The 72,089-nt window shown below is 40.0% G+C and overlaps 1 protein-coding gene, 1 non-coding gene and 1 pseudogene across 3 annotated transcripts; 2 read left to right on the forward strand and 1 right to left on the reverse strand.

Moving 5' to 3' along the window:
* Positions 1 to 9,444: 9,444 nt before the first annotated feature.
* LOC112404825 (serine/arginine repetitive matrix protein 1 pseudogene) lies at positions 9,445 to 16,271 on the reverse strand (annotated as a pseudogene).
* Positions 16,272 to 16,342: 71 nt separating this feature from the next.
* On the forward strand, positions 16,343 to 42,410 carry FAM161A (FAM161 centrosomal protein A). Of its 2 annotated transcripts, XM_024753025.1 has the most exons (7): positions 16,343 to 16,531; positions 29,535 to 29,773; positions 32,020 to 33,174; positions 33,516 to 33,683; positions 35,359 to 35,458; positions 41,059 to 41,213; positions 41,676 to 42,410. In XM_024753025.1, exons 1-7 carry the CDS (start codon positions 16,343 to 16,345, stop codon positions 41,809 to 41,811), a joined length of 2,142 nt encoding a protein of 713 aa, XP_024608793.1. In that variant the 3' UTR covers positions 41,812 to 42,410. The 2 variants fall into 2 exon arrangements, with proteins under 2 accessions (XP_024608793.1, XP_024608794.1); XM_024753026.1 differs by lacking the exon at positions 33,516 to 33,683 and having other exon boundaries at positions 41,676 to 41,811.
* LOC112404897 (U6 spliceosomal RNA) lies at positions 20,460 to 20,566 on the forward strand. Its single transcript, XR_003004243.1, has one exon. It is a non-coding gene; the product is annotated as a U6 spliceosomal RNA (small nuclear RNA).
* Positions 42,411 to 72,089: the final 29,679 nt, after the last annotated feature.

Below are 72,089 nucleotides of genomic sequence, written 5' to 3' on the forward strand. Positions count from 1 at the left end.
GAAGTTCAAAGAATAGTATGAACACCGTATACCCTCCACCTAAATTTAACTACTTCGGCATATTCCCATAAAGTCAGTTCTGTAACATGTATAACTAAAAATCATGGTGTGCAAAATGGTGCAATAGAAATCACAGGGCTTACAGAAATGCGGTTGAGGCGCAACCCCAAAACTTAATCAGCAACGCAAAAGGAACCTGATAAAACAGTTCTACAGATGCTAAAATGGTTAACAACTGCATAGTATATTAAATATGCCACTTGGAAACACCTCAAGTTGTGGAAGTAGCTGTCGGAAGTAGGAGCTACTGTCATTGCAAAGTAGTAGAAGGAGGGTTATCTGAAACGTGACAAAGTTGTAATAACTGATGTGATGAATGTGGCTCATAAAAGTTAGTTGATGTCTCAGTATTTTGAGGTATAAGTGTGTGGTTTTGTGTGTTATTGGGCAGTTTGATTCAGGTGGATTCATTTTTCTGTCTTTGCTTTTTTAAAATTGTCATTTAATTTTTTTTTTTTAATTTATTTATTTAGGTTGTGCCAGTTCTTAGTCGTGGCACGTGGGATCTTTAGTTGCAGGATTGCGGCATGCATGTGGGATCTAGTTCCCCAACCAGTAATCAAACCCAAGCCCTGTGCATTGGGAGCACAGAGTTTTACCCACTGGACCACCAGGGAAGTAAGTCCCTGTGTTTGCTTTCTTCTTTTGAGGAAATGACACAAATGTGAAACGGATTTTGCTCACATTGTTCACTTGCTACTTAAAGATTCTTCGTATTTTGACAGTTTGACTATCGTGTTTTAAGTTTGGTCCCCTTCAGTTTTCTTGAGGTTTTTAGTGGTACAGATTAATATTTCTTCCATCGGTTTTGTTGAATTGAGTTAGGGATCAAAGTTCCAAAAGACTGAGTTGGACTAGAAGTTGTGGGATGAAGTACTAGAAAACAGGAAGCTTTACAGAAATAGTTCCCAGACGTGTAGAGGTGTAGCCTTGAGTATTTGTTTTTTTTTTTTTTTAGCCTTGAGTATTTGGCTGAGTACTTATTTCTGTGTCGGGGGTAAAACTAGAGTTCAAGGAACAACCAATGAAAAGTAGCAGACTGAAGTTTACAACAGGCTAGGAATAGTTTAAATTCTCATTAGCCAAATTGGAGAAACCTTGCAATATACAAGGACTGAATAGAGCCTTCAGAAGGGTTCTGCCTTAGTAGCGAGGCTAAATTTGCCATAGAGTAGAGATTGCTGTGGACTCTTCATAGCAAAGGATTTCTTTAAAGGATCAAACCAATCCCAAGCAACATACCTGTGCATCTGAACAAAGCTTAAAACTCTTAAAGGATACAATAATATAAAATTCACAATGTCTGGTATTAAATAAAAAATCATCAGTAATGTGAATGGATAAAGAAGATGTATATGTATACAATGGAATACTACTCAGCCATTTAAAAAGGATGAAATTTTGCCATTTGCAGCAACATGGATAGACTTGGCATTATACTAAGTGAAATAAGTCCGAAAGACAAACACTGTCTGATGTCACTTATATGTGGAATCGACAATGCAACAAACCAGTGAGTATAACAAAAAAGAAACAGTCACAGAACAAACCAGTGGTTACCGGTGGGGAGAGAGAAGAAGGGGGGGGCAATATAGAGGTAGGGGAGTAAGAGGTACAAACTATTAGGTATAAAATAAGCTACAAAGGTGTATTGTACAACACAGGGAATACAGCCAATATTTTATAATAACTATAAATGGAGTATAGCCTTTATAAAGATTTGTGAATCACTATATTGTACACATGTAATATAATATGGTATAGCAACTACATCTCAATTTTAAAAAGGGCATCAAAACGAAAAAAAATCAGTCATGCAAGTGGAAGCACAATAGAGTAACTCAAAGCCATATGGAGAAATATAAAGATCTCAAAGGTAATTACATGGGCAATATAAAAGCTAGTGTTTTTGTAACAGTTTCTACTTTTTGTCTTCTATATGATTTAAGAGAGTGATATATTTAAAGACAAAAGTTAGTCTAGGGGCTTCCCTGGTGGCGCAGTGGTTGAGAGCCCGCCTGCTGATGCAGGGGACACGGGTTCGTGCCCCGGTCCGGGAAGATCCCACATGCTGTGGAGCGGCTAAGCCCGTGAGCCATGGCCGCTGGGCCTGCACGTCCGGAGCCTGTGCTCCGCAACGGGAGAGGCCACAACAGTGAGAGGCCCGCGGACCGCAAAAAAAAAAAAAATTAGTCTTAAGTTTTACAAACTTTGGTTTGTAACTTCGAATCTTGTTTTCTACATCGTTTAAGAGAGTAATGCACTTAAGAGAATTATTAGTTTATGTTTTGGGGCACATAGTCTATAAAGATGAAATTTTGTGACCTCAAATGAAAGCGGTATGAACAAAGCTATAAAGTAGCAGTTTTTGTATGCTGTTGAAGTTAGTTAAGCTGCTATAAATTCAAATTAGAGGGTTATAACTTTAGGATATTAAATGTTATCCCCGTGGTAACCACACGCACACACAAACTATAGAATATATACAAAAGGGAGTGAGAAAAGAATTTAAACAATTCACTACAAAAAATTAAACATAAAAGACAGTAAATCACAAAATGAGGGATGAAAAAACCTATAAGTCATATAGAAAAGAAATAGGAAAAAGACAGTTGTAAGTTCCTCCTAACCAGTAATTAAATGTAAATAGATTAAACTCATCAAAACAGAGATTGGCAGAATGGATATAAACACATGATCCAACTATATGCTGTCTATAAAGACTAGATCCAAAGACAAGTATATTGAAAGTGGAATGATGGAAAAAATATATTCCACGCACATAGTAACCAAAAGAAAGGAGTGGCTCTACTGATAACAGACAAAATAGAACCTAAAAAAAGTCAAAAGAAACAAAAGACATTGTGGAGATATAACAATTAGAAATGTTCATGCACTCAATGACAGGACATCAAAATACTGTGAAGCAAAAATCATCAGTCATGCAAGTGAAAGGACAGTAGACAGTAACTTGAGGCTGTATGGAGAAATAAAGATCTCAATAAAGGTAAATACATAAGCAGCATTACTGGCAATTGAAGGGAGAAATAAAATTATAGTTGGAGACTTAAGTACCTCACTCACAATAATGGACAAAACAATCAAGAAAGTAAGGAAATAGAAGACAGCACAATAAACCAACTAGATATAACAGACATACAGAACACTGCTCCACAATAAGCATACATATTCTCAAGTACACATGGGACATTTTTCAGGATATGCCATATGTTAAGCCACAAATCGTTTCAATAGATTTTAAAAGGTAGATAGCATACAAAGTATCTTCTCTGACCACAACAGGATGAAGTTAGAAATCAATAACGGAGGGAAGAGTGGAAAATTCAAAAAATTGTGGAAACTAAACACACTTTTCAATAACCAATGGGTCAAAGAAGAAATCATAAATTAGAAAATACCTAGAGTTGAATGCAAATGAAAACACAACATACCAAAACTTATGGGACACAGCAAAAGCAGTGCTAAGAAGGAAATTTATAACTATAAAACGCTTACTTTAAAAAATAAAAACTCAAAACAACCTAACTGTACAACTTTAACTAGAAATAGAAAAAGAACAAATTAAATCCAAAGCTAGCAGAAGGAAGGAAATAAAGATTAGAACAGAGAGAAATGAAATAGAGGATAGAAAACAATAAAGAAAATTGATGAAACTAAAAGATGTTTGTTGGAAAAGAATAAAATTAACTTTTTAGCTAGATGGATTAAGAAAAAAAATTACTAAAATCTACAAGAAATTAGAAAATACTTAGAGATGAATGCGTATGAAAACACAACATACCAAAACTATGGGACACAGCAAAAGCAGTGCTAAGAAAGTGAGGACATTACTGCCGATTTTCCAGACGTGAAAAGCATTATAAGAAAATACAATGGGGCTTCCCCGGTGGCGCAGTGGTTGAGAGTCCGCCTGCCGATGCAGGGGACACGGGTTCGTGTCCCAGTCCGGGAAGATCCCACATGCCGCGGAGCGGCTGGGCCCGTGAGCCATGGCCGCTGAGCCTGAGCGTCCGGAGCCTGTGCTCCGCAACGGGAGAGGCCACAACAGTGAGAGGTCCGCGTACCACAAAAAAAAAAAAAAAAAAAGAAAGAAAATACAATGAACAATTTGTATGCTCACAAGTTAGATAACCTGGATCGAATGGACAAATCCTAGAAACACAAAACCTACCAAGTCTAAATCATGAAGAAACAGAAAATCTGAATATACCTATAGCCAGTAAGGACACTGAATCAATAATCAAAATCTCCCAACAAAGAAAAGCCCTGGACTCGACCCAGTGGCTTTACTGGTGAATTAAACCAAACATTTAAAGAACTAATACCGGGCCTCCTCAAACTTTTCAAAAAATTGGAGAGGAAGGAACACTTTCTAATTCATTCTATAAGGCCAGCATTACCCTGATACCAAAGCCAGACAAAGACACTACAAGAAAACTACAGACCAAATATTCCTTATGAACAATGATACAAAAATTCTCACTAGTAGCAAACCAAATTTAGCAGCATAGTAAAAGTATTATGCACCATGACCAAGTGAAATTTTATTCCTAGACTGCAAGGATGTTTCAACATGTGAAAATTAATCAATGCAATATATCATTAAATTAATCAATGCAAAAGACATTAAGTGAAAAACACCTACATGGAACTTCCCTGGTGGTGCAGTGGTTAAGAATCTGCCTGCCAATGCAGGGAACATGGGTTCGAGCCCTGGTCTGGGAAGATCACACATGCCATGGAGCAGCTAAGCCCACGGGTCACAACTACTGAGCCTGCACTCTAGAGCCCATGAGCCACAACTACTGAGCCCTCATGCCACAACTACTGAAGCCTGCGTGCCTAGAGCCTGTGCCCTGCAACAAGAGAAGCCACCACAATGAGAAGTCCGCGCACAGCAACGAAGGCGCAATGCAGCCAAAAATAAATAAATAAATTTATTTTTAAAAAAACAAAAGAGGGGCCTTCCCTGGTGGGCCAGTGGTTAAGAATCCGCCTCCAATGCAGGGGACGCAGGTTCGAGCCCTGGTCAGGGAACTTAGGATCCCACATGCCGCAGGGCAACTAAGCCTGCACAACGCAACTAAGACCCGATGCAGCCAAATAAACAAATTAAAACAAAAAACAAAAAACCTACATGATCATCTCAATTTATGCAGAAAAAGCATTTGACAAATTGCAACAATTTCATGATAAAAAAAAAAAGGAATAGAAGGAAACTACCTCAACATAATGAAAAGCCATATATGAAAAACCCAAAACAAACACCAGACTCAATGGTGAAAGACTGAAAACTTTTTCTTTAAAAAACCCAAGGATGCCCACTTTTACCACTTCTATTCAACATAGTATGGACGTTCTAGCCAGAGCAATTAGGCAAGATAAAGAAAGTAGAGGCATACAAATTGGAAAGGAAGACATAAAATTACATTTGCAGATGATATGATCTTACATGTAAAAAGCCCCAAAGATTACACACACACACACACACACAAAGCTGTTAGAATAAATGGTTTCAGCAAAGTAACAGGATACAAAGTCAACACACAAAAATCATTTGCATTTTTATACACTAACAAGAATCTGAAAAGAAAATTACAAAAACAATTCAATTCATAATAGCATCAAAAATAAATAAAATATTTAGAAATTAACTTAACCAAGGAAAAGAAAGATTTGCTCAGTGAAAATTACAAAACATTGTTGAAAGAAATTAAAGAAGACAAATAAATGGAAAAAGATCCCATGTTCATGGATTCAAAGACTGAATATTGTTAAAATGTCAATATATCCAAAGTGATCTACAGATTCCATGTAATCCCTATCAAAATACCAATGGCATTATTCACAGAACTGGAACGAATAACCTAAAATTTGTATGGAACTACAAAAGACCTTGAATGTCCAAAGCAATGTTAAGAAGAACAAAGCTGGAGGTATTATGCACCCTGATTTCAAGCTATACAGCAAGCTACGGTAATCAAAACAGTGTGGCACTGGCATAAAGACCCACATTTAGACCAGTGAAATAGAATAAATAAACACAAATATGTTCAAATGAGTTTTGACAAGCAAGCCAAGACCACTCAATGTGGAAAGGTCAGTCTTTTCAACAAATACTGCTGGGAAAAGTGGACGTCCACATGCAAAAGAATGAGGTTAGACCCTTACCTAACACCATATACGAAAATTAACTGAAAGTGGATCAAAGACCTAAGACAATAACACTCTTAGAAGAAAACATAGAACAAAATCTTCACAATATTGGATTTGGCAATGTCACTTCTTAGATATGACATAAAAGACACAGAAAACAAAAGAAAAAATAGACAAATTGGACTTCATGAATATTTTAAAGTTTTGTACATCAAAAGACACTATCAACAGAGGAAAAAGCAACCCACAGAAAGGGAAAAAAATATCTGCAAATCCCATATCTAATAGGGATTAGTACCTAGAATATATAGAGAGAACTACTAAAACTCAACAACAAAATAACAAACAACCCAATTTAAAAATGGGCAAAGAAAAAAAAAGGGCAAATAACTTGAATAGATATTTCTTCAAAGAAGATATACAAATGGCCAATAAGCACATGAAAAGATGCTCAACATCACTAATAATTAGGGAAATGCAAATCAAAACTACAGGATATCACCTCATACCCTTTAGGATGGCTACTATCAGAAAAACAAAACAACGGGAATGCCCTGGTGGTCCAGCAGTTAGGACTCTGCACTTCCACTGCAGGGGGCATGGGTTCGATCCCTGATTGGGGAACTAAGATCTCGCAAGCCACATGGCACAGCAAAACAAAAAAAAAAAAAGAAAAGAGGGACTTCCCTGGTGGTGCAGTGGGTAAGAATCCACCTGCCAACGCAGGGGACACGGATTTGATCCCCGGTCCGGGAAGATCCCACATGCCGCAAAGCAACTAAGCCCATGCACCACAACTACTGACCCTGTGCTCTAGGCCCCGTGTGCCGCAACTACTGAGCCCACGTGCTGCAACTACTGAAACCCATGTGCCTAGAGCCCGTGCTCTGCAACAAGAGAAGTCACTGCAAATGAGAAGCCCATGCACCACAATGAAGAGTAGTCCCCACTAGCAGCAATTAGAGAAAGCCTGAGTGCAGCAACAAAGACCCAACGCAGCCAACAAAAAAAAAAGAAAGAAAGAAAAGAAAAACAAAACAAGATACTGGAACCCGTGGGTATTGTTGGTAGGAATGTAAAATGCTACAGCTGCTGTTGAAAACAGGATGACAGTTCCTCAAAAATTAAATTACCACTTGATCCAGCAATTCCACTTCTGGGTATATACCCAAAAGAATTGAAAGCAGGGTCTCAAATAGGTATTTTGACACCCATGTTCGTAGCAACATTATTCACAATAGCTAAGATGTGGAGGCAACCCAAGTGTCCACTGATGGATGAATGGATCAGCAAAATGTGATATATATATATATATACACACACACACATATACACACACACACACACACACACACACACTATTATTCAGCCTTTAAAAGAAAGGAATTTCTGGCATATGCCGCAACATAAACAAACCTTGAGGACATTATGCTAAGTGAAATAAGTCAGTCACAAAAAAAAGACAAATACTATATGATTCTCCTTATATGAGGCACTGAGAGTAGTCAAAATCATAGAGACAGAAAGTAGAATGGTGGCTAATTAAACTTAAAAGCTTTTGCTTTTAAGCACAGGAAATCACCACCAAAACGAAAAGACAACCTACAGAATGGGAGAAAATATCTGCAAATGATATGGTCGTTAAGGGGTTAATGATGGTGGTGTCATGGGCTACGTGAGCTGAGGAGAAGTGAGGTGTGAGAGAAGGAAAACTGTGCCTTCTGGTGGGTGGTGGGGAGGGACTTCTCTAAAAGGGAAAATCTCTTTCTGGCACTTCTGTGGTGATAGAGAGGCATTCTGAATTGCCACCTGCCTACCTCACCATTTCTCATGTAGGACTTCTGGGTCTATCATCACCATCATCATCTGAGGAGGAGCTGGTTTTGTCGTCTGATTTGGTGTCTCTGCTGCACAGAAAATGCAGCAGCCATTTTGCCACCTTTGTCCTCTGATTCAGACAACTCTACTTTTCTAGATGAGGGAGCCTCTTTTCTCAGTACTTTCTTTTTCTGTTTTATTTTCTACAATTTAAAAAAAAAATATTTATTTATTTATTTGGCTGCGCCGGGTCTTAGTTGTGGCATGCGGGATCTTTTAGTTGTGGCATGTGAATTCTTGTTATGAACTCTTATTTGCGGCTTGTGGGATCTAGTTCCCTGACCAGGGATCGAACCTGGGCCCCCTGCACTGGGAGCATGGAGTCTTAGCCACTGGCCCACCCGGGAAGTCCCTATTTTATACAATTTTTAAAGGTTACTTTCCATTTACAGTTATTACAAAATATTGGCTATATTCGCCATGTTGTGCAACACATCCTTGAGCCTATCTTACACCCAATAGCTTGTATCTTCTACTCCCCTACCCCTACATTGCCCCTCCTCCCCCCACTGGTAACCACTAGTTTGTTCTCTCTATCTGTGTCTACTTCTTTTTTGTTATATTCATTACTTTGTTGGTTTTTTAAGATTCTTTTTTATGGCTGAGTAGTATTCTATTTTATTCTCAGTACTTTTATCACTTTTTGTCACTTCTATCACTTTTTGTCACTTTACCTGAAGTTCTCCCTGGAGAAACAGAAATACAACTTTTTCTTGTAGGGCTTTGCTGCTGGGTGCTGGGGAATGATGAATTTCTGGTGGTAGAGTTGCTGTAGGTGATGTTTGGTGCTTTTGCCTTGGAGGACTTGAAGGAGATAACCTGCTGAAACCATGCAACTCAGATCGGGACTTGAACCCACGGTCTTTTAACTGAGATCACACACCTGGTCTCAGGACTTAATGAAGCTCAGGTTCTTGATGTCTTGCTGCAGAAAGAATTCTGTGAGAGACAAAGTGATAGGTAAGAAGTGGATTTATTTAGAGAGAAACACATTCCACAGATGGAGTGTAGGCCATCTCAGAAGGCAAGAGTGGCATCAGGGTATGGGGTTGTCAGTTTTTATAGGGGTGGGTAATTTCGTAGGCTAATGAGTGGGAGGAGTGGTCCAGCTATTTTGGGGAAGGGGTGGGGATATCCAGGAATTGGGCCACCTCCCATTCTTTGACCATTATGGTTGGCCTTGGAACTGTCATGGCACCTGTGGGTGTGTCATTTAGCTTGCTGATGTGTTACAATGAGCGTATACTGAGGCTCAAGGTCTAGTGGAAGTCGACTCATCCACCATCTTGGACCTATTTGGTTCTAATCAGTTTATGTCACGTCCTCGGGCTATGCCGTTCTTTTAAAGGTTGTGTCCTGCCTCCTTCCCTCCTGTTTCATTACCAGTTTTTCAAGGGGGCTGAAGGTCCTCTTGGGAGACTTCTTTGTCAGTGACCCGACACAAGACAAAGTGGACAATGAACTACTCCTAGACAAGAATGCTGATGAGTGCCTTTTTCATCTCACTGGAGATCTGCTCCGTCTATCCTTTGGTGGAGTTCTTCCTCCAGGTGATGGCTGCCTCCTTGGGCTTAGCTGTCTTCTAGGTGAATATGATCTTGATGGGATCTGTAGCACCAGCAAGATCAAGTATGAGAAGAAGCGTGAGATTTTGGTTGATTCTTCTCCTTTTCCTTTTGTTTTTTGGAATTTTTTTTTTTTTCCAGAGAATGTCCTTTAGCTTTGGTACAGTTTCAGGCTGGGGAAATTTCAGGATATCACTAAGTGTCAGAAGTGGTCACTTGTACTGAAGGTTCCGGGAGTGCTGGAGTGTTCTTTTCTGGAGCAGAGGAAGGACTCTGGCTCTCGGTTCTTTGATGAGAAGGCTGAACATGATTGTGCTTTCTCTCTGTCCTGACTGGGCAGGATTGTCTTTTAGGGTAGGAGATCTGGACTGGAGTCTTCTTAGACTTCAAGATCTCTACCTTTTCTCTCTACTGCTTTCTTTTTCTTCTTTATCTCTCTTTTCTTTGTCTTGCTTTTTTCATAGGTGGCAATTTTTCTTCAATCTGTCTGTTTCCTTTCTTCTTTCTTCAGGTCTAGGAAAGTGAAAGGGATTCCAGCGATATTTTCTTGTGGAGGGGCCACAGTTCTCCCATAAACTCTGTAGAATTTTTTTTTTTCATTCAAAACGCCAGTTTGGTTGATTCGCATCATTTTAGAGCCTGGATTCTCCAAAAACAGCCAAGAGAATTGGGCCAGAGCCACACTGGGTCACTCTGTTGTGACCTAATAAGGTGATGGTACTACACTTCAGATGCAAAGAATAATTTCCATCTTGGTTCAGCCCTTCACTTCCAGTTGGTTGACTAAACTCAGTCATAACATTCTCTTTATTTTTTAAAAAATAAATTTATTTTTGGCTGCGTTGGGTTTTCATTGTTGCGGCTAGTGGGGGCTACTGTTTGTTGCAGTGCGTGGGCTTCTCATTGCGGTGGCTTCTCTTGTTGCGGAGCATGGGCTCTAGGAGTGTGGGCTTCAGTAGTTGCAGCGCATGTACTCAGTAGTGGTGCGCGGGCTTTAGAGCGCAGGCTCAGTAGTTGTGGTGCGTGGGCTTAGTTGCTCCGCAGCATGTGGGATCTTCCTGGGCCAGGGCTCGAACCCATGTCCCCTGCATTGGCAGGTGGATTCTTAACCACTGCACCACCAAGGAAGTCCCATAACATTCTCTTTAAACCCAAGGATTTCTGTAACTCATTTTGTTATCCAAAGCTTTTGAACCTCAAAATTTTTCTCATGTCTGCCTTATTTTTCTAAGCATTCTGCACATTTCAGCTACTTCAGTAGTTTGTTTGTTGCTGAACCAATGATCTTATCCTGCACTTGTTCTGTGGAAGAATCCAGGAGTCATATTGCTCTGAGAACACTCCCTATCCCAAGGTGCATGGGAGATTATGTATATATATATATATATATATATATATATATACACACACACACACACATACATATATATATTTAATACATTTTAAGTGGTTTGAAGCCACCTGTATTATAATTATATTATAAAATTATATGTTAATTTATACATTATATAAATATATGTTACATATGATATATATTTTATGTAATATTATTTTTTATTTTATTATTTTAAAAAATCTACTAATATTTTATTGGGTCATTCAATCCCAGGACATCAAGAATGTAGAAGAAAGGGAAATGAGACAGCAAAAGATGGAAAACAAATACAAAGGTATGAATTAATAAGCTGGCCATTTCTTTAAAAAAAAAAAGATCGGTTTCTTGTCATCAGTGACTTGCCCAGACAGTCTCCATAGAATCATCCTGCCTTAGAAGAGTCTATCAGGTAAAGGAAGGGAAAGAAATATATTTGCCAGTTTCACATCTCTCACTGGTCAAAGCTTATCCTAGCACGTTGATCCTTGCCCAGTGCCTCCAGTCAGCTGCTGGGGAAGCGCAAAAGCTCAGTGCTTCATCTGAGTCTGGAAGTGGTGTAAGTAGCGAGAGCCTCTGTGGGTGTAGGCAGTATTGCTTTAGCGCAAGAGATGCTACTTTGCTACTACAGCAGCGAGCCAGAGGACCAGAGAGCAAATGGAACTGAGCAAATAGTTAGGTATCCTAGAGAAGAATTAGAGCCTTGGTTCTCCAACCTGTAAAAGATTAGAGTCATCTGAAGAATTTTGGAAGCTATCTGATAATCCAGTGTTCAAATTATCTATTTCTGCATTAAAAAAATTACTCCAGGGAATTCCCTGGCGGTCTGGTGGTTAGGACTCTGTGCTCTCACTGCGGAGGGCTCCAGTTTGATCCCTGGTTGGGAAACGAAGATCCCACAGCCCATGCAGAGCAGCCCTCCCCCGCAAAAAATTACTCTAACACATGGCTTAAAAACCACTTAAAATATTTTATTAAATATATTAATATACTTTCACAAATGAATATAATTATATAATATTACATTTTGTATATTAATATGTAAATTTAAATATAATTAATATATGGTTTCTATTTAATATATTTAAGTGGTTTCTAAGGAACATAATATTAATAAATATATTTATTCCATATATAATTTACGTATATATACTTACTATATATTTTATAATTTCTGTCATTAATTCTTCTGTGACCCATAAATTGTTTTTTAGAAGTATTTTAGAGTTTCCAAACTGAAAGCCTTTTCTAGTTTTTAAAAAAAAATTAATGTCTAACTTAATTGCATTAAGTGATCAGAGAATGTTAACTGTATAATATTAATCCTTTGAAGTCTGTTGAGGCTAGCTTTATGGCTGAGAGCTGTGGTTTCTTTTTATAATGTTCCTAAGATAATATATATTCTCCAATTGTTATATATATATTTATATAAATGTATTTCTATAATATAATATATAAAATATATTTATATACATATTAGAAAAAATATATTTTCTAATAGACATATGTTACGTAATTATAATTGTGCTGTTCAAATCTTCTGTATCCCTCCATGTATACACAAATGTATCAAAGACACTTACAGGACTGTTCATAGCTGCTTTATTCACAATAGCAAATGTGGCAGTCAACTAGCTGACCTGCTTAGATCTCCTTTAAAGACAGGCTCTGCTGTGAGGAGTGCAGTCAATTGACACAGCAGTGTGCGTGCAGGGGCCTGTTAGTACTGGCTTTAAAGACCTGACTGTAAAAATTTCAGGGTATTCGCAAACTGTTTGTTAAACACAGCCATTATTAAAAATTAAGTTTTGCTAAATTGTAATTAAATAAATTATATTCAAAACAAAGATAATTTCTCAAAACTCTTCACTTCCTCTTCTGTTACTACATTTTACTTATACTTAGGCTCTCAAGATTATTTGCATCTACTCTATCTGTATGGTGGAAAAACTATATAATGGTGTCCTATTGGGCATCATTCCCCAAGTTCATGTTCAGTGATGTCACACTGGTTACTTGAAATTGGCCTTGGTGAGGGTACTGACATGGAAATCAGTGAGTGCTACAGGTTGGCTTTTAAACTTAAAACAATGAGGAAAATGCTAATAATACAGAAAAAACTTAGTGTGTGGTGTCTGTAGCTGTCACATTGTGAACAGCACAAAAATTTAAGGATAATTCTTTTAGTATTAGAAAAGTATTTATTCTAGCAAAAAAGTTACAACATTGGCAGACAAGTGAAATTCTGACATACATGTTGGTTGTTTCACTTTCATCTTAGTCATTAATATAAACAAAAATATCAACCAGCATTCATGCTGGAACTACATTCACCAGTTGCAACCATAGGTTGGCTATAGATACAAGAGTTCAGCAAAAACCAATGAAAGTACTCTGGGAGAATCAATTGTGAGGGATTTACAGTAAAGAGTATGTTTTATTTATAAGTGTGTGCTACAATTCTTTATATTACTAAAATTTATAAGTACAATCACATACACACACACTTTCTCCCAGAGAGCCAGTCATCAAACATTTACCAGCATAATGCTGGCTAACAGCCGGCAACCACAGCACTTCAGGGTTTTCTCATTTGAGAACTTGCCCTTCAGAGGGACTGCTAGCCAATGATTCAGATATCAGGGCTGGTAGGGTCTGGCCATGTCTGTTCTATGAGCAATCTTTGTGCTGGAGTTCTCTTTTTACCTGGCTGAGACTTTCTCAGACCTTCACTGTAGTTTCAACCTTCACCTACACAATTATTCTCCTTTCCCTCTCTTTTCTAAGGTGTCAGAATATATCTTGTCCTGAAAACATTCCTACTCCTGTCCCTTTATCTTTCACAGGAACTTCCCCCAATAACTCTCTTTCACTTCTAACTCCTTCCTGGTATCATCTTCCTGAAGGACCCAAACTGACAGCTGAAAAAATGGAAACAATAGATGAGTGAATAAACTTAAGAAAGTGATAAAGACAATGTTAATGGCACGGATTAAATTTAAGAGTATGCCTTGACTGTAACTGTTACATTATGAATAGCACAAAATAATGAGGAAAATTCTTCCAGTATTGGAAAACTATTATCTCAGCAAAGAATACTATTCAGCAATTAAAAAGGAACAGACTACTCATATATACAACATGGATGAATCCCCAAAAGACAGTATGCTGATCAAAAGAAGTTAAGAGCAAAAGGAGTACATACAGTATGATTCCATTTATATGAAGTTCTATAACAGTCAAGGGAATGTGGAATGGGGAACAGACTGGGAAGGGGCACAAGGGATCTTTCCAGGATGACTGAAATGTTCTGTCTCTTAATATGATTTCATGAGTGTACACATTTGTCAAAACGCATCCAGCTATATATTTTTTTGTACACTTAAAAAAATATCTATTTATTTGGCTGTGCTGGGTGCGGCACACGGGATCTTCCTTGTGGCATGTGGGATCTTCAGTTGTGGCATGTGAACTCTTAGTTGCAGCATGTGGGATCTAGTTCCTTGACTAGGGATCAAACTGGGCCCCCTGCATTAGAAGCACAGAGGCTTAGCCACTGAACGTCCAGGGAGGTTTCCCAACTATACATTTAAGATCTATTCATTGCACTGTGTATGTTACATCTCAATACAAAAGTGCAAAAATAATTCTTCCTATGATGACGTAAGATTTGTCATTTTCTTCTTGTAGATCTGTCCATTTCTGCTGTATATATTTTGAGGCTATATCATTAGATAACTGCAAATTTATGTACATATAACTGAATGACTGCTGTACATCTGAAACGAACACAACATTGTGAATCAACTATATTTCAATTAAAACAATTTTTAAAATATATCTGCAAATTTAGAATATTGCTGATGAGTGGAAGCTTTTCTGCTCTTCTATAAACACATACAATGTGTCCTCCACACTCATTCCTTCTATCCTATTCTAGCCTAATCTTCCATTTGCAGTGCTTCAGCACGTAGACCTGTCTTGCTGGTTTTGGGTCGGACTTAAAACGAATCCCAAGAGGGGGACGTGCAGCCACAGAACTAGCTGCATGCAAATGACATTCAAGTCCCTTCTCTGGTCACTTGGGGCATCCATACCTCATGGGCTTCCAACTCTGGCTTCTGCTCAGAATCCAGCCAGCATCTGTTCCAGTGGTCGAAGCAAATGCTCAGTCAAAACAAAGAGCAGCCTGAAGAAGGTGAGGGAATAGGGGATTTTGCAAGTGCTCACACTCCAGACCAGCGAACAAGAAAGACTTGGTATAAAGGGCTCTGATCTCAGAGAAGGGTTCTAGACATCGCTTGCTGCATACTCTACTTTTGTGGTGGGGGTGTCAGGTTGTAGGGCAGGGAGCGGGAGGAAGCTGAAGAATAGGGAGGGGAAAGTTGCTGCAGCCTCAGCCTCAGGAGGTAGGGACTTTAGGTAGCAGGTGGCTGGACTGCACCACGCCTGCTATTTTAAGGCTAGGCCTCTCTTCCAGGCCGTGGTGTAGAGGGAAGGCATCATTTGAAGCACCCACATCCCAGGTGGGAGATGTTAATGGGGCTGAGATGGAGATGACACTTGTCTGTGGCTACTGCTGGGCGCTCTCGCCCTCTGACCCCCACCACTATAAAGCTGAGGAACCCAAGGAGCAAACACGCGGTCCATACACTTGCACTTTCACTCACTGGTGGGTGGACCAGGCTCCGCCCAACTCTGGACTTTTATTGGTCAGCCGAGAAGGGATAGCTAGCAGCCTCCTCCGGATTGGTCGATTTCTGCTAGCTCTCAAGTCAATCAGAGTAGAAGGTACTGGACTCCCATTCTCTGGCTTCCGGGGGAGCCATGTTGGGTAGCGGCATGCAAACCTTCCAGTCCTGAGGCCGTAACGTAATAATATCCCCAGCTTTCCTCTGCCGCCGCCGTCTCCTTCTAACAGGTTATTTCAATGAATAAAAATGCGCTTTTTCACTCACAAAACGTGTCGTTTCATTAGTATAATGTGAGAAGCCTGCGTTTAGGCAGTGAAGCGCGAAGGAGGGGAAGAGGTGCCCTATTCTGCCCACCAGCCCTCTAAACCAGCAAAGATTCAATACTGATTCCCGCTATCCAGGAGGCCCCCACTTCGGGCCTCCCGCAGCGGGCGCCGGTTTTGAGTGACTTTTGGCCCCTTGCGGCACCTGTAGCGTCCCTAGTTACCGGACCCCTAGTAACCACCTCCCCAAGCAAGGAGCCATCGGGCGCCTACTGCCGCGCCGGCTTCCACGCCCCGGGCCAGCGCGGGCGCTCAGGCCTCGGTGGCGTGGTGATGGCCGCCTCGCACGGAGCAGCGAAGCTGGCGGCCAGCAGTTTCCCAACCCCGGTCAATCCCAGCACCGGAGCGCGGGTCACCCATTACGAACGCAAAGACCCCGTAGAGTCCCTGTCGGCGGCGGCAGCGGCCTTGGAGGAGGAGGAAGAGGAGGAGGAAGAGGCAGCGGGGCTGGCGCGGGCGCCGGTAATGCAGGGGCGGGAAGTGGGCTGGGGCTAGGCCCCGGGTGGTGCAGCTGGAGGCTGGTCGGCGACCTCGCTGGTGAGGCGCGGGCTGGGAAACGCGCGCCCTGTCCAGATCCCTCCCTACCGGTGAGCCTGGCCCACCACGTTCTCTGTGCTCCCACGGAAAATACTCAAAACCAAGGCGTTGAAAAGTCTTTTAACTTTAACTAAAGAGATTGTTGTAAAAATTTCTTGGAGAGCATTTACGTTAGTCTGTTTCCAGAGAGTGAAAAGTACAGAACTTTATTCCTTATGCCCCAGCATCTGTTGGGAGTAGATATTTGCTTTTCTTTTTCTTTTCAACTTGAGGAAAACTGTTTTATCCATAGAGGATAACCCATAAAACGCAAGTGAATCAGCTGTGCTGTCAGGTGTGTTTTGTTGTCATCTTGATGTCTTGGTTATTAGTGCATTTTAATACAGAACATGAGAGATGATGTTTAAAACCAGCAAGAGTTCGCTGGGTAAATCAGACAGATACAGTTAAGCCTCCAGAGAAACAAATTACTGAAGTTCCAATGTTTCCACTCGGCTCTTAAGGGTGGGGTGAGACAGCTTTTTCACTGATCAATTTTCAGTGTCAAATGTGTTGTGACCACCTGTCTACCAGGTAGAGAGTCAAGTCTGCCATCGGCTCTATTCACTTAAAAGATGGGAACCTTGAATTTTAACTAGCAATCTGCAGACATAAATCTCCTTAACCCCAGTTAAAGATTCTTAATACCATTTGTCCAGAGCTTCTCAGATTCAAATCATTGTGGTCTAGGGCTAATAGAAATTACTGGATATTTTGGAATTCTAATCTCTTTACACTAAAACTGTTAATGAGAAAATCTGTAGCAACACCTTTTATGGGCAGTATTTTACCAACAGATAAAACTACTTGAGGTTATCCAGAGTAAGGCAGATTGAGACCCTGAACATAAACCAGGGTCAGTGACCTAGGACCAGATTCATTCATGGTAAAGCTTCCCCTCAACACAAATTTCAGGAGCCAACGAAGGAGGCAAACTGATGTTGGAAAAAGATTTGAATGGAGAAAAAGGATTTGGAGTCCTGGGCTAGGATCTGTTCATTTGCTAGTTGATATTCAGAAGTAACTTCCTTCAATCTCAGTTTCCTTATCTGTAAAAGAACTATAATAACGGTCTCTCTTTCTTGTCTCACTGGGCTACTATGATAACCAAATGAGAGAGTATGTTATAGCTAAAGGACAGTTTGTACAAATTAGTAATAATAATAACAACTGCCAGTGGGACTGTTATTTGAACAACTCTTGCAAAGATTAAGTTCTACTTTGGCTTGCTGTGGTGGAGGAAGCAGTCAGTTCTGTAGTCACAGGTATACTTCCAGAGTGTCCTGGTAAGCTGCAGATCTGTATGAGGAACGTCACCTTAGGAGAGGTTAGTTTAATGAGCTAATTTCCAAGGGGCATGGTCCTACTGAAAAAAAAAAAAAAAAAAGAAATCTAAGTTTGGAGTTTGACACTGTTTTGAGACCACTGTACTTGAAGGATCCAAAAGCAAATCTGGATAAGCTGCCACTGTAGAAGGCCTGATGGTCAGAGGACATGGGGTTGGCAGACAAAGCCCTGAAAAGCCAAGGAGAGTGCAGGAGCCAAGGTTTGCCTTCTTCACAGTTTGGCTTGGTCTCCACCTTGGGTTTTTTATATTTATTTGTTTTATTTATTTATTTATTTTGGCTGCATTGGGTCTTTGTTGCAGTGTGCAGGCTTCTCGTGGTGTCTTCTCTTGTTGCAGAGCACAGGCTCTAGGTGCGCGGGTTTCAGTAGTTGCAGCACATGGGCTCAGTAGTTGTGGCGCACGGGCTTAGTTGCTCTGCAGCATGTGGGATCTTCCTGGACCAGGGCTCGAACCCGTGTCCCCTGCATTGGGAGCACAGAGTCTTAACCACTGCACCACCAGGGAAGTCCCTCCACCTTGGTTTTTTAAAGGTTAGTTTGTCTCAACTTCGTCATCTATAAGATGGAGTAAACTCAGCTTACCAGAATCACCACACAAAATTGATTAGAGAACCAACTGTCACAGTAGGCCCCTTTAAGTCCTTTGGTTTGCCAAAGCAACCCCTGCCCCACTGCCGGCTCCATGCACACCCCTTGCAGGACTCTGTGCCCATATAGGGCACTAAGTCATATTTCTTGAATCTAGCCTCAGTTGGAGATATCAGTTCATAGACCTTTATGGGGTTGATGATGACATGGGTAAAGCACTATTCTATAATTCACAGTTAAAATTTCACTGACTTTCCTAATGGGATGGCCTTCTATTTTTCAACAAATATTGAGCGTTTATTAAGTGCGAGTCACAGACTATTCAGTAGTGATTGAAGGAGACATAGCTCATGTCGTCACAGTGCTTCCATTCTGATGGGGAAGTTAGACAATAAAAAATGAACAGTCAAATGATTATAAGACAGGAAATGTTGGGAAAGAAATGAACAGGTTACTATAATTTAAAAAAGAAATAGGAAGGAACATATTTCAGTGAGTTAACATTTAAGCCAATGCCTGATCGATGAGAAAGAGCAGCCATTTGAAGAGTGGGGGAGGGAAAAGCATTCCAGGCAGAGGGAGTGGCATATGCAGAGGCCCAAAGATAGGAAGAGAGAGAGTTTTGTGTGATTAAGGATCTGAAAGAAAGCCAATGGGACTGGAGAAGAGAGAGGGGGAGAGGGGAGGGGATGAGGTTGGAGAGGTAAGGAGGGTCTTGTAGACCAAGGTAAGGAGTTTAGTGTTTATTGCAGGTGCAGTGAGAGGTCCTTGAAGACTTTTAAGAGATCTGACTTGTTCCTATTTACATTTTAAAACGATGACTCTGATGGCTTTGTGGAGAATGATTGGAGGGTTTGACAAAGAAAGGAGACTGGGTAGGAGGCCTTTGCAGTAATTCAGGTGCCAGAAGTGGTGGCTTGGACCTAGAGCCCAGGGGAGATGGCAAGAAATGGACAGATTGCATAGGACTTAGATTAGATTGGATGTGAAGGCCAAGGAAGAAGTCAAGAATGCTCATTCCCACGTTTCTGGTTTGACCAGCTGCACAGAAGATAACGTCATTTACTGAATTGTGGGTAACTTGGGGAGGAATAGATTCAGGGGCTGGGTGGGAATCAAGGTTTCAGTTTTGAACATGGTAAATTTGAGATACCTGTGAAACTACCAAGTGGAAAGATGAGATACCTGTGAAACTACCAAGTGGGCCTATGAAACTGTAATCCTGTTGGGTGTGGGATGGAGAATCTCCATCTGGGAGTTTTCAGCATTTTTGAAACACTGGATTAAGTCACTTAAGGGGAGACTTCAGAGAAGGAAGAGAAGGGGCCTAGTGTAGAACTCTTAAAACCCTTGACATTTAACAGGTAGAGAAAAGGGGGGCAAAAGAGATTAAGACCAGCTACAGTGGTAGAAGAATTATTGCAGGGTTGTGGAAGTTTCCAATTCATTTGTTTCAATGCTAAGGGAAAGGGGCAAATGCTGCTAAGAGAAGGACATTTCATCCCCGAAGCAGGAGGGAAGGAGCAAAGGGGCACAAAGGCAGGCAGTTTTGTAGATGGGAAGATGAGGGAACTTCCCTCTGACGGTTTTTTTTTTTTACTGAAGAAATAAAGGAATTATCACGGGCAGTTGGGAGTCGGGGTGGGAGCAGGTAGAAGAGCAAGGGACAGGTAGGCAGGATCTCTGGGGCAGTGTGAGAGCCACTTCCAGAAGGAGCATGGGAGGTACCAGGCAGACCAAGTAGCCATGAGAAATTGTTCATTTTTAAATTTAGTATTAATATTCACAAAACATTCTTTTTCTTTTTTTTTAAGTTACATTTTAATTATAGAAGTAATACATGAACACATTCTCCTTTTAAAATTTCAAATGTTATATCGTGCTTGCTTCGGCAGCACATATACTAAAATTGGAACGATACGGAGAAGATTAGCACGGCTCCTGCGCAAGGATGACACGCAAATTAGTGAAGTGTTCCATATTTTTATAAAGATGTTAAAAAAATGTTATAAATAAGGCTTAGGCCCTTTTAATACTTCTCCCCTCAAAAAGAAAATCTGGTTCCCCCTCCCTCCTCATCACTAGCCACTGTTTTGAAGCTGATATATATTCTGGGCTTTTTCCTGTCTCCTGTGTACATAATATTTTAATATATGGTAGCATTTTATAGATACATATTGTTCTGCCACTTGCTTTTTTTCTCTTATGTACATTTAGATCTGCCTCATTCCTTACAAATCCCTTTAATGCAAAAAACTTTTAAAATAAAAATTCCATAATTGTAGATGATAGTAGATCGACTATAACACAAATAATTATGAGTGCTGATTACTAATGAAGCAACATGTGTTGGAAGGAGACATCATCTAACTGGGTCAAGCCAATCTAGGGAAGATTATCCTCTAATCTAGTGGCTGCATGTACAACAACATTCCACAGAAAGCTCAACAATTAAAGGGAAAGGGTGCTATTTTAGGCTCTTGGAAAATAATATCCTTGGCCTAGATTGTTTGAACTACTAAATGTTTCCTTCTGTGTGGAGACAATTTGAGATGAAATTAGAGTTGGAAGTTGCTTACTAACCATTTATCTGTTTTGGGTAAAACACTGTGATATCCGTTTATCCGAAAAGTTCAGGCTAGTGTTACCAGTATTAAGCTGAAATGGAATGGATACTGTGCAAAAGTCAGCGCATATTTATCATTTGCCGCATCTCTTCAGAAGCTACTCATCCTTCTATATCTTTTTCAAACAGTTTTTCCAGGTTCAAATAAACTTCATCCTTTCTGTGAAAATGATTGTTATAAGGCCTTGTTTTAAGGAATGTTCTAAAAGAATGAATGGAGAGCACGTGGATGCTTTTGCCTAAAAGCGAGTCTTTGGAATATCCACTCTGTTTCAATGGTAGTTTTTGGAAAATAAGCCCTTTCCTTAATACTCAGTAGGATATCACTCTTGAGCAGCCAGTATTTCTTTGATTCAGTCTTTATGAGGGAATACCTGTCCTCTTCCCTTGGGAGAAACTTAATATTGTTTTAGCTGGACATTCGCTCATCCAACAAATACTTATTGAGCATCTGCCATTGGCCAGGCACTTTTCTAGGCACTGGGGACACAACTGAACGAAGCACACAAACGCTTGCTTTTGTGATGCTCACTTTTTGGTGGGGGCAGGCATCTAGTACACAAATCAGCAGAGATATCAGTTGGTGGTGAGTACTTATTGAGAGAAAGCAGCAAAGGGAGGCTGACAGTGAGTCAGGGGAGAGGCTGTAATTTCAAACAGGGTAGTCAATGAAGGCCTTGCTGAGAAGATGACATTTTGAGTGAAGGTCTGAAGGAGTGAGCAGGTGGGCTGTTCAGATATCTGGAGGCAGGGAGAGGGAACAGTAAGCCCTTGAAGTGATCTTGCTGATTCTGTGAGCTTCGGAAAAACTGCAAACCGGAATCGGCTGCTTCTGCTAGTACGAGCTCCTGCCGCCAGGATGGACGAGGAACCCTGCTGGGGCGGTACAAGCGGATTAGCAGATGGAGAACTAACAGGAAGGAATAAGTCCCTGCTTCCTCCTCCAGCTTTGCAGTCTCCCTGTAGCCCCACTGTTAGAGTCTAGCGGGAAGCAGCTGGCAAAGCGGAAATGTGGTTTGCAGAGTCCCAAGCCCAGCATCACATAGCACGGCTTTGGAGCCGAGACACCGGTTTAACACCTGGCTCACATACTTTATGTATTGTAAAGCTGAAGTTCAAAAGGCTAGGGCCCACGTCACATGGCTAAGAAGTGCAGAACCTAGGCATGAATGAGAATGCTGACACCACGTCTGTAATCTTTTCCCCACGCCACGAGAACGCTCCAAACTGAAAAGTTACTTAACTTTCATCAAACCCTTTCAGCTTTGAAGGGTTGTAAAGGGGCTGAAACCAGGTGACCCGTGAGTGGTCAGGAGCCAGTGGTAGACAAGAAACAGAAACCACCGCCTGCTTGCCCTAACTTCCCTTTCCAGACTTGCTTCCCAAAATTGCTTTATGCATTTTTACTTTCCTTTTAGCCTGCAGCAGTGTGCACGTTGCTTTCCACCACGCACCACCGCCCCCATCCCCAACACTTTTGCTAACGTCATTTCCTTTGGAGTACCTGTTCCCTCTTTCCCCATATATAGTACTTTCTATGATCCTCCAGATTCTTCCATTCGTTGACTCAGCCCAAATATCACCTCCTCTAGGAAGCCTTCCCTTATCTTCCAAACTCAAACCAAACCAAAGCCCCCTTCTTTTAAATACCCTTATCGCTTTGTTGCTGAACTCAAGTTTGTGTGCCCAATGCACAGTGAAGCCAAACAAACCAAAATAGTGGAGTTTGGAGCAGAGAAAGTTTTACTGCAGCCCCAAGCAAGGAGAATAGGCAGCTTGTGCTCAAAAAGCCCAAACTCCCCTGATGGGGAAGAGTTTTTATAGGCAGAATTAGGGGGAGGGCTGCAGGGTGTGTAACCTTTCTCTGATTGGTTAATGGGGAGGTAACAGGGTGGTGTTCCAGGAATCTCAGTCATCAGCCTTCTGGTTCCAGCCAGTCTGGGGCCATGTGCTTAGGCTCAGCCTAAAGTTACCATCCTCCATCTGGGTGGGGGTCTTAGTTCCTGTTGAAGAACTCAGAGATTCGTATCAGATTGTTATGTATATCCCTTGAGGAGGAACCAGGACCCTCCGCTTTCCTCCACTACTGTTTCTTGACTGTTTTTCCTTTGTTTCTGCATTCCCTCACTCCTCGAATTAGTAACTGTTTGAATCTGCCCTTTGAAATGGGGACACAGAAAGACTTCTGTGCCGAGGAGGACCCCACAGGGTTCTGCTCAGTTTCAACTAGATCGTTGTATCTCTCATGACCACTGTCCATTTCATGTTAGTCCTCCTGTCACTGCTTATTTAGATGCTGGTGTTTGCCAACATTTCCATCCTCAGGTTCTTGCCTCTCATTGCCCACAGGCAGCCTTATCCACACCCAAGGATGCACCTACACTTCTGTGTGCATTGCTGGCTCCCATATCTCCATCTCCAGCCCAGCCTTCTTACCAGGTCTCCAGACCTATTTTCCCCCCTGTTTCCTATACATTTGGCTGCCCTACTATCCTCTCACACTTAGTGTGTCTAAAACAGAGATCAGTTTCCTTTCCCTAAAATACTCTTCCTCCCTGTATTCCCTATATTCATGAATGGAAGCCCCATCATCTACCTAGACATACAGCACTCCAAACAGAAACCTTTTCAATTTCTTGCCCACAGTCCAGGCTATTATCAAGTTGATGATTCAGCTTCTTAAATCTCCCAAGGTAGCCTCCTTTCTTGTGTTCCTGGTGCTGTTACCTAATTCTGCCCTTAATACCTCTAACTCGGACGCTTGCAGTAGCCCATGAACTGCCGTCAACCTTGCTTCTCTTCACTCCACCTCACTTGCTACCAGAGAGTCCTTCTGAGTGTTACTGACCATGTCTCTCCTCTGTTCACATCCTTTAAGGCTCCTGTTGCCTGTGGCTTGGCCCCCTAGACTCTTGGTACTCTTGGTTGGGCTTTTTTTTTTTTTTTTAATATTTATTTATTTTTGGCTGTGTCAGGTCTTTGTTGCAGCACTCAGGATCTTTTGTTGCAGTGCACAGGCTCTTCGTTGTGGCACGTGGGCTTCTCTCTAGTTGTAGTGCAGCACAGGCTCAGTAGTTGTGGCATGTGGGTTCACTAGTTGTGGTGCCCAGGCTTAGTTGCCCCATGGCATGTGGGATCTTAGTTCGACCAGGGATCGAACCCACATCCCCTGCATTGGAAGGCAGATTCTCAACCACTGGACCACCAAGGAGGTCCCTTGGTTGGGGCTCTTGACATGCCTTTTTCACCTTGCTTCCCATCCTCCTGTGCTCCATATGCCCTATTCCCTATCCCCACTCAGACTATATACCTCTCTCTGAGCACAGCATGCCTGTTCCTTCCTCTTGTGGCTAAAAACCCTCCTGCCCTTGGGAGGAGTGTGGTGTGTCTTTGGAGCCTAATAGACTTGGGATTGGATCCCAGCTCTACTTACTAGCTGTGTGATTGTAGGCAGGTCACCTAACTCCTCTGAGCCTCAGTTTCCTCACCGAGGACAGAGTACCTGCCAGTTGCATCGTCATGAAGTAACATGATGAATGTTCTAGCACTGTGCCTCAGTTTCTCCGTTTTTCACTGTTTCCCTGCTCTGGCAAACTTTGTCCTTATCCAGCCTTATGTCTCCAGTCTGGCTCACCTCTGCAAATTTTGTCTCTTCTTTCCCCCAGTCAGAATTAGGTATTCCTTCTGTGAGCTCTCATGGTCTCTGATATTGTAACATACATGGTCACTCATCTGTCTACCTGCTCAGCTGGGAGCAACTCGTGGGCAGGAATCAGGAGTTCTGTCTCATCCAGAGTCTGCTATCAATTATTTATCTACATGTCCTGTCCTAAACTAGCTGGAAGCTACTTGAAGGTGGAGTTTTCATCTGATTTGTATCTTTCAGCAGCTAGCTGAGTGCTGGGTGTCTCTAAATATTGAATGAATGACAAAATTAACAAGCTAAGAAGGTAATGGTGTTCCCACACTAAAGAAGGTAATGGTGAAGAACACATACAGGAACAGCAAAAGATATCAGAAAATTCTCTTAATTGAGTTGTATGACTCATAAAGCAATTCTCCAATTTATTTGGCAATAAATTTCTGCACACTGTTTTCTACTGAAGGAAACTTGTTTTCCTTCATTTGTTTTCTCTAAGTTATCCCAAGTGGTAAAACACTGGCCTCCTGTACACTGTTTTTAGCCCATTAAAATATTATATCTATAAATATTATATACAACTGACTCTTCTGAATTTTCCTGTCAGGAGACACTACTCAGATTTATTTTCTAGAGTCTTACCAGACTGGATCTCTAATTTTCCATTGGCAAATATGCTTTTTCCATTTTGAGTCTATTTCAGGCACTAAGCTAAATTTAACGCTATGGTCAGCAGCCTTTTATGCATAGTATCATAAATAATTTCAGTTGTTTCTCACCTGAGAAAATATAAAAATTTTTTATTTGTGGAGAATATGGGGTTTTACCTCTTTCGTTGCCTCAGTTAAAAGAACTTTGAAAGGTATGCGAAAGGAATGAGGGGAAAAGATCAGTCATGCCCTTCTAGGCATGTATATAGAATATCCACCCTATGTGTTCTTGTTCTGTTGTCACCCCACAGTCCCCGTCACCGTGGGAGCTACTGCTCTTGGTGCCCACGGGAGCGGCTATTCTGGAAGTCCCTCCCACCTCCTCCCAGGCCCTCCTACTCCCTCCTGAGGTACCCGCCCTCCCCACCCCGCCTCCCGCACCGTACCCCTGCGGACATCCTGGAGGGCTTTTCCCTGGCTCCTTGATGAGCCCCTGAGAACCTTGTTCCCTCCATTCCTGCATTCCCCTGACTTTTCTGTTCCCCGCTCTTTCTCCATTGGAACACCCACCCTGGGGGCCCACAGTGCAGAGCCCAGCTTGGTTTGCTTGGTTTGCAGCCCGAGGAATTATGTTCTTCATCTCAGGTAAACCTACACTCAGAAGGAGGTGTGTTTTTTTTTTTAACACCTTTATTGGAGTATAATTGCTTTACAATATCACATTGACTGCTTTACGTGTATTGAAGAATCCTTGCATTCCTGGAATAAACCCCACTTGATCATGGTATATGATCCTTTTAATGTGCTGTTGGATTCTGTTTGCTAGTATTTTGTTGAGGATTTTTCATCTATGTTCATAAGCGATATTGGCCTGTAGTTTTCTTTCTTTGTGACCTCTTTGTCTGGTTTTGGTATCAGGGTGATGGTGGCCTCATAGAATGAGTTTGGGAGTGTTCCTCCCTCTGCTATATTTTGGAAGAGTTTGAGAAGGATAGGTGTTAGCTCTTCTCTAAATGTTTGATTGAATTCGCCTGTGAATCCATCTGGTCCTAGGCTTTTGTTTGTTCGAAGATTTTTAATCACAGTTTCAATTTCAATGCTTGTGATTGGACTGTTCATATTTTCTATCTCTTCCTGGTTCAGTCTCGGAAGGTTATACGTTTCTAAGAATTTGTCCATTTCTTCCAGGTTGTCCATTTTATTGGCATAGAGTTGCTTGTAGTAATCTCTCATGATCCTTTGTATTTCTGCAGTGTCAGTTGTTATTTCTCCTTTTTCATTTCTAATTCTATTGATTTGAGTCTTCTCCCTTTTTTTCTTGATGAGTCTGGCTAATGGTTTATCAATTTTGTTTATCTTCTCAAAGAACCAGCTATTAGTTTTATTGATCTTTGCTATCATTTCCTTCATTTCTTTTTATTTCTGATCTGATCTTTATGATATCTTTTCTTCTGCTAAATTTGGGTTTTTTTTGTTCTTCTTTCTCTTATTGCTTTAGGTGTAAGGTTAGGTTGTTTATTTGAGTCGTTTCTTGTTTCTTAAGGTAGGACTGTATTGCTATAAACTTCCCTCTTAGAACTGCTTTTGCTTCATCCCAAAGGTTTTGGTTCGTTGTCGTGTTTTCATTGTCATTTGCTTCTAGGTATTTTTGATTTCCTCTTTGATTTCTTCAGTGATCTCTTGGTTATTAAGTAGTGTATTGTTTAGCCTCCATGTGTTTGTATTTTTTACAGATTTCTTCCTGTAATTGATATCTAGCCTCATAGCGTTGCGGTCGGAAAAGATGCTTGATATGATTTCAATTTTCTTAAATTTACCAAGGCTTGATTTGTGACCCAAGATATGACCTATCCTGGAGAATGTTCCATGAGCACTTGAGAAGAATGTGTATTCTGTTGTTTTTGGATGGAATATCCTATAAATATCAATTAAGTTCATCTTGTTTAATGTATAATTTAAAGCTTGTGTTTCCTTATTTATTTTCATTTTGGATGATCTGTCCATTGGTGGAAGTGGGGTGTTAAAGTCCCCTACTATGATTGTGTTACTGTTGATGTCCCCTTTTATGGCCGTTAGTATTTGCCTTATGTATTGAGGCGCTCCTATGTTGGGTGCATAAATATTTACAATTGTTACATCTTCTTCTTGGATCAATCCCTTCATCATTATGTAGTGTCCTTCTTTGTCTCTTGTAATAGTCTTTGTTTTAAAGTCTGTTTTGTCAGATATGAGAATTGCAACTCCAGGTTTCTTTTGTTTTCAATTTGCATGGAATATCCTTTTCCATCCCCTCATTTTCAGTCTGTATGTGTCCCTAGGTCTGAAGTGGGTCTCTTGTAGACAGCATATATACGGGTCTTGTTTTTGTATCCATTAGAACCCTAGGACAAATGGTAAAAATAAAGCTATAAAGACAAAATCACACACAGAAGCATACACATACACACTCACAAAAAGAGAAAAAGGTTAAAATATATATATATCTTTGCTCCCAAAGGCCACCTCCTCAATTTGGGATGATTCGTTGTCTATTCAGGTATTCCACAGATGCAGGGTACATCAAGTTGATTGTGGAGATTTAATCCGCTGCTCCTGAGGCTGCTGGGAGAAATTTCCCTTTCTCTTCTTTGTTCGCGCAGCTCCCGGGGTTCAGCTTTGGATTTGGCCCCGCCTCTGCGTGTAGGTCACCTGAGGGCGTCTGTTCTTCGCTCAGACAGGACGGGGTTAAAGAAGGAGCTGCTTCGGGGGCTCTGGCTCACTCAGGCCGGGGGGAGGGAGGGGTACGGAGTGCGGGGCGAGCCTGCGGCGGCAGAGGCCGGCGTGACATTGCAGCAGCCCGAGGCGCGCCGTGCGTTCTCCCGGGGAAGTTGTCCCTGGATCATGGGACCCTGGCCGTGGCGAGCTGCACAGGTTCCCGGGAGGGGAGGCGTGGATAGTAACCTGTTCTTGCACACAGGCTTCTTGGTGGCTGCAGCAGCAGCCTTAGCGTCTCATGCTCGTCTCTGGGGTCTGTGCTCAGAGCGTGGCTCACGCCCGTCTCTGGAGCTCCTTTAAGCGGCGCTCTTAATCCCCTCTCCTCATGCACCAGGAAACAAAGAGGCAAGAAAAAGTCTCTTGCCTCTTCGGCAGGTCCAGACTTTTTCCCCAGACTCCCTCGCGGCTAGCTGTGGCGCACTAACCCCTTCCGGCTGTGTTCACGCCGCCAACCCTAGTCCTCTCCCTGGGATCTGACCTCCGAAGCCCGAGCCTCAGCTTCCAGCCCCGCCCGCCCCGGCGGGTGAGCAGACAAGCCTCTCGGGCTGGTGAATGCTGGTCGGCACTGGTTCTCTGTGCGGGAATCTCTCCGCTTTGCCCTCCGCACCCCTGTTACTGCGCTCTCCTCCGTGGCTCCGAAGCTTACCCCTCCGCCACCCGCAGTCTCCGCCCGCGAAGGGCCTTACTAGTGTGTGGATACCTTTTCTCCTTCACAGCTCCCTCCCACTGGTGCAGGTCCCATCCCTATTTTTTTGTCTCTGTTTTTTCTTTTTTCTTTTGCCCTACCCAGGTACATGGGGAGTTTCTTGCCTTTTGGGAGGTCTGAGGTTTTCTGCCAGCGTTCAGTAGGTGTTCTGTAGGAGCTGTTCCACGTGTAGATGTATTTCTGATGTATTTGTGGAGAGAAAGGTGATCTCCGCGTCTTACTCTTCTGCCATCTTGAAGCTTCTCCAGAAGGAGGCTCTTTACAAAGGGTGGTTTGGCTTGATCCTACTATAGTGTATGGGTTAGTACATGATCTGGGAATCTAACCATCCTTTATAAAGTGGATTAAACATTTATTTTCTGGCAACTTGGTCTCTCTCTCTTGTTCTTAATAAAATGTCATTAGGAGAAAATGTGCATAGGCCACAAGTAACTTATAATCTGTTATATGTACATAGTCCACAAGTAGCATATAACCTATTTAAGTGGACTCTTTTTAAAAAGCAGCATTGGGAACCAGTGTCAACTTAATTTGTCTTTCAGTTCTAGACATCATATAAGGTTTTTTCCTCCTACCAGGCTGATTTTAACACCAACATTTCTGGGGTAAATGAACAAAAACGTATAAGCTGTGAGGATTTTGTGGACCTTTCTGATGTTTACCACTCTAATGAAGAGTACTTCAGGAAACTAGAAGAGCTGAAGGCAGCCCACATGGAAACTATGGCAAAGTTAGAGAAAATGTACCAGAATAAATTAAATTTAAAGGAAGTTCAGCTAGCGATCACCATGGAAGAAGCTGCTAGTGTCTCTTCCAGGTAAGTTTGTACATAATGTTATTTGTGGACTGTAAAGTAAAATGTATACCTAAAAGTGCAGAACAAAATTATTTCAGAATATTTTCTTTCAAATATCCCTTTGTGCTTTTAATGATATACAGAGGTGAGATTTTATTCAGATTGTTTGATGGCTTATCAACCTATTAGGTGGCTTCTTGCCTTGTGGGTCATTTGGTGGCCCTTTGTTCTTTTCTCTCTGACCCACCATTCTTAGACATGTATCAGAATATTTAGTCTGGGCCATTTTCAAATGATGAATATTAAAATTTAACTTTAAAAGCCCTTTTTTTTTATAATATGTGGATTAATATGAGCTCAGTAAAGATATAGTACAGAAGGTTCAGAGCTAAGACATAGATCTGATTTAAGTTTTCAAAATAGTCATTTTTGCCATAAACTGGCTTCTTTTGAAACTTGAGTTGGTCAGCTCTGATTGTGCATCTCCTGTGTGCCAGTCCTTGTCTGGGCACCGAGGAGTCAAAATCAAGATGCCCTCAAGGAGGTCAAAGACTAGCTGAGATCTAAACACACAACATGGTGTAACAGAGTGTCATGGAGACAGAAGAAGAGCAGTTGATCATGTCAAGGTGTCAGTGGAGGGATACAGGCACATCGAGTGTTGTATCTGAGTTCAGTCTTGAAGGAGAAATAGCTGAAGCAGATGTAGGAAGCAAGGAGTGGCCTTCTAGGCAGCAGGAACCATGTGTGCCAAGGCATGGTGCCGTGAGAAATCACCGTGTGTGTGTGAGGAACTTCCCATGATTGGATCTTTTTTTTTTCCTTGTGTTGGGTCTCTGTTGTGGCGCACAGGTTCTTCTTCGTGGCAGGTGTGCGGGCTTCTCTAGGTATGGCGCGAGGGCTCCAGAGCCCGCGAGCTCAGTAGTTGCGGTGCACGGGTTCCCTAGTTGCAGTGCGTAGGCTTAGTTGCCCTGAGGCATGTGGGATCTTAGTTACCCCACCAGGGATCAAACTTGCGTCCCCCTGTATTGGAAGGCAGATTCTTAACCCCTGGACCACCAGGGAAGTGGCCTGTGATTGGATTTTTTTTTTTTTTTTTTTTGGCTGCATTGGGTCTTCGTTGCTGCGCACGGGCTTTCTCTAGTTGTGGCGAGTGGGGGCTACTCTTCATTGTGGTGCACAGGCTTCTCATTGCAGTGGCTTCTCTTGTTTCGGAGCACAGTCTCTAGGTGTGCAGGCTTCAGTAGTTGTGGCTCACGGGCTCTAGAGCGCAAGCTCAGTAGTTGTGGTGCACAGGCTTAGTTGCTCCGTGGCATGTGGGGTCTTCCCAGACCAAGGCTCAAACCCGTGTCTCCTGCACTGGCAGGGGGATTCTTAACCACCAGGAAAGCCCCCTGTGATTGGATCTCACTTAAGAATGGTGACGGGGTAGGGAGAGGCAAGAGGTGAAACTGGAAAGGAAAGCAGGGGCTAGTCTTGAAGGGCTTTAAAATCTAGACTTTTCTTTTTCCAATTAAAAAACAATTTGGGGGGGCTGCATTGGGTCTTCGTTGCTACACACAGGCTTTCTCTAGTTGCAGCGAGAGGGGGCTGGTCTTCGTTGCGGTGCACGGGCTTCTCATTGCAGTGGCTTCTCTTGTTGTGGAGCACGGGCTCTAGGGCATGTGGGCTTCAGTAGTTGTGGCATGTGTGCTCAGTAGTTGTGACTCGTGGGCTCTAGAGCACAGGCTCAGTAGTTGCGGCACACAGGCTTCAGTAGCTGTGGCACACGGGCTTCAGTAGTTGTCGCGCACGGGCTTAGTTGCTCCATGGCATATGGGATCTTCCCGGACCAGGGCACGAACCCGTGTCCCCTGCATTGGCAGGCGGAGTCTTAACCACTGCGCCACCAGGGAAGTCCCTATAATCTAGACTTTGTAACAATGACAAATCATGGGAAAGTTTCAGGAAGGAGAGTGATGTGATCAGATGTATGTTTTAAGATGGTGACTCTGGAAAATGTGTGGAGAATTCAATAGTGATTAGACCCAAGGAGCCTCTGCTGTCTTAGGTTCCTGCCCTGGTAAATGAGGGAGTAAAACTAGATCATTTATCGGCATCGCCCAGGCTCTGTTCTAAAAAAAAAATTGATAATTTTCACAAGCCCTATCCAGCTCCTATTTTCTAACTGATTTTGCCTTGATCTTAGAAATTATGTAGTTCTTAATTTTTATATTTGGTCACATGCAGCTGAAAGAGTAACCTAATTATTCTTCTCATTTACTTAGGTCTGTATCAGAAAAGAGCTCCCATCATCCTGTTTCATTAATGACATCAATTTCAGAGCCTGATTTAGGTCAGTCTTCCTCCTTGATTGTGTCTTCCTCTGAAGATGAGTTGCCCAACGTAGAAAAAGAGTATTCTGAGAAAAGCAGAATGATGACCTATGCTAAGGAGCTCATCAACAACATGTGGACAAACTTCTCTGTTGAAGATTATATTCAGTTTGAAGATGCTGACTTGCCAGCGCTCGAAAAAAAAAAAAAGAAGCCAAAAGAATGGGTGCCAAAGATTACAGTACCTGAGCCTTTTCAAATGATGATTAGAGAGCAGAAGAAAAAAGAAGAGAACATGAAATCTAAATCAGATATTGAAATGGCACGCAAACTGCTCAAGAAACAAGAAGAAGAATCAGAGTGTAAGAAAAAATTCCGAGCCAACCCAGTTCCTGCGTTCGTCTTTCTCCCCCTTTATCATGATATAGTCAAGCAAAATGAAGAACGGAGGAGGTCTATGAAGGAGAAAAACAAAGAAGCTCTTTTGGCCTCGCAAAAGCCGTTCAAGTTTATTGCAAGGGAGGAACAGAAGCAAATTCGGGAAAAGCAGCTGAAAGACTTTTTTAAGTCTAAAAAGAAAACAAACCAATTTAAAGCCAGACCGATACCTCGATCTACTTATGGTTCAACTGTCAATGACAAGTTAACAGAAAAAGAGCTCTATAGAAACATTAGGATGCAGCAGAGAACCCAAGACTTTTTACAGAATTCATCCCCTCTGCCTTGTAGTCCAGCTCGCAGAAGTTATGCTACAAGGAAGCCCAAGGCTGAAAAGTCCAAGTGTAAACACAAGGTTAGGTGCCAGACTGCTGATACTGAAGACCTTCCTGAGACATATCAGAAACATCACTCAGAACAGAAGTGTCCAAAACCCCTGAGAGTCTGTGAACCATCTGACCTTCATGCAGCCTCACATGCATCCACTGAAAGAGAGAAAATCTTGGCAGATATTGAAGCAGATGAAGAAAATTTAAAAGAAACACGTTGGCCTTATTTGTCTCCAAGGCGCAGGTCACCAGTAAGAAGTAGAAATGCAAAACCTGTGCCTTGTAGCTGCAACCCTCCCATGCCCACGGTGTCCTCCAGGGGAAGAGAACAAGCCACAAGGTAAATAACTGATACAGCACTGATTGACTCATGGTTGCTCCATTGATTTTGTATTGGGGAATTTGAAAATATGACGTTATTTTATCTGGTAACATATTTTACTATATAATATAGAACATTTTGCCAGAGGGTGTTCTTCTAAGAAATGAATGTATTTTCCATTTTATGAATCTTTGGGGATAGAAAAGGTTACAGTCACCCTATTAATTTTCTAATTACAACTCAGATCCTTCTCAGAAGGTTGCCCCTTGTTTTCAACCGTTGAATTATCCCGTGTTGTCTTTGCTAAACAACATTCTCCTTGGCTTAAAGTGAATTAAGCCTTAGTTTGTTGCCCTCAGGAGATCACTTGAGGAAAAGAAAATGTTGGAAGAAGAGAGAAATCGGATCCTAACTAAGCAGAAGCAAAGAATGAAAGAATTGCAGAAACTCTTGACAACCCGGGCTAAGGCTTATGACTCACATCAGAGTTTAGCTCAAATGTCTAAATCCAGAGTAAAATCTCTCAGGTATCATGAGAGAATCCTGACCCTCCAGATCATTGGTTTTCAAACTTTTTTTGAATCAGTGGACCCCCAATATATGAACAAATTAAGAATAGTATCAGTATTTCAGTTTCTGGATTCAAGTTACTATCAGTTACTTATAGTTAACTTACACACACACACACACACTCTCTCTCTCTGTCTCTCTCTCTCTCTGTCTCTCTGTCTCTCTCTCTCTCTGTCTCTCTGTCTCTCTGTCTCTCTCTCTCATACTCACTCACTCACTTCGTGGTGAGAACCAACATGTATACTGACTCCAGGACCATGACGCCATGTTGATGAACAGAAAAACATATTGTGGCCATAGTTCACAGTTGTAATCTTACATCAGCATCTAAACTTTTTCTTTATATTATTTTTTATTGCACAGTGCAATATTGAGAAAAATCTTGATTCACACAGATAAAGCTCTTTTTAACAGCTTGCCGTGTAATCTCAGGATATTCTTCAATAAACAGATATGTCAGAGAGCTTTGTTCTAAGGTCTGCATGAAATCTGACAGCACAAATTAACACATTGATGTTAACATCAGTTATGTGGTGTGTCAGTTAACACGTGTGTTAAGGTTTAGTAGTATGTATTACATGCTGCAATTCTGCAGTACAAAGTTTGAAAATCAGTGTTCCAGAGGAACATTTTTATGTTGCGACATAAAAATGTTCATGTTTAAGTAGTAAAATATCTCCCTCAAAGCTGGGTAAGTAATATGATTTATTAATTTTTAATTTGATTTATAAGTACCCCCAAATCTATATTTGCTTTTAATTATGAGTGTTCCTTTTTAAATGTATATTATGTATAATAATTATTATATTCCTTTGTAACAGATGTTATGTATACATTCCTTATAATGTGTATCAATTTAATTCATTGATAAAAGGAGCTTGATTTGATGAACTTGAGCAAAATATTTGTTAGAAATATACTGGTCATCCTTAGAAAGTAAACGGGATTTTCCATAATGCTAAATTGTGTATAGTTAAGCATAATTATCATTTTATGGTATAATTATTTTTTCTAATCCATGAAGTCTTATGATCTTGGTAGAATTAGTGTATTTTATATAGAGAAAGTAGCATGATTTAATTTATTATAGGATCTGGTTCAAATAGTAAGTATACTTACTGTGAATTTATGTATTTTGGTTCCTGTTCCTCTCTATGTGGTATTCCCATACTCCCCATTTCTCCCCTGCCCTGCTCCCATTTAATTAACTGTGCCATCAACCTATAGGAGATATCATTTAGGGGAAAAAAGAAGAGCAACGTCTTGTTTTCAGAAGAAATTCCTTAAAGAGAAGATACCAAATTTGGACCAAACTTTTTTGGTTTATAAATACTTATAAATGAGATAAGAGGGCATTCATTTATCTCCTCAGGCCAGTTTGAAGCCACTGAATCCATTATGCTTTGAAGATTTCAGGAACCTCAAAGTACCCAGACTGTTCCCGGGATGTAAAATTCGTGCTCTCAGAACCTAGAATTTTTATCCTGCATTCCATAAAAATTTACCAGTCTGGGAAAGAAATTGTGATAAACTGTGCTCATGACTTAATTTCTGATTTGTCATCTACGCTAAATGTTATATGTGCAAATTCTTATTTCTTTTAAAAATTCCATTCCTTTTATTTGATTTTAGAAAGAGTGAAAAAGAAAGGATGAGAGAATACCGACGAGAACTAGAAGAAAGAGAAGAAAAATTAAAAAACAGGCCGCTGCTATTTGAAAGAGTTGCTCAGGTTGTGTTTGTTGGAATTTGAGAGCTATTGTCAGCTTTTTTTCTTTTTTTTTTAACATCTCTATCTCCTAATTTTTACGGTCCATTTCTCTTATGTGTTATATAATTTACTGAGATAGTATTATTTCTGTGACAGCTTCATCACATCAGTCAAGTAAGTAGTTTTGCTTAAATCTGAGCATTGAATCTTGATGAGGCTCGTAAGCTTGATAAAGAACATGCTGCTAATCCAATCATTTTCAAAATAATAGTTTCACAACCTGTTTTTAATGGCTCGTACCAACTTGGCCAAATATTAAGGTGAGTTTTGGAAGTCTTTGAAAAATTAAAAAATGAAACAAAATGGCTAATTGAATCAGATTTATTCCTGCCAGTTTTTTTTGTTTGTTTTCTTGGGATAAAATTGACATATAGCAGGTATAAGTTTAAGGTATACAGCATAATGACATACGTATATTAGGAAATGATTACAACAATACGTTTAGTTAACATCTATCATCTCGTATTGTTACCAAAAAAATTTTTTTTCCTTGTGACGAGAACTTTTAGGACCTACTCTCTTAGCAGCTTTCAAATATGCCACACAGCAGTGTTAGCTGTAGTCACCATGCTGTATGTCACACCCCCAGTACTTATTTATCTTATAACTGGAAGTTTGTACCTTTTGACACCATCCAATTCCTCCAGTAACCACAAATCTGATCTCCTTTTCTATGAGTTGTGTGTGTGTGTATTTAGATTCCACGCATAAATCAGATCATATAGTATTTGTCCTTCTCTGTCTGACTTACTTCCCTTAGCATAATGCCCTCAAGGTCCATCTGTATTGTCACAAATGGCAGGATTTCCTTTTTTATGGCCGAATAATATTCCATTGTGTGTGTGTGTGTGTGTGTGTGTGTGTGTGTATATCACATTTTTTTTATCCATTCGTCTTTTGGTGGCCATTTGGGTTGTTGCCACGTCTTAACTATTGTCTATAATGCTTCAGTGAATCGACATAGTGATTTCATTTTCTTTAGATAAATACCTGGGAGTGGAATTGCTGGATTGTGTAGTAGTTCTATTTTTAAGTTTTTGAGGAACCTCTATACTGTTTTCCATAATGGCTGCACCAATCTACTTTCCCACGAACAGCACACAAGGGTTCCCTTTTCTCTACATCCTGACCAGCATTTGTTATGTCTTGTCTTTTTGAGACTAGCCATTGAAACAGGTATGAGGTGATATCTCATTGTGGTTTTGATTTCATTTCCCTAATGATTAGTGATGTTGAGCACCTTTTCACGTGCCTGTTGGTCATTTAAATAGCCTCTTTGGAAAAATGTCTTTTCAGATCTGTTGCCCATTTTTAAATTTGATTATTTGGTTTTTGCTAATCACTTGTATGAGTTCTTTATGTATTTTGGATAGTAACCCTTTATCAGGTAGATGATTTGCAAATATTTTTTCCCATTCAGTAGGTTGCCTTTTCATTTAAAAATTTTTGCCTTTTCATTTTGTTGATCAGTTTTTTTAAGTGAGTCTATAATTTTTAGTCTTATCTACAATTACCGAAAGGACTTCCTTTTTTTAAAAATTGAAGTATAGTTGATTTACAATGTGGTATTAGTTTCTGGTATATAGCAAAGTGATTCAGTTGTATATGTGTGTGTATATGTATATTCTTTTTCAGATTCTTTTCCATTATAGGTTATTATAAGATATTGAATATAGTTCCCTGTGCTGTACAGTAGGACCTTGTTGTTTATCTGTTTTATATAAAGTAGTGTGCATCTGTTAATCCCACCTCCTAATTTATCCCTCCTCCCCCAATTTGGTAACCATAAGTTTGTTTTCTACGTCTGTGAGAAGCACTTCCTTTTTATCAGAAAAAATACTTTGATCCTATGGACGATGAATTCTGATTTTACTAGATTTATACTCAGTTTTACAGTCTTTCCCTTAAGAGAAATTTGTCAATTTCAGATGATCTTCCCCTTTGTGTCCATGAGGGAGGGGCTCCTATGGGCGACATGGTTTAACAATGGACAAAATCACTGGAGGTTACGGGTACTGTGTTGTGAATTTCAAGCTGTTACATTTGGAGCTTCCTGCCAGCAAGTGTCTGGGACAGATGAGTGTCCTTATAGGACTGCCCGTGTCAGTGACTCACTGAGGACAAAGGACGTGTGTTATGGGTAAATCTACATATTACAGCCTCTCAAAGTTATGGGAACCCTTTACTGACTGATTTGGATATAATTTTATGTAATGCTTTTCATTTTAAGGGATGGTGTTTTTTTTCCATATCTCAGTTTCAACTTTAGGGGAAAAAATTTATCTTAAGCCGTTCTGTGTTACTCAGCATAAAGTGATTGACTTTCGCCTCAAATTACTTATCTCCAGCTCCCAACTGCAGGCTTTTTTTTTTTTTTTTTTTAAGGTGCTGTTCTTTGTTGTGGTGTGCAGGCTTCTCATTGCGGTGGCTTCTCGTTGCAGAGCACGGGCTCTAGGTGCGCAGGCTTCAGTAGTTGTGGCTCGCGGGCTCAGTAGTTGTGGCACACAGACTTAGTGGATCCGCAGCATGTGGGATCTTCCTGGACCAGGGATTGAACCTGTGTCCCCTGCATTGGCAGGCAGATTCTTAACCACTGCGCCACCAGGGAAGTCCTCCTCTGTGTTCTTTTATTACTCTTTTGTGCATCTCTGTCTTTGCTCCTGCATGTTGTGTGGAAATTATCTGTTCAATGCCCTCTTCTCTTTCAGCTAGTTACTTTTAAAGGTGTTGGTCAAATCTTTGTATTCCTAGCACTTAGCACCTAAGACAATGTATGGCACAAAGGGGATGTTAAGAAACATTTGTTGAACCCAAACTGAACTGTTTCTTCCTGGGATTAGTCCAGGCTGAGAGCACTACCCTGACAATACTAGTGATGAGCCTCAGTATTAACAAGCAGTTTTACCATGCTGTGAATTCCCACTCTTTCTAAGCACCAGAGAAAATGTGGTAAAATAAGTGGTGTGTGTGAAATTAAACCCATAAAGAAATGTTAAATATTGAAAACATAAGTTAGTTTCACAAATGATATTTCTTCCACCACCCTTGGTCCACACATATGCTGTTCTCTATCCCCATATAGCCTCTACCTCCCGTGAGGGCTTGTCACAAAATAAATATTCAGTTATTATTAAATAAAGGAAAGAATTACTATAAACTAAACTTAGGTTCATAAAAATTAAGTATTTTTCCCCTTCAAACTAGGGCAGTGATTGTAGATAAACTTTCATCATTCCTCATTATTTTGGTTTCCTCAAGAAACAAAGTTAATTTGTTTTTTTTGCAGTCTTAGATAGAAAAACAAAATAACCATACAGTTATTTTAACTACTTTTATTTCATGGTCTTTACAATTCTTTTGCATTGTGAAATTCAAGGGGGAAATGTTTGTTTCAATTAGGAACAATTATACACTATTCACCTTGATATAAAATATTAAAAGGTAATAAATTCTATATACAGGGTGACTGAGGGTGACTCACCATTGTTTTGGTTTTGTTAACATAAATTAGAACTTCTTTTTTTCTTGAAGTGACTATTGCTGCTAATTAACAGCTGTTATTTAATAAATTCACTCACAACTTTATGCATTACCCGTTTATAAGTGTTAATTGTGGTCTTGCTGCTGTTGAGTTATCCCCTAGCAGAGTAAGCCTGTGATCCAGGACAGAGCAAACCATGTTTTCCTGTTTCTTGAAAATCACAGGATCTATTAACTGAATAGATGTTAAATTGGATTTTAAGCCAAATTCAGATGAAGGCTTACAAGCACTAACATTGATTAGTATCATTTAAATCTTTTATATTTCATTTGCTTAAAATTAGAACATATTTTTCTTAATACATTGGGTTACGTTTGGGCTTTCTTTATTCTGCTTTACAGTCTTTGGGGCATAGTCCTCATCTCACTTTGCTGTGCCTTTCAGTCCCCCAAGTCTTGTCTGTTTGTGTTCATAGCCTCTGGTTGCATTTTTACTTACTTTTCTGAAAATTGTTATTATTCACAGTGGGTGCCTTTTAGCAGCAGCTTGAGTGCTTCTTTTTTCAGTTTTCTAGCATGTCAGGAAATGCACTGGTGATAGTTTTATGCATTGTAATCAGTCTTTGCCATTTTGGTTTCTCCCATGGGACACTAGACTCCATGGTCCTTCCTTATGCTGGAATCCCTGGGTTAGGAAAATATCTGACACTGATTTGCTGAAGTCAGACTTTAGGCTACCTTCAAACTCCAGGATAACCACTTCCACTTAGAAAGCAGCATGGGGGAGTGGAGAAGACTCAGGAAAGGATTAAGAGACTTGGTTTTCCCTCTCACTATATCCTGTGACCTTAAGCAAACCGCATAACCTCAGCAAGAGTGGAGGGAGTATCTTACTTATTTGTTAAATTTGGGGTGAGACTGGGTGCTCTTCCACACCCTTTCCAGGATGGGATGCCATTGATGCATTGGGGCTGGGCCATTCCTCGGGCCTTTCCTTTAGTTTGAGGTCCAGATGACGATTTTTGGCCCTATACTAGTTCATGTCCACTCATAGGAGATAAAATTGGAGTAAAGCCAAGGCACTAATGAGAACCCCAGTCATCTTATGTCTCTGTAAATTCTGTGGCCTCAGGAACTGTGACAACTGACTTGCTTTAGGTATGAGAGTGTCATCACAACTCCCACAAAGCCAGGAAGTAACATTCTGGAGAGTTGAACCCAGTTCTAAATTCATGTTTTTCTTGCTGTATCTCTTGCTTCCTCTACAGAATTAAGGTAACAACATTGATGATTTTATCATCTTTGGTGGATTAGAGGTATGGCTTGTAAAGAGTAAAATTTACAGTAGGCACATAAAGAACTCTCTGACAACTATCACAGGAACTTATTTTCTTACTGATTTTTTGCAGATATCCTTGAACAGTCATGAAACAGTATAAAGAATAATTATAGATCAAAACTCATGTGGCCACTACCCAGGTTAAAAGCATTAGAGCACTGCCAGTACCCCAGAAACCCTGTGTGCCCCTCCCAGATCAAAACCCTCTCACCTAGAGGTAGCCACCCTTCTAACTTTTGACATAAGCATTTCCTTGTTTTTCTTTACAGTTTTACCACTGCTGTACCTATCCCTAAACAACATAGTTTAGTTTTGCCTGTTTTTGGACTTTATGTAAATGAATCATACTACGTGTACTCTTTCGTGGTATGCTGCTTGTGAGATCCGTCCATGTTGTGGCATATAGCTAGAGTTCATTTTCGTTGCTTTATTTTAGTCTGTGACATGAATACGTCACAATTTATTTATCCATCCTACTGCTGATAGATATTTAGGTTGTTTCCAGTTTGGGGTTGTTACAAACAGTACTGTTCTGAACATTTTGGTATGCCTCCTTGGGCAGATATGTAGGAGTTTCTCTGGGCATATACCTAGGAGTGGAATTGCTGGTCAGAGGGTATGCATAATTTTCAACCAACTGTGATTATTGAATTTAATTTTCACAGGAGCTTTTAACCCGTACATTTGTAATGGAAACTTAAAGTCTTTTGTTCTTATCTAAAAAGGTTTGTCTTTCCTATAGAAAAATGCAAGAATGGCAGCAGAAAAGCATTATTCTAACACCTTAAAAGCACTAGGAATATCTGATGAGTTTGTTTCAAAGAAAGGCCAAAGTGGAAAAATATTTGAGTACTTCAGCAATCAAGAGATGAAAAGTTTCACTGAAGATAAAGAAAGGTAACATATATAAGATGTCTGAATGGTTTACCTTTGAAAAAATTCCTACTTGCAGGAAAGCTAAAATTCTGTTCTTTGATATTTTAAAACGTCTTTTACCTAGTGGAATACATGTGAACTACTGTAAAATATACTGACATTTTAACATGTTTGACACTTCAAAATATTACACGGTGATGAAGTATTTTGTTTTTAAAGTAAAATAATTTAAATTTCTGACATAAATAATGAAAATAATAACATGCTTTCAAATGAAGTTTGAGTCAATCAAGTTTTGAAATAAATTACTTCTCAGAAGAATATCTACTTTCCCAATTGGTACTTTTATAGACTTCTCTTGATAAATCAGAGCTTATACACTTGAGGAAGACTAACTGCAGGATGGCATACATTACAGAAGGTTTGTTTACCTTTAAACCAGATTATTTTTCCTTTGAAAGATTGATAAATTTCTTCCTCTAGCTTTAATGAAGAAAAAATAGAAGAAAGAGAGAATGGGGAAGAAAATTATCTTACTGATACCAACAGCCAAGATTCTTGCAAGGAAACAGGTAAAGCTGATGAAGAGAGTGGAGAAGAGAATTGTGTTGAAGAATAAAACTGAATCAGTCGACAGGGTCTCCTCTCTGTTCCCCTGATGTTGTTGGCAGCATTGGGTGTCAGAAGCCGCGCGTGTGGTGTTAAGGACATCCATGGGAACCCGTCTGATAACGTGCAGGTCTCTTTTTGTTCCGGACGCGCAGGCTCAGCGGCCATGGCTCACGGGCCCAGCCACTCCGCGGCATGTGGGATCTTCCCGGACCGGGGCACGAACCCTTGTCCCCTGCATCGGCAGGCGGACTCTCAACCACTGTGCCACCAGGGAAGCCCCGTGCAGGTCTCTTGAGCAAAGTCCTCGTGTAGCCTGAAAAGGCCGAATCCAGCTGATGGGTCATTTGGTCAGTTAGAGTCAGGCTTTGCCTATTCAGTTTTTAAAATTACTACATATGGTCTGTTTGCAACTTTGATCTTACTTCTATTTTTAAAAAGTGTTTGAGAATCACAGCTGTCACAAACTGATTAGGTATAAAAATATACATAATTTTATCATTTTGGGTGGAAAAAATTGCTTAGCATTGAGAGCAGAGGGGAGTATTGGCCTTTGGTTTGAAAAAAAAGTTCTGGAAAGCATGAATCAATAAATATTTTTAAATTATACTACTTGCTCCTTTTTCTCTGCAGTACATCTCACAAAATGAATTCTCAAACTTATTTTACTAGGTATTTTAAATTTCTTATCTGAGCCATTTTTAAAAAGTAATAAAATAGGAAAAAATAGATAACTTGCACATTTACATTCATTTATGCACTGAGAGTTACTGGTTTTTTTTTTGAAAAATCCAAGTCTATTGTTTCGTATGCCCTTAGGGAGCTGCCATTAAGCTAAATAACGGAGGATGTCAGAATATAGAGGCCAACAAATAAAACTCAAGAGTTTTCAAATGTAAAAATAAAAAAGAAAAGGAAGAAAAGTTGTTATTTGGGTAAGTTTAACATCAAATTGAGTGTGGATAAATATACACCTGAAGGCTTCTAAAAGTTTGATGGGACTGGACTGCTAAAGAAACTCTAAGCCTGGTCTGCAACCCTTAAAGCAACACCAGACCTGCTGCACCAGTCAGAAGCCAGTTGTGAAAGGTATGCAGAACCCAGGGAGGGCACATGCTTCAAAGTCCGTTTTATTATTTATTTATTTAGGCCACGCTGTGCAGCATGCAGGATCTTAGTTCCCCGACCAGGGATTGAACTCATGCCCCCTGCATTGGGAGGGTAGAGTCCTAACCATTGGACTGCCAGGGAAGTCCCAAAGCCCATTTTAAAATGGAGAAAAATTAATCTCCAAGTGGCAATTCCAAGGCCAAAGAGAGAGTTACTGTTAAATTAGCCACACCATCATCACTTTTTCTCTTTTATCCCTACTTTTATTCCAATTTATTTTTGATACATAAATTATTAGAAAAGCTTTTATACTAGTTTTTTTAACCCTGTGTATTAAGACAGGTAGAAATAATTATAGCATCTGCGTTTTAACCTTAATTGGAATTAAATATCACCCCTGTTTTATATATGATGAAATTGTGTATAATAACTTTTTCAAGGCAAGTCTCCAGAATAATTCAGATTTGACCCTTTAATACGGGACCCAGTTGTGCTCAACTCTTTACACATTATTGCAGACATGCTTGTCTTTCTGTGCATGATGTTAATTTGATTATATGAATCCATCACTTTGCTCTTTGAGCAAATTTTTGTTTTAAAAACTCAAACCAGTCATAAAGATGTGATTGGGTAAGAGTTCTCTTTTCCTAGAAACAATAAACCTTTAAAAACGATGAACTAATAAAGGTGTATATAATAGCAGTGTCTTCCAACTGGCAGTTTATGCCTTAAATTTAAACATGAGGTGATTTTTCTCAATTAAGAGCAAATGTTCACTCATAAACTCCTTTCCTAAGTTTGTGTTAAACTGTTTGTCACTGTCATTAGATTGTAAACTCCTTGTGAGTTGGCACAACTTAAAAATTCATCTTTCTATTCCTTAATATTTTGCACAGGATTGTACATACAGTAGGTATTTAATAAAGACTTGGATGAGTAAGTAGATGAATATGGTTTTTAATTTTACTTATAATTACTTCAAAATGAGTACACATGGATTAAAAACATTTCTCTTCCAATTCATTGAGAACCTGTGAAACACAATCCACAAATTGTAACGTTCAAAACGTAACTTGCTTCCTAAGGATTTACTCCCCATTCTGTTTCTTCTCAGTTTCATGGGCAGTGTGTGGGACTTGCTTTCAGGACCAATCTTCAGTTTTCTTTAAAAATGGGAATAGTACCTACCTTGGGTGGCTGTAGGAAGAACCGGTGTAATCGTATATGGAAAGTCTCTTTGTAAACTAGGGTATTCAAGTGATAGTGTCAGAGGACAGGATGTTACTCAAGAAACTTTTAACTTTAAACATTCTTTTATTTAAGTGAGATATGAAATGGTTTAAATATTATTTTGTTAGAAATAATATTTGAACTACTTATTTACTACTTATATTACTACTAATTTATTATTTTTAAAATTATAGTCGATTTACAATATTACATTCATTTCAGGTATACAATGTAATGATTCAATATTTTTATAGATTCTACTCCATTTAAAGTTATTACAAAATAATGGCTATATTTCCCTGTGCTATACAGTATATCCTTGTTGCTTATTTATTTAATAAATTTATTTATTTTTGGCTGCGTTGGGTCTTCATTGCTGCACGCGGGCTTTCTCTAGTTGCAGCGAGCCGGGGTCACTCTTCGTTGCGGTGTGCAGGCTTTTTATTGTGGTGGCTTCTCTTGTTGCGGAGCACGGGCTCTAGGCACGTGGGCTTCAGTAGCTGTGACGTGCGGGCTCAGTAGTTGTGGCTCGTGGGCTCTAGAGCGCAGGCTCAGTAGTTGTGGTGCACGGGCTTAGTTGCTTTGCGGCATGTGGGATCTTCCGGGACCAGGACTCTAACCCGTGTCCCCTGCATTGGCAGGTGGATTCTTAACCACTGTACCACCAGGGAGGTTCCTCCAATTCTTTTCTATTTCTCACATTTTCCTCATTTTAAGACATTATTTGTTGTATTTATTCACTCTAGTCTTCATTTTTGAGATGATTTTTTCTTTCTGATGTTTCCTAGGTTTTTTGCTCCTCTTTTAAAATCTTTTTTCAGTCACTTTATTTCAGAGTTTTTCACACTGTAATTTACATTTCCCTTTACAGTTTTTATCATTTTCTTTTAGCTAATTCTGAAGTATTATGATAGCTATAGTTTTCTTTCCTTTTGTGGGTATGTTTTTCTGATATGGTTTCATTGTCCAAACAGATATTATTCTTCTCTGGTTCTCCTATTTAAAAAACAAAATGAAACAAACAAGAAAAACACTTTGAATGAGATTCAATTGTGATCCTTTTTCTTTGCTCATATTTTAAGTGGAATGAGTTGTACTGTACTCCTACAAGGGAGATTTTCTAAATTCTGTCAAGAACTGTGCAGGGTCTAGGATTTTACCATATTTATAAGTTAACAAGTTAGCATGCCACAGTTTCGTGGATGTTGACAGAAGACATGAGACTCCTATATCAAAGACAAAGGACTTTGTTACTAATGGTAAAAGCAGTAGTTGAAGTGTCAGCATGCTCTTCATTTGTGCTGGCTCCAAGTTCCTTGGGGGAGATGCAGAGGGACCCCCGTGGATGCCTTCACACCCAGTGGGCTATGTTATAGGAGGGAAACACTGAGCTTGGGGGAGTCCCCACTTTCATAGTATTTGGGAACAAGACTGTAATTTGGGGTGGAGGTGGGGAAGACATTACTTCACCCCTCAAGGTTGTTTGCTGCAAACAAAACCCTGAGAAAATAGCCCAGGTAAAGAGTGGTCAGTACATTGCCTTCCGGCCTACCTAGCAAGAATGTGCATGGGTCAGGGCCTGGGTCAGATGGCCTCCCCCAACAGCTTTCAACTCTGTTGTTTGTATGATGTGATTTTTTAAAAATATGGACTTGAACTTTCTGAGATTTTCTATGTTGCTCACCCACCACCTTTTTTCTGGATCTCCTATTTTCTTTGCCTCTGCTATCCCTACTCATAGAAGTTTCTCCTCAATGTGGGACTTTTCTTTTTTTATATTTATTTTATTTATTTATTTTTATTTTTTGGCTGTGTCGGGTGTTAGTTGTGGTACGTGGGATCTTCATTGCAGCACGCAGGATCTTTCATTGCGGCATGCAGGCTTCTCTCTAGTTGTGGTGTGTGGGTTTTCTCTCTCTAGTTGTGGTGTGCAGGCTCTGGAGTGTGTTGCACACAGACTCTCTAGTTGAGGCGTGTGGCTCAGTAGTCGTGGTGCGTGGGCTTAGTTGCCCCGTAGCAATGTGGGATCTTAGTTCGCGGACCAGGTATCAAACCTGCATTCCCCTGCATTAGAAGGTGGATTCTTTACCACTGGACCACCAGGGAAGGTGGGACTTTTTTGGGAGGAGGGTGCTTTGGTCATTTCAGGGCCCCCAGACCACTTCAGCATTATCAGACCTTTCTGTAGTCTCATCATACTCAGCTGCATATTGGAGCCTGCAGAGTCTGTCTTGATTTCTGCTGCTGTTCTCAGAACAGCCTGCTCAATTGTCAATTCTCAGAACACCTGATGGTAGGTTTAGGGTTCTCGGATTCCCAGGGCCTTCAAAATTGCCTTTGGCTTCTGTACTTCCTTTCATATTCTTCCTGACACCATGAGGGTCTTGTTTTCTCATTTTGGAATCTGTGGCTCTTTATATCGCCTGATTTTATTATAGATGTTAGCTGAGGGTTTTGAGTTTTGTTCTTCTCATTAAATGGGAGGATACAGGATGATTCAAACACTAGACTGCTACCATTACCATCTTCCCAGAAAATTCTCAAGACTTAGTTTTCCTGTGTACTTTTTGAACTGTTTGAATTTTTTTTTTTACCATATTACTTAGAAAAATAATTTAAAAGAAAATATTGGACTAGGAGTAAAGATTTTACCCCCCTTCTACCACCAAAATGAAATGAAATAAAAAGATGGTGGTGATAAATGCAGCTGATAAAGAAAATTAAGGGAGATGAGGGAAAGCTTGTGCTGCTAATTTAAAGGACCTTGTTAGAAAAGGTGACCTTCAAAAAAGCCCTGAAAGGGTGAGGGGTGGGCCCTGTGGATATCAGGGGGGAAGGGCTACAGGCAGAGAAGAGCCAGTGCTGAGTTCTCGGCTGGGGCGGTGGGGCGGGGGAAGGGGGGCGAAGTGTGCTCAGATGTTTGAGAAACAGCAAGGAGGCCAGGGTGGCTGGAAGAGAGAGAAGAGGAGGAAAAGACACAGGAATGAGGTCAGAAAGACATGGCGGGGGGAGGTGGGTACAGAGAAGGAGAGGATCTTGGAGGCCATTGTAAGGATTTTGGCTTCTTTGACTGAGATGGGGAGCCACTGGGGGTTTTGAGAAGGGTGACGTGATCTGACATCATTTAGTGTTCTTTCTGCAGCTGGGTGAGAATGGTCTGTAAATGGCAAGGGCAGAAACAGGCAGGTCACTTCAGAGACTTTTTTTTTTTTTTTTTTTTTTTTTTAGCCTCACACTGTTGTGGTCTCTCCCGTTGCAGGGCACAGGCTCTGGACGCGCAGGCTCAGCAGCCACGGCTCACGGGCCCAGCCGCTCCGCAGCATGTGGGATCCTCCCGGACCCGGGCACGAACCCATGTCCCCTGCATTGGCAGGTGGACTCTCAACCACTGCGCCACCAGGGAAGCCCCTCAGAGACTTTTTTAATTACCCATATTGCAAATACAGGTGTGTCTAATTTCAAAGCCAGTTCTCCTACCACTATACCTTATGCACTGAAGTGGTCATAAGGGTGATTTACTTCTAATGTATGGGTAGTTATTTTTTCCCCAAAACTGCTGTATTACAAATGAGCCGTGAAAATATACTTTAAAAAAATCATCTTAAGACCCACTCACTACAGTTTTGCATATGTAGTGTCTTAAGTTCTTTTATTTTTCCATTAGAAGCTATTCCCCCAAGAGAAGAAAAACTGACTAGCTTTAGTAATACAATAGCATTGAGAAATTCAAACCAGCACTTATGACTCAGTCCGTTAGGGACTGAAAGCAGCAGTGGGGCAATTTTGTAAAGGTTCTTCTTTATTGATCTTATAATTAAGAAATAACCATTGGGTTGCAGACATGATCTTGAAATAAAGTAATATTTTTCCAAGAAAAGGATGTGGTAGAGACTGCCAGTTGTTTGACCAGTAACTATTTTTCTTTTCTTCCTTCCTGCTTTTGCTGGAGGTGGCAATATACCCAGCTGGAAACAAAAACAAAAACCTGTATTTCGCCATTTCCTTGCAGCTAGGAGGTCACGTGATACCATCCTGGCCAGAGAGAAGTCAATGGGGTTTTCAGGAAAGGTCTTTAGAAGGGAAAGATTTGGCTGGCTTGGCCTTTTGGTCTTTGCCTTTTCTCTTTTCCTCCTTCCTGGAACTTGAATGTGATGGTTAGAGTCACAGCATTCATCTTATAATCATGAGAGAAAGGCCAAGAAAAATCTGAGAAACTTTGGCCCTCACACCTTTGAGCCACAGAAATAATACTAGAAACTGCCAACCTCCAGACTCAGTGTTATCTTGTTTAAGCCTCAGCCATTTGAGTTGTTATTAAATGTAGGAAAACGCAGTTTCTAATTCAAGAGATCTATGCAACCCATCATTAAACATAGTTTGGAAAGAAGTAACATTTCTGAATTTTCACAGACTACATGTGCCTGTTATGCTAAACATGTACACTGAGGTCTATCTTTTACTTGTCTTTGAAGAATGCTCACTTTTTCCAAGAAGAAAAATATTCCTTGTATTTATCTGTGAGGAAGGAAATGCAAGATAGGAAATTAACATTCTAAAGAAAAACAACAGTGGCGCTCTACTCAAACAAATAACAATATTTCTGTTCATCTTGAATTATTAACAAAAAGAAGCATGGTACATTTTATTATGAAAATAAGTGATATTGTGGCATCATAATCATGTTCAGATGGATAGGGTGTGGTACAGTATCCTTTTGCCAACCTTAAAAGTTATGTTCCTGAAAACCATGCCAAGAGAACATGTGGCTGACAAACTGAAACACTTCATGAGGAATGTGGAGGCAGGAACAAAAATATGGCAGGATGGAGCCGAAAAAAGTACATTTAAAAAAAAATTATTTATTTATTTTATTTTTGGCTGCGTTGGGTCTTCGTTGCAGTGTGCAGGCTTCTCCTTGTGGTGGCTTCTCTTGTTGCCGAGCATGGGCTCTAGAGCACAGGCTCAGTAGTTGTGGCGCATGGGCTTACTTGCTCTGTGGCATGTGGGATCTTCCCGGACCAGGGATCGAACCCGTGTCCCCTGCATTGGCAGGCAGATTCTTAACCACTGTGCCACCAGGGAAGCTCAAAAAAGTACATTTTAAAAAATGTTCACTAATATAAAACAGCCTGTAACAGAGAAGAACAAACCTGACTTCGTATTGGACCTATTCCTTTGGTTCTAACCCTGGTGCTCTGTTGCCTGTGCTTAGTCATGCTGGCTCTGCACCTTTGTAAAAGAATGTTGCCTATAGCTGGAAATGGTAGCCCATTCTCAAGGCTCTGACCTTTAAAGGTATAACACTTTTTCCATCATTTCAAGATAAAAAGTTGCAGAACAGAGAATAACATTTGTCTTGTTAGAGGTTTATAGGAACATTGTGACCAGGCCTACATGGACAGATGCAAGAACAAAGGATTCCAGCACCAAGAGGTTTACAACAAACAGCCACACACCCTCCCCTTCTAGTATAAAAGGTGCATGAATTCTAAGTCAAGTAAGATGGTTCTTTGGGACACTAGTCCACCATCTTCTTGGTCTGCTGTCTTTCCGAATAAGGGCACTACCCCTTGCCCCAGCACCTCATCTCTTGGTTTATTGGCCTGTTGTGGGGTGAGCAGTATGAGCTTGGACTCTGTAACAAGCTCACTAAATAAAGGTGATATCAATGGCATTATGGACATACATATACATAATTAATAATGAGTGCCATACAATTCATTTTCTTTGTTATTCCTTACTCACCAAGAAATTTTCAGAATTTGTTTGTCTCTCATTGTTTTAATGAGATCTTGTAAATTTGTTTTACTCTTATGGGAGTGAAGAGAAATTGCATTTTGCCTCAGTTTTTCTTTCTCTCACAAGGAGACTCTGAACCAATATTTCCTTGTTAGTTCTTCTGTGCTCCGCTGTTCTACCTCTCTCTAACTTCCCCAGTTTCTTATCTCAGACCAACTGGGTAGTTGGACTAGCTCAGAAGGCTCTCTGACCTGCCATCACTTCTGGAACCATTAGGAAAGTATGAATTTTAAGAAAAGGGGAAAGGAGGAGAGTTTAAAAGCAGCAAATAAAAATAAGATCCTTGAAGGCAGAACTTTCTTTTTTTAAGCTATTGCATTATTTATTTATTTATTTTTGGCTGTGTTGGGTCTTTGTTGCTGCACGCAGACGTTCTCTAGTTGCAGTGAGCAGGGGCTACTCTTCATTGCGGTGCGCGGGCTTCTCATTGCGGTGGCTTCTCTTGTTGTGGAGCACATGCTCTAGGCATGTGGGCTCAGTAGTTGTGGCTCACGGCTTCTAGAGTATGGGCTCAGTAGTTGTGGCGCATGGGCTTAGTTGCTCCGTGGCATGTGGGATCTTCCCGGACCAGGCATCAAACCCCTGTTTCCTGCATCGGCAGGCAGATTCTTAACCACTGGGCCACCAGGGAAGTCCCTTCTTTCAACTGTCGATCCCCAGGGCTGGCCCAGCACCCAACATACAGGAAAGGCTCAGTCTGTGTTTTTGAATGACTGATTAATGAATAGATCTATAATCATAGAGCACAATATGTTTCAATAAACAATCTCCACTGTATGACTCTAAGAATAACATTTTTCTAATATTGTTACACTAATCTTTATATGAGCATAGCTCAAGAGTTTTCACTACCATCTTCTTAAAGTATGGGATTTAAGCATTCTTCTTTAAATATGCGATGTTTTACTGGAAGCTTTTGATTCTTTTATTTTAACCAGAGATCTAACCTATAAATAATCCATACAAAATAATCAGAATGCCCCATAATACATAGTAATTTATTCAGTCAGCAAGAGCTTAATCTAGGTACTGAGAACATATCAGCAAACAAAAAAGAGTCCCTGCTCTCCTGGAACTTACATTTTAGTGGGAGGTGATAAAAACTTACATTCTAGTGGGAGGTGATAAAAATTATATGTCAGCTGATGAATAAAGAAAAATAAAGCAAGGTAGGGCAGTAAAGAGTGACTGGGGAGAATTTGCATAATTCGAGTCAAGGAAGGCTTTTCCAATAAGAGGACACTTGAGCAAAGACATGAAGAAAGTAAGGGCTATAGGTGTGTGGATAACTGGGAAGGGCATCTCAGATATAGGAACAGCAAGTACAGTGGCCCTGATATGGGAGTGAGCCTGGGGTTTTGAAGAACTACAAGGAAACCACTGAGGCCAGAGCAATGAGACAGGGAGAGTTGTAAGATGTGAGGTTAGGAAAATAGCAGGGGCCAGATTCCATGGAACTTTCTGGGCCATAGTAAGGACTTTGGTACTTTATTCTAAATGAGATGGGGAGCTCTGGGAATGCTGAGAACTGAAGAGGGACTTGAGCTTGAAATGGTCACTCTGGCTGCTGCATAGGAGACCAGTGAAGGTGGTTTCAATGACCCAGTAATCCAAGAGAGAGATGATGGTGGCTTGGACCAGTGTTATAGTAGACGGGATAATGAGAAATACTCAGATTCTGGATATATTTTAAAGGTGACATTAAAAGGATTTTAAGGTGGAGTGTGAAAGAAATTGATGAGTCCAAGGATGAAGTTTCTAACTTGAGCCACTAGAAGATGGAGTTGCCACTTGCTGAACTGGGGAAGATTTGGGAAGAAATGGGTTTAGGGAGTTAGCAGAAGCTATTGATGCGCTGTCCCGCCTCCCCTGGGCATACTTCTGAGCTTACTTACGAGCCTGGCCTCCTTGTAAGTAGCAGTGGACAGTTCCCATGCACTCTGACACCTTCCACCCCGTGCTTATCCTCATCCCTCTACTTCCCTGCCTCAGGAATCTCTCCATTGCTGGGGAACTTGTTCAGCTTGGCTGCAGAGCAGCCCCAAAGTGCTGGGGACCTAAATACTCCAGGAATCCCTCTACCAGTGAGAAATGGGGGAGGGAGTTATTGGATAAATAACCCAGCTTCTCTCCTTGGGTGGGACAGTCCTGAGATGCCTTCTACAAGATTCCTCAGAGGGTATCCAGTACGAAGGAACTTCAATTCCCACAGTAGTGACCCGCTCCTTAAAACACCCTTTGTTAACTTTTCTCCCTTCTCTTTCTTTCTCCCCGTTTCCTCACTTGTACTTCCTGGGGTAACCTCCTGCATAAATTAGCTTTTGCTGCATAACAAACCGCTCCAAAATTTAGTGGCTTAAAACAACTACTATTTTTGCTCATGATTCTGTGGGTTAGCAATTTGGGCTGGATTCAGCTGGGTGACTCTTCTGCTGGTCTTGCCTGGGGTCACTTAGCAGCTACAACCATCTGGCAGCTTGACTGGTGGTGGATGGTTTATGAGAACCTCTGCGGATAAGATAGTAGAGGCTAGCTGTCAGCTGGCTGATTTAAGAGGCTTCAGTTGGGAGGGCTCATCTGCTCCCCATGCTCTCTCATCCTCCACTAGGCTAGACTGGGACTCATCACATGGCAGTCCTCAGGGTAGTGTTCTCAGGGCACAAAGGGAAACACAAAGCCACCAACGCATCATGAGGCCTGGAGTCAGAAGTCTCACAGTGTCACTTCTATGCACTCTTTTGGTCAAAGCAAGTCATAACCCCAGGCCAGATTCAAAGGGTGAAAGAAATTCCACTTCTTCATGGGAGTGATGCCCAAGTCACACTGCAGGCACACAGGAAGGGAAGAATGTTGAGGACATCTTTGCAAACAATCTCCCCATCTCCCTGACTCCCCAAGGTAACTACTGGTCTAAGTCCTTGTTTTAGAGTCTGCTTTGGGGGAGTCCAAACTAAGATGGGGGTGGCTGGGAATCAAGGCTCTGGTTTGGACATGCAAAGTCTGAGTTGCTTATTGGAGAAATCCAAGGAGGGATTTTGAATTAGCAGTGGGATAGGAGATTGCAATTCAGAACCGAGGTCTGGGCTAGAGATACTCCATTTGGGAGCCGGGGAGATATACCTAGGTATGTAAAGTAGTAAGCGTGGATCCGAGCACATAGGGAATGGATGTGGAGAGAGAAGAGGTCAGAAGCCTGAGCTCTGGCCCACTCTAGTGCTGAGAGGTCAAGGAGAGGAAGAGGAGCCAGCAAAGGACACTGACAAGGAGCAGCCTGTGCAGTCCTGGGGTGACCGTGGTATCCTGGAGACCAAGAGTGATAAACTGACAGGAAAGAGCATTCCCTATACTCTCCAGGTAAAGTGATGTGGAGATCATTGCTTCATATGTGCCAGCATTTTGTAATCATCTTCATTGTTTTCTCATTAATTCACTTGTAAGAATTATTTTACAACTCAAGGGCAGAGGTAAGTAAAACATTTACTGTTGGGTGAGTCTTTTAACATGGAAGATGCTGAGAAGGAAGCCAAGGAGAGGCAACGGCCCTCAGATTCAGCACACTAACAAGGTTAACCAGTCTCTGCAGCCCTGGGGAGTTTTCACGATTTTTATACAGTTTAGAACTGGATATGGGAGTTACCATGGTTCTTACAAAGGAACTAGAGGATCAGCCATTTATAAATTCATATTTAATGGGACTTCTCTTATGGTCCAGTGGTTAAGACTCCACGCTCCCACTGAAGGGGGCACAGGTTCGATCCCTGGTTGGGGAGCTAAGATCCCACATGCCGCACAGCGTGGCCAAAAAAAAAAAAAAAATTATTTTAAAGGAAGTCAACATGATATTGTTTATTTACAATTAGCTTGTGATCAGGCATTATCCAGCCTCCCGCCCACCCCATCTATTCTGTTGTGCTCTTCACGCCTTTTTTTTTTTTTTTTTTTGGCAGCACCTCGGGGCTTGCAGGATCTTAGAACCCAGCCTGGCAGTGAAAGTGCCAATCCTAACCACTGGACTACCAGGATATTCCCTTTCATGCCTCATTTTAATGGTTTGGTCCCCTCCCCTCCCCCAAGAGTAACAACTAACCTTTCCCCTCCAAGCCTTCCTGAACTTTTACTTGTCATGCATCCCAAGTATAGTAATGCTATAATTTCCTGGATAGTACATCCTATGCCTAAGAGAAAGAAAAAGAGCCTACCTTAAAACCTGGGTTCCACTCATAACTAGAAAATTTTTTCCATTCCCTGTAAATAATTACTAAGAAGCTTTAAATATGTTTACTGTTAATAACTAAAATCTCAAAATACTTCTTTTGAAAAGATAAGGCAATTTTCCTTTTCTCTCCATGCAGTGGTTGCCAGATGGCAACTGCCCCCCTCCTTCAGTGAGCATCCTGAGAAGGGTTACCGGGTCTGTTACAGGAAAGGCAAGTGTTCAACGGCACTTCTTCTCTTCTCCAGCAGGTGGCAATGAGTAAGTGACAAAACCCCAAGGAGAACCATTCAGAGCCAAAGCCAGAAGGGCACTGAATATTTAAAATGCTTAATTAAATGCCAACTTTTAAAATATTTAAATTTCGTTTAAATTGGCATAAAACGAAAGGCCTACAAAAGGTTCTCAGGATTACAAACAATTGTGGGGAATTCCCTGGCGGTCCAGTGGTTAGAACTCTGAGTTCTCACTACGGAGGGCCTGGGTTCAATCCCTGGTCGGGGAATTAAGATCCCACCGCGCGGCCAAAAACAATAAAAATAAAAACAAACAATTGTGGCAGAAACAGGCATTTTTAATGAAAACAGAGCCCTAAATTCTGTGTCTTTTTATGTAAAAAGATGATGTCAGACCAGTACCAGGGGTGAAATAGAATAGTCTGCAGATGACCCCAGGAGATCACTCTGGGTTGCCTGGACAATGCACCAGCTGTGACCAACAGCCTCCCTATTTCTTCCAAATTCCCCTTTCTTTGGCACAGGTGGCTTCCTCCCTCCCATCAAGAGGGGTTGCAACTTCCCAATGGACACCCAAGGAGTCCTGATACAGGCAGCTGACTCTCTCAGATAATTCTTTTAAAAAAAAAAAAAAAAAAATTATTTATTTATTCAGGCTGCTTTGGGTCTTTGTTGCTGTGCACGGGCTTTCTCTAGTTGCAGTGAGCAGGGGCTACTCTTCGTTGTGGTGCGGGCTTCTCATTGTGGTGGCTTCCCTTGTTGTGGAGCACAGGCTCTAGGCTCGCGGGCTTCAGTGGTTGCAGCACAAGAGCTCAGTAGTTGTGGCTTGCAGGCTCTAGAGCGCAGGTTCAGTAGTTGTGGCGGTACACGGGCTTAGTTGCTCTGCGGCATGTGGGATCTTCCTGGACCAGGGCTCGAACCCTTGTCCCCTGTGTTGGCAGGCGGATTCTTAACCACTGTGCCACCAGGAAGCCCCCCCTCAGATAATTCTTGACAGTTGACATCTAAACAGTCTGATACCAAGTAATCTGTGTGAACCCCACTGACAAGGATGTTTACAACTTCGGTCTTGAATAAGAGAGAGCAGGAGAAGAAGAGAGAGAATGCCCCTTCCCTGGAATGCTCACTTATGACATGTCCAACAGAGAACCCTGCCCCTTGTGCGACCCCTGTGCCGTCTCTTGCAGACTCTTGGCTCGTAAAGTTCCTAGCTAAGCCCATTCCTTTGTCTACGACGTTGTGAATTTGCCCGAGCTCTGTTGCATGAAAACCTATGCTTTAAGTTGCTTTCCAGATGATGAGCACTCCTTATGCCTTCCATAGTCTCACCATTGTGATCTCTCTGGGGATCAAGAAAGTATAGAGTGAGACAGCAATTTTCCTACTTAGAAGAAGGCAAGTAAAACCATGATCTGTTTTCTAGGGGACTGTCTCTAAAGGGCTTACAAAGCACTGTTAGGATTTGGAATGAGACTTAAGAAATTTATAATTCTCATTTCTCTGTTTTTATTTTTGGCACTGTCGGTTTCATTGATTTGTAAAATTTACCCTGACATTTTCTGCCCCACATGTATATGGAAACATCCAGTGTACTGAACATCCTTTTTTCTGTGGATTGCTCTGATGGAGGTATTGAGGCTGAGGTCAACTGAAGGAAAGGAAGCTCTCCACTGTTAAATCCACTTTTTACTTTTCCATGCTTCAAAATTAATGCATAAAAGACTTGATCACACATACAACAACAAACTAAGTCTCATGATTTCACAATTCCTTGTGATATGTTTGTATGAGCAAAATCTGTTATCTTTGGCCTACCCAATTCATGACTGAAAAATGAAGAGAGAACAGCTCTCTAAAGCTGAATTATGGAAATCCCTATTGCACCAACATGCAAAAATCATTACTCTCTTGAATGTGATTAAAATATTGTGTTTGTGAGGGCTTGAGGGTTCAACTTTTTTTTTGTCACATCATGCAACAAAATTCCATAAGTTGATGCTGAGAATCTTAACATGTAAAATTACACAAAATCTTTACAAGTTATTTTTTTCACTCTCTAAAACCCATCATACTATAAGTTTACTTAATCACTTTTTCAGAACAAGAAATTAGAATTTCAAACAGAGCAATCATGGCGAACAGTTCCAAAGATGAATAAAGATAAACTTGTAATTAAATAAGAAAAGATCATGCCAATGATACAGAAACTAAAACAATCCAACCTATGAATTTCAGTAATAATTTTAAGAAGTAAAGTAATAGCTATCTATTTGCATATGTCAAGGTAATGGTTTTCTTTTCTTTATTGACATTATTTGACTTACAAATGGAACCATACTGTTTTATAACTAGCCTTTTCTGCTTAATATATCTTGGACATCTTTCTATCTCATTCTTTCAAAAGACTGTGTAATATCCCAATACACGAATATCATTATGCTAACCAATTCCGTATGTATAAATATCTGCATTGTTTTCAATCTTTTGCTATTATGAACAACGCTGCAGTAAATATCCTGTACACATATCCTTTTTTTTTTTCATATATCCTTTTAACCTTGAGTGATTACTTGTATAGGATCAATTGCTAGAGGAAGATTGCTGAGTCACACAGTATGAGTGCTTAAATTTTAACAGATAGTGCCAAGTAGTCCCTCCAAAATGTCGAACCACTATATGTTCTTGTATAAACACTGTATCAGGATAGGGCAGTGATTTTCAGACTTTTGTTGCATGGGAACTCTTTCTTTGAAAGAAATCTTTTTCAGAATTCAGAATGTAAATCAGAAAATGAGCTTCATTTTGGCAGAAGCTGATAACAGAGGTACGAAGCCTGCAGCTCTGCTTACCTTAGCCTCTGTGGCACCTCCATGTGGCCTCCTGGAACACAAAACAATACAATACAGACAGTTTTTTCTTTGTCCTCAAATATTATTTGGCTGAAAGTAGGACTAACATGATATAAGACCTAAAAATTATTATAAAATCCCTAATTATACCTCAATTTCAGACACAATTTTCAGTAATTTAGTCCCAGCACTCTATAAGGGTTCTTTCATTGGTTTCTTTTCCTTTATAATGCACATCTGATTGTGGCTAAGTTCTGGTCCTTTTAGATAGTCAAATAATTTCCATCTTTGTCTAAATTGTGCTAAGTGTATGAAACCTAAATTTGCTCTCACTGGAATCAGCGCATTCATTTTCGGATTCTCCTCATTTTAATAAAAATAAATAAATATTCAAATATTTGACTTTCAATATTCAATATTTGAATACCAAACATTCAAATAATTACATAAACAAACTCATCAACGAAGGTAGTGGCTTCCAAAACTGAACTGAAACTCTTGGCTCTATTACCATATATTTCAAAATGTTAATTCATTAACTGATATAGAAAAACTTGAACTGAGGGAAAGGTGGGTTGAGGTGTGAGTAGAAGGGCAGGTGGTAAAGATATGAAGAACCACCTAGAATCACTGCAATCAGTGACCCTGTTCAGTGGTTTAGAAGCCTATTTGCAATTTTTTCTTAGTAGTTTTATCAGACTTTAACAAGCCTACTGTTTCCAGGAAAACAATTGAAAGAAGAGTGCACCAGGTAAAGAATACATAAATGTCACTACGGCTGGGGAGCCACTTCAGATCTAAGCTTCTGTGAGATTCTTCTTCACGGAGGCCTCTTCTCCCCCTGATTTTCCAGGAGAATGCTAATCTCTCTTTTTTTACCCCGAAACCTTTTCACTTTTATTCTGATTTTTGTCAGATTGAAGAGAAATCATCCAAGGTTTATTTCAAGTTGCTTCACATAGGCATAATTAGGCTTATTATTTTTAGCCAACCAGCTATTGTCCCCCTTCTTATCACTATATAATGCTTCTTAAAAGCATCCAGAAATCCTGGCCTTTAGAGACAAGGCTGGAACACATTCAACTCTCTAAAAGGAGCAGATCTTCAGCCTCAGTCAGATGCTTATTGTGAAGGAAGAAGAAGCTCAGTAGAGAATACACAGAATACTAGAATGATTTTATTCATTGACTCCACAAATGTATGAGTCCCTAAGAAGCAATGTGCTAGTTGCTAAGGGGGTACAAAATGCATAAACCGTGATCACTACTCGGAGTTTATGATATCACCGGGACTCACACACCAAAAAAGTTACATGATAATTTAAGTAGTTTACAAATAAAATATGAAATGTGTGGTACAGGTTATAGTTGCTATAGAAGACCCACTCTTTCATATTCTCTGTTCATTAACCCCCTTATAGCTTCACGTGCCCTTGTACCCACTCTAGACTTTATGCCCAGCCATTGTAATTACATCATTACCTTAGAATCCTTTATCCACTTGATTTTTCATATATGCCTTATCAATCTTCAATCCTAGGTAAACTCTGCTCTCTGCTTTCTCAATTTACTCTCCCAGAGTGCTACACACAGCTGGAGAGAGTTATATTCTCTGCCTGATTCTGTTTATGCTATCTCACAGTAGCTCTTCCCATTTTTCCTACTCTCCTGGAGCTCCTGGTCCCAGAGGGTCCTTCATCTCAGAGGGTGACCTGACCCCCTTTGCTGCAGGAATCAAGGACATCCGGCTTGATTTCACCTTCCATCCTTCCAATCTGAATTTTTTTCTGATCCTCATTCTTCCTTTCCAAAAAGAACTTCTCCACCCTTTCCTAAGGATCCTCTCCCCTATGTACATCTTCCAGAATTTGACCTAGCCATGATTTCCCCTCTCCTGTGGAATCTGCAGTCGCTCAGTCTCCATTGGCTACTTCTTCTCAACCTGCAAACATGTTTAAGACTCTTCTGTTTTGACACCTCCTGCATCAGTTATCTATTACTGCATAACAAATTACCTCAAAATTTAACAGATTAAAACAACAAACATTATCTCACAGTTTCTATAGGTCAGGAATATAAGATCAGCCACTTAGCTGGTGGTCATTCTGGCCCTGGGCGTCTCAGGAGACTGCAATCAAGATGTCAACCAGAACTTGGCTGGGGCTGCAGAATCCATTTCCAAGGTTGAGTTCCCTCACAGCACACCAGGGGGCTTCCCCCAGAGTAAGTGCTCCCAGAAGGTAAGAGATCTGAGAAGGAAGCCAATGCCTTTTATGACCTAATCTCAGAAGTGGCAGACTATCACTTCTGCCTAATTCTGTTTGCTAGAATCAAGTCACTAAATCTAGCCCACACTCAAAGGAGCAGATTTAGTCTCCACCTCTTTTTTATTTTATTTTTTTGAAGTATAGTTGATTTACAATATTATGTTAGTTTCAGGTGTTCAGCAAAGTGATTTGTTTATACATATATGTGTATATATCTATATGCTTTTTTCTATTCTTTTCCATTATTGTTTATTACAAGATATTGAATATAGTTCCCTGTGCTATACAGTAAATCCTTATTGTTTATCTATTTTATATATGGTAGTATACATCTACTAATCCCAAAGTCCTAATTTATCCCTTCCCCTGCCCCTTTCCCCTTTGGTAACCGTTAGTTTGTTTTCTATGTCTGTAAGTCTGTTTCAGTTTTGTAAATAAGTTCATTTGTACTATTTTTTAGATTCCACATATAAGTGATATCATATATTTGTCTTTGTCTGACTTACTTTACTTAGTATGATAATCTCTATGTCCATCCATGTTGCTGCAAATGGCATTACTTCATTCTCTTTTATGGTTGAGCAATATTCCATTGTGTATCTACACCACATCTACTTTATCCATTCATCTGTCGATGGGCATTTAGGTTGCTTCCATGTCTTGGCTATTGTAAACAGTGTTGCTATGAACATTTTGGTGCACATATCTTTCCAAATTAGTATTCGTCTTTTCTGGATATATGCCCAGGAATGGGATTAGTAGATCATATGGCAACTCTATTTTTAGTTTTTTAAGGAAACTCCATACTGTTTTCCACAGTGGCTGCACCAATTTACATTCCCACCAACAGTGTAGGAGGGTTCCCTTTTCTCCACACCCTCTCCAGCATTTATTATTTGTAGACTGATGATGGCCATTCTGACTGGTGTGAGTTGATATCTCCTTGTAGTTTTGATTTTCATTTCTCTAATAATTAGTGATGTTGGCAGCTTTTCATGTGCCTGTTAGCCACCTGTATGTCTTCTTTGGAGAAGTGTATATTTAGGTCTTCTACCCATTGACTGTGTTTTTGTTGTTGTTGTTGTTATTGAGTCATATGAGCTGTTTGTATATTTTGGAAATGAAGCCCTTGTCAATTGCATCGTTTGCAAATATTTTCTCCCATTCCATAGGGTGTCTTTTCATTTTGTTCATGGTTTCCTTTGCTGTGCAAGAGCTTATAAGCTTGATTAGGTCCCATCTGTTTACTTTTGCTTTAATTTCTATTGCCGAGTGTCCACCTCGTAAAGAAAGGAATTTCAAAAAAAATTGTGAACATGTTTTAAAGCTACTATATCTCTCAAACCATTTTTTAGCCTGCTAGTTCTTCAAACTGTTTTGCTGTTCTTACTCCATTCAGTGCCGCTCTTCTCAAAATAATGATCTATTCCCTTCCTTACTTTCTCATTACCCAATATTCAACTATTGTTGATAGTACAGATTATTATCACCCAAATGAACACTACTGCTATTGAGCGTAAAATCCAAATTAGCATGGCATTCAAGGCCCTACAAAAGCTACCTTTTCATTTGCAGCCTACCTTTTCATTTTACCTCGCTGTTTCATTTACACTTCAGTCAGTTGGACTTATCATTCCCCAAATATGCCCTCTGCTTTCCCACCTCTGTGCCCTTGCTCAGATGGTTTCCCACATCAGGAAGACCCTCTCCTTACTTTCTCATTGGTCGAGATCCAGTTCAAATGCCATTTCATCCAGGAAGATTTCCTTGATCTTCCTAACTAGAAACATTCCCCTCCTCCTCTGCACACCAAAGCACACTGTCAGCTTTACTGCAGTCACTTAATCTTATACCATAGTGTGTTATATACATCTTTGTATTTCTTTCAGCACTCCAACAATACCTTGCTCATAATGTCTGTCATCTTTTTCAAATGAATACATTTATCTAAATCATTAAAATCTAATTTTACTCTTATCAAAAGGCAAATTAAAGTCCTTATAATCTCTAACTCTATTAGACTAATATATTGAGCTAAGGGAAATTGCAGAATGGTCTCTGCTAAAGAAAAAAACAGTCTTCTTTTCTATTATTTGAACAATTTTAATCGAGTGACTCAAATTAACTCACAATTATTCTCCAAAAATGTTTGCTTCCGAGACATGTTTGCATATAGTATTTTTACAATTCCTGGTCAACATGAAATTTCCATGGAAACAGATCACACGTACTGGAGAAGAAAGGAATTGAATTGTGTTTGAGCTGCATTTTGTCATCTCCATGGAGCTATTTGTGCTAAACATTTGAGTGCACAGGGAAAGTATAATTTAAAACCACCTAAGTAAAGATGTAATATTTAATGTTCTTCAAAATGACAATATCTGCTATGAGTTTTAAAGATTTTTATTAATATGTGAAGATAATATAAAGTTCGAATATAGCTTGACTCATACATTAGTATCAGCAAGTAAAATACCCCCTTTGCCTCTTTGCTAGTACATAAAAGGGAAAGAAATTAAATGCTCAGCATGGAAAGGGTGATGATGTTGTTTTTGTCCTCTGGATAAAATGACTTCTTCTGGATATCATTCAACTGTTTGTACAAAAAAGGTTCTAGTCTAGATTCATTGTCTAGCAATGAGCTATCTAACAATTTTGATTTTAAACATGACTAATCAAATAGGGACAGTTTGTTTAACTCAAGGATGAAAATATTTTTTACCCACTAAATAGTGCTGTAAATCTTTCTGATTTACGATTTGAGAAATGTATTCTTTTCCTTAGCACTGTAAAAATTTACCCTTACTTAAACTTACTTAAAATCACTAGAAAGACTGTATCTTAAAGATTATGTATTTCTAATCTGCCTTTGTAATATTAATCTATCTTTGTAAATCAAAATTCTTAGGCATTTTTTCAAACAACTCAAAATGTTCAAGAGGTACCAGCAGCACTTTAGGATTTTCTTTAAATTCTCATGTACTATGCATCAACTGTTGACTTTTATTTTTACATTTCAATAAATGTAATCAGAACAAACATAACATAGAAAAAAGGAAAAGAATGACAAAAGCTGTATACTGTGTTCATTGAAAATGTGCACATAGGCTATTAATATAAAGAAGTTACATCACACTGGTATTATTTGTTCTACAACTATACAATTGTTGGTTTTTAATATTAATGAAAGAAGGCATTGGTAACAGCAATTTAAATGTATTAGTAACATACTTAGCTTATTCTTTATAGACCAACTCTCTATACCAAAATTTATCTTGCAAAAAAGGACATCTTTTACTCTGCCAGGGCAAAAAGTGTTAAAAAACAAGAAGGTAAAAGTAAAAACAAAACCAAAATGAAAAAACAAAAAAAACAGCAGAAAGCTGCCAATGGAGTATCACTTCCATTTGGCCGATTTTAATTTTTTCTGATAGTTCCCCTGTAGTGGAAATTTGAATGAAGCTTCTACCTAGTTGGGCAGAATAAGGCTGAGTGATAACAACCCCCTCAGATAGGTTTGCCACATGCTCGCTTTCTCCAGTTGGGGGAGGGCCGCCTCATAGTGCTATGCTTCTGTTTCCTCACAGGTCTTTGCAGGGCTGCCTATACCTTCAACTAAAGTACAGGCATAAAGTACAGGCAACCATGCTTAAAGGAGTTAAGAGTTCCAGTTACTGACTTTGTCCCACTTATAGGAACAAGCTTTCCTTTTCTGGGGCAGCTGTGGCTATCATCGAAATAAACGGCACCTCAGAGGCTGAGATGATTACACTTTGACCCTTCCACAGGGTATGTGACTTTGATAGACAGAGGGCCATATGCCCTCCAAAAAGGGAAGTCTAAAATCCAAGATGTGACTGATGACAGAGGCAAAATAAAGGTTGAAAAAGCTGAAATACTCAGGTCTGGAAAGTGATACTTTGATTAAATTTAATGAGAATTTACACACCATAGATAATCTATTTTCCCCTTCAGATTCATTCTCCAGCCTACTTTATGCTCAGAGAGGCTGACCTATATGGACTGCATCACTGGACCCCATTGCCCTCTGGCTTCCACTTGGTTTCAGCCAATGTGGAAGGGGCTGATACTGGTAGGAAATTGGTAAGAGAGAGAAGAAGAGATATTTTTCCTGGCTCCCTCCCTACCACACAGCCATAGGTTGGCTCTTTCCCTCTTTCAAATTTCCACTCCTGTCAGGTGGCCCTCATAACATAGTTCTCCCTCAAGGGTTTAGAAACCATTTCCTCCCCTAACCCCTTCAAGTAATAGCTCTCTGCTATTCCTGGCACGGGGGTCCACACCATCTCTCCTTATTTTTTCTAAACCTTGCCTTTGTTAAACTCTCCTTAATTACCCAGTCTGTAGTACCATCTGTCTCCTGGATCCTGACAGATACAGATGGTATTGATTTCGAACAAGAAATCTCAGAAACATAATTCTACATTGCAATTCGACTACACAATAACATTCATGTCATGGAGATATTTCCTTGTTCATGGCATATTTTATAACTAAAACCTTCCCAATCCTCAAGCCTATCCTGGAGGTGCACTGTTTTCTCTCTCTGCACTTCCGTCCTGTGGATAAACTGAGATGCTGGGCTGTTATGAAAAATGAGTCTGGGGACTTCACTGGTGGCACAGTGGTTAAGAATCTGCCTGCCAATGCAGGAAACACAGGTTCGAGCCCTGGTCTGGGAAGATCCCAGATGCCGCGGAGCAACCAAGCCCATGAGCCACAACTACCAAGCCTGCGTGCCGCAACTACTGAAGCCCTCATGCCTAGAGCCCATGCTCCGCAACAAGAGAAGCCATAGCAATGAAGCCCATGCAACACAATGAAGAGTAGAAAGCCCATGGGCAGCAAAGAAGACCCAACGCAGCCAAAAATAAATAAATTTATTAAAAAAAAAAAAAGAATCTGTAGTTTTCTTTCAAGTTGTAGCCAATCAGTCTGACTAACCTTCAGTCCTGGTTACTGGTTTTCAAATTTGGCTCCCTGCTGACGCTGGAGCCTGACCTTGAACCCCAGACTTGTAAATCTTGCCAATACTTTCTCCAGAGATTTTTTTTCCCCGTTGTCTTTCAGTGACCTGTTGCTTCCTGTGTCACTAGGATAGACTTCCTTGTCACCATATCTCTGGCCTGTTCCTAAACCTGAAAGCTATCTGTCTCAAAAATCCCTTCTATTAACTACCCTTGTTCCTCGATTGGAATCATATTCACTGAGTCTCCTGGGATTTTCTGTTCAGACTGCTAGCCCCTCCTTGGAGGTTATGCCTATAGGATGACTCATAAGATGATTTATCCCCCAGCTCCCATGCCTCCTACATGAGCTACTGACATTGGGATTTTGGAATACTTTGTGACGAAGATTACATCACTCATGATCGATGTAAACAGAAGGGAATGGAATACAGTGTTTAAAATAAAGAAACAGAAAGCAAGAATCACTTAATGTGCTTTCAGCAAAATACTAAGGATAATGCATTCTTAGCAACCAATACAAGTATTTCTCAATTTATTAATGAATTGGCATAATGTTTTGGGATTTAAAAGCCTGAAAATCAAGGTCCTGAAAAAGGGAGCAATAATAATTCTTGGACTCCAGCGTAAAGACTCTGCCAAGAAACAATCATAAATGTCTAAAATTAGGAGAAAGATTAAAATTATGGTATTAATAATGGCTACTTTGTTGGGCACCTACCATGTATCAGGTATTTTACACATATCACTTTATTAACTCTAACACTCCTGAAAATTTGGCATTTTACTAGACTGAGGCTGAGAAAAATTACCTACCTCTAGTCACACTGCTGGTATTTGGGGAACTAGAGTTTGAATTCAGTCTTGTTTAAAAAGCTCACATTCTTCTTGCTATATTATGCTGCTGTATCAATATGATAAAACATTAGGCAGCCCTTAAAATGATAAATATGATGACTCAATCACTTTAGATGAAAATGTATATGAAAAATGTAATATAATATAAAAACATAAATATTCAATGATCCTAAAATCATTTATGTAATGGAACTGAGAGAAATTAAAATAGTTGCTACTTTAGAGCAATAAGACTATGTATTGATAAATTTATACCTAAATATTTCACTTTTTTGAGCTATTATAAATATTATTTTTAAATTTTTGGTTTTTCAATTCATTATTAATGTATAGAAATACAACTGTTTTTTTGTGTCTTGACCTTGTAACCTTGCTAAACTCACTTACTAGTTCTAGCAGATTTGGTGGGGGGGTAGAGTCCTTTGGATTGTCGGGATTTTCTTTGTATACAATCATCTTCAAATTTCTTCCTTTCCAATCTGTACACCTTTTATTTATTTTTCTTGTTTCCACTGGCTAGTATTTCCAGTACGATGTTGAACAGGAGTAGTGAGAGAGACAGCCTTGCCTTGTTCTTGATCTTAGGGGGAAGCAGCAAGCCTTTCTTTATTAAGTATGATGTCAGCTGTACGTTTTTTGAAGATGCTCTTTATCATGTTGAGGAAAGTCCCTTTTGTCCCTAGTTTGCTGAGAGGTTTTTTAAAATCATGAATTGACATTTAGTTTTTTCAAAATATTTTTCTGCCTCAATTAAACAGTCATGTTGTTTTTCTTCTTTAGACTAGTAAGTTGGTAGATTACATTAATTTTTCAATACTGAACCAGCTCTGCATTCCCAGAATAAACCCTGCTTGGTCATGATGTATTATTCTTTTTTCATATTACTGAAGTCAATTTGTAAATATTTTGTTGAAGATTTTTCTGTCTAAGTTCATGAGGGACATTGATCTGTAGTTTCCGTTTCTTGTAATGCCTTTGGTTTTAGCATCAGGTTAATGATGCCCTCATAAAATGAGTTCAGGCTTGTTCCTTTTTCGTCCTTCTCTATATTTTCTTGGATGAGTTTTGGTAGTATTTGGTTTTTGAGGAATTGGTACAGTCCATCAAAGTTGTTGAGTTTATGTGTATAGAGTTGTTCATATTATTCTCTTATCCTTTTAATGTTTGTAGAGTCTGTAGACTCTTTCAGTCTGGATCTTGGTAACTTGTGTCATCTCTTTTTTTGTCAGTCTTGCTAAAGTTTTATCAATTTTATTGATTGTTTCAAAGAAACAGCTTTTTGATTATTGATTTTCTCTATTTTTCTGTTTTCAATTTAATTGATTTTTATCCTCCTATCTTTATTTTTTCCTTCTTTCTTTTTGCTTTGGGCTTATTTTGCTTTTCTTTTTCTAAAAGCCATTCCAATTTTCTTCCAATTTTCTTTTGATTAGAGTTTTTAAAATATATCTTTCATTCTCATTAATGAATCTCTAAATCATATTTGAAACGAGTTTCTCATATACAGCATGTGTTGGGTCATAACTTTTTTTTTTGGTCCATTTTGACAACCTCTGTCTTTAAGTTGGTATATATAGGTCATTTACATGTGATGTAATTACTGATATATTTAAGTTTAGGTCAACCATTTTATTATTTGCTTTCTGGTTGATCCCTTTGTTTTTCATTCCTTTGTTCCCCCTGTCCTTCCTCTTTTGCTCTTTATTTGTACATTTTTTAGTGTTTCATTTTAATGTTTTGAGATTTTTTTTACTACATTTATTTGTCCAGATTTTTAGTGGTTGCTCTAGGGATTATAATATACATACTTTTCACTGCCTACATAAAATCAATACATTACTACTATAAGTGGACTATAAAAACATTACTATCATATAACCTCAATTGTATGTTGTAGTTGTCTTATGTATAAAACCCCTATACAATGAAAACCCCATCAGATATTGTTATAATTTTTGCTCTCAACCATTAAACATGTTTTAAAGAACACAAGAGGAGAAGAGTAATTTTATATCTACCATTTCTGTTGCTCTTCCTTCATTCCCAAGGTTCTAAGTTACCTTTTAGTATCATTTTCCTTTGCCTGAAAAACTTGCTTTAGCAATTCTTTTAGAGCAAGTCTGCTAGAAACAAATTCTCTTCATTTTCATTTACCTGAGAATTTTTTTTTTAACCTTAATCCTAATGGATTTTTTAGCTGGATATAGAATTCTGAGTTGAATTTGTTTTTTCTTTCAGCACTTTAAAAATGTTCGACTTCCTCTAGCTTTTATGTTTTTTAATGAAAAATCCACCATCATCTGAATAATTGTTCCCCTATATAATGCATGTCACCCCCCCAACACACACACTTCTGGATTTCTGGACAAAAATCTCTTTCAAGAGCTTTTCTTTGCCTTTAGTTTCAAGAAGTTTGATTATGATGTGTCTCGGTGTAGGTTTCTTTGGGTTTATCCTTTTTTCTCTCTGTTGTTTAGATCATTAATTTTTATTGCTCTTCCTTCAAGGTCACTGACTGTTTCTTCTGCCATCTCCATTCTGTCCTTGAAGCCATCTGGTAAGCTTTTAAATTTGGTTATTGTGTTTTTCAGTTTTTTGGTTATTGTGTTTTTCTCCAGTTTCCACAAGTTGAATTCTTCTATTTCTTTGCTGAGACTTGCTATCTTTCCATTCATTTCAAGAGTGTCTTTGGGATATTTTTACAATAGCTACTTTAAAGTCTTTGTCAGATTATTCCAACATCTGTGTCATTTTATCATTGGTGTCTCTTGATTGTCTTTTCCCAGTTTAGATTTTCCTAGTTTTTTGAAGGCTGGATTTTAGATTGTACCTTGGATATTTTGAATACTAAGCTATGAGACTCTGAGTCCTATAAAAATGTTGATATTTTTATTTTAGTAGGCAATTCATCTGGCTGGGATTAGACTGTATGTTCCAAGCCGAATTTCTAGGTCATGATTTCAATAACAGTTGTCTTTGCAAAGATGTTACAGTATTACTTGCATCTGTCCTGTATGTTTGCCACCCAGTAGCCAGTCAAATTCCTGGGCAGTGCTCTATCTTGTAGCTTAGTTCTCAAAGCATTTGATATGATGCTGAGGGTCAGATTCACACATGCACAGCTTGGAGGTTAGCTCAGAAGTCATAAACAACTTCTGCTCTCCTGAGCTCCTCTCTCTCTCTACTCAATCTCCTTGGTTCTTTCCAGTTCTATGGGACTCCCTATTACAATACTTTGATCAGAAAGCTAGGGTTTTATATACCTCATTTTGCTCTTTACTTCCTATGACAGTGCCTGTATCTGGGCTAAGCAGTGGGGGAACAGAGGTTTTTAAAAAGGCAAAGGTTTTGTCCTACTTCAGAGTTTTGGGAGCACATCTCCTCTGACCAGAGAGGAAGGTTCTCTTCCCTGAGTTTGAGACGCCCTTTATTATTATTATATTTTTGGCTTCACTGGGTCTTCATTGCTGCTCTCAGGTTTTCTCTAGTTGTGGCGAGCGGGGGCTATTCTTCATTGCAGTGCACGGGCTTCTCATTGCAGTGGCTTCTCTTGTTGCAGCAAGAGAAGCACGGGCTCTAGGCACACGGGCTCAGTAGTTGTGGCTCACGAGCTTAGTTGCTCCACGGCATGTGGGATCTTCCTGGACCAGGGCTTGAACCCATGTCCTGTGCATTGGCAGGTGGATTCTTACCCACTGCGCCACCAGAGAGATTTCTGGGCACAAGTATTAGTATCATAATTTGAACTACTGGATCCATAATTGTCTCTTATAGTAATTGGAGGGTTTATGCCTCCAACATTCAATGTATTAGAAGAAAAATATATTCATGCTCATCCCTCCATTTTTTGTGTGTTTCTGTTTGCAATGTAACACATTTGCTAGTATTTCTCATTTATCCCATCAAAAATAAAAATAAAGTAACTCAGAACTTTGGTGTGGAATTCACTTATGATTCTTAAGTCACACGCAGAATTTGACTTACAAGGAAACACACGGTGAAACATATGTAAGGTTTAGTGTTAGTTAGGATTTGGCTTAGCAATGAATGACAAAACCAAAAGTAACAGTAAGCTACATAATATATATCTATTTTGCTCTCGCATAAAGTAGAAAGTAAAGGGTTCAAAGTTGATATGGTGGTTCACTGTGTCAGGAATTCAGGTTCCTTCTTTCGTGATGCTCTGCCATGCATGACTTTGATTACTTCATGATTATCTCATGATCATTAGCTCATTTTGACAGCTCCAGCCATCACAGGAATAAGGGAAGGTAAAGGAGAAGGCACATGGCTCCTCTCTTTTAAGGACACTTCCTGAAAATTGCACACAGCACTTCAGTTTATACCTCTCAGGACAGAATATAGTCACAGGGCCACACTTCGTCAGAAGAAAAGTTAGGAAATATAGTTATATTCTGGGCAGCTATACCCACCTAGAAATTGAGAGTTATTATCATTGAAAGGGGAAGAATGAATACTGAGGGCCAACAAGCATTCTTTGACAGGACTGTATCCTTAAGAAAACTTTATGTTGTAAGAAACAGAAACTAAATTCAAATTAGCATAAATAATAAAAGAGATATAGGGCTTCCCTGGTGGTGCAGTGGTTGATGGCGCTTGCCGATGCAGGGGACACGGGTTCGTGCCCTGGTCCGGGAAGATCCCACATGCCGTGGAGCGGCTGGGCCCGTGAGCCATGGCCGCTGAGCCTGCGTGTCGGAGCCTGTGCTCCGCAGCGGAAAAGGCCACAACAGTGAGAGGCTCGCGTACCGAAAAAAAAAGAGATATAGGCTTATATAACTGGAAAGACCAGAGGTAGAGGGAGCTTTAGAGTTTGATTCAGGAGAATTTTGATGTCATGATGGGCTCAACTTCCTTCCCTTTTTCTGGTTAGCTTCCTTCTCTGTTAACTTCATTATAAGGTTAGCTTATTTATGGCAAAATGTCTTCAGAAGTTATAAGCTTCACATCCTCATGCCACATTGCTCAGAAGGAAAGAAAGCATTGTCCTCTGGTAACTACAGTGACTGTCACAGTTTATTCAGGACTATAGTAAATACTTAACATAAATTTATAAATTTAAAGCAATTTAAATTATCTATTATAACCCCAACAATTTCATTCTATTCTCTGTAATACTATTATAAAGTTTGAAATGAAAGTGTAAAAATATTTTTAACATCTGGTCACTTGAAGAAAGAGAATGTCAACAAATAAACCTCCTTCAATTCTTTTCCAGACTCACAAGGAAAATGATTCTAATGGATCCCACATCACATTATGAGTTTATTTAAAGATTCCTGTGTATCTGCTTAGAGATTCTGATTCAGAAGATATTTAGAAACTACTATATTACATGACCGTGAGTCACTAGTGTAAATTGAATATATATGTTTCATCCTCAACCTTCAAGCTGTATTTGTCTCTTTCAAGTACTAGTTAGGAAATTTTGAAAGCTTGATGCTATGGGCTGACTATTTGTGTCCCACAAATTTCATATGTTGAAGCTCTAATCCCCGATGCGATGTTATTTGGAGATGGGCCTTTGGGAGGTAATTACGTTTAGATGAGATTATGAGGGTGGAGCCACCATGGTGGAATTAGTGTTCAGTCTTGTAGAACTGAGTCCTTGACCTCTGGGATCAGATGCTATCTCTGGGTAGTTTCAGAATTGAGTTGAATTGTAGGATACCCAGCTGGTATCCAGGAATCGATGGTGGTATGGAAATCCCCCCCAGCAGTTTGGAATTGGGAGCAGAACCATTATTCCCAGCCACCTCCTTAAAATTACTGAATCCAGGGGTGAAGCACAGGAGTATCTTTTTTTTAATTAATAGACTTTATTTCTTAGAACTGTTTTAGAATTATAGAAAAACTGAGCCAATAGTACAGATAGGTCCCATATCCTACCCTTCCCCCTACACAGTTTCCATTATTATTAACATCTTATATTAGTATGGGACATTCATTACAATTAATCAGCCAATATCGTTACATTACTATTAACTAAAGTCCACAGTTTATTCAAATTTCCTTAGTTTTTACCAAATGTCCTTTTTATGTTCAAGGATCCCATCTGGAATGCCTTGTTACATTTAGATGGTGTGTCATCTTGGGCTCCTCTTAGCTGTGACATTTTCTCAGACTTGCCTTCTTTTTGATGACCTTCACAGTATTAAGGAATATTGGTCAGGTATATTGTATCATTCACCTCTACTGGAATTTGTCTGACTTTTTCTCATGATTAGACTGGGGTTATAAGTTTTTGAGGGAGGTTCACAGAGGTAAAGTGAGAATAAGCATTTTTAACAGGTACCCTGGTGATTTTTATTTATAGACTATAGTTAGGCCTTGATGTTAAGATATGTATGTCTAGTAATTGTGACTTTGGGTGCAGCTTTAAGTATTATACTACTATACTGATATTTTCAAGGACAGAAAACATGTGTTACTTATCTTTGGATTCTTACGGTTCAGCATAGGGCTTATCACATAGTACACATTACAATTCTATTTATATCAGAAAAGGAAACTAATATAAACTAAAAATAATTATTTCTGTGAAAATGAAAATGAAAGGGAATCACCAAAAATAACTTATATGAACTAAATGTTTGTGTGGTGACAAATGTTTGTGGGGTACCAAATTCATATGTCGAAGTCTCAGCCACCAATGTGACTATGTTTGGAGATAGGGCTTTCACAGAGGCAATTAAGGTTCAGTGAGGTCATAAGGATG

Source organism: Neophocaena asiaeorientalis, unplaced genomic scaffold (genome assembly GCF_003031525.2).
Source record: "Neophocaena asiaeorientalis asiaeorientalis breed wild unplaced genomic scaffold, Neophocaena_asiaeorientalis_V1.1 scaffold100, whole genome shotgun sequence".
NCBI lineage: Eukaryota > Metazoa > Chordata > Mammalia > Artiodactyla > Phocoenidae > Neophocaena > Neophocaena asiaeorientalis.

Bases quoted from the DNA above. Each gene is read 5' to 3' on its own strand.
- FAM161A (XM_024753025.1), top strand. From the start codon at position 16,343: ATGGCCGCCTCGCACGGAGCAGCGAAGCTGGCGGCCAGCAGTTTCCCA. The intron at 29,774-32,019 runs GTAAGTTTGTAC...TCATTTACTTAG, and splicing joins GCTGCTAGTGTCTCTTCCAG to GTCTGTATCAGAAAAGAGCT. The intron at 35,459-41,058 runs GTTGTGTTTGTT...TCTTTCCTATAG, and splicing joins TATTTGAAAGAGTTGCTCAG to AAAAATGCAAGAATGGCAGC.